Source organism: Magnolia sinica, chromosome 3 (assembly GCF_029962835.1).
Source record: "Magnolia sinica isolate HGM2019 chromosome 3, MsV1, whole genome shotgun sequence".
NCBI lineage: Eukaryota > Viridiplantae > Streptophyta > Magnoliopsida > Magnoliales > Magnoliaceae > Magnolia > Magnolia sinica.
In genome coordinates this window covers 21,868,122-21,940,210 of record NC_080575.1, presented here as the reverse complement: position 1 = coordinate 21,940,210, position 72,089 = coordinate 21,868,122, and the positions used below count along the sequence as shown (strand labels likewise).

General features: G+C 38.0%; 1 protein-coding gene across 2 annotated transcripts; it reads left to right on the top strand.

Moving 5' to 3' along the window:
- Window positions 1-27,616: 27,616 nt before the first annotated feature.
- On the top strand, window positions 27,617-60,227 carry LOC131239687 (uncharacterized). 2 transcript variants are annotated; one of them, XM_058237517.1, is made up of 7 exons: window positions 27,617-27,982; window positions 36,232-36,427; window positions 55,651-55,723; window positions 57,954-58,003; window positions 59,168-59,281; window positions 59,425-59,557; window positions 59,945-60,227. In XM_058237517.1, the coding sequence occupies exons 1-6, from the start codon at window positions 27,712-27,714 to the stop codon at window positions 59,549-59,551; spliced, it is 831 nt and encodes a 276-aa protein (XP_058093500.1). In that variant the 5' UTR covers window positions 27,617-27,711; the 3' UTR covers window positions 59,552-59,557; window positions 59,945-60,227. The 2 variants fall into 2 exon arrangements, with proteins under 2 accessions (XP_058093500.1, XP_058093499.1); XM_058237516.1 differs by lacking the exon at window positions 59,945-60,227 and having other exon boundaries at window positions 27,639-27,982; window positions 59,425-59,734.
- The last annotated feature ends 11,862 nt before the right edge of the window (window positions 60,228-72,089 follow it).

Genomic DNA, 72,089 nt, shown 5'->3' with positions numbered 1-72,089 from the left:
TCTCTATCCAACCGACTACATGACAGTGGGAGTCACGGCCTACAGGTATAAGGCCCTCGTGCGCTCATGTTTCCACCTGGTCACGGCGTTGGAGCAGATCCTTGGTACCATGGAAGTTTTGAGAATTTCACCTATGGGCATCCTATGCACCTGGTATGCTTAAACATCATTTTCGGTATCTACACGTTTAGCCATCCGCGAATATCCCTGTGGAGGCAAGGCCCTGATGAAGCGAGGACGAATGTCGATCATACTATGCAATGTCAGATGCATGAATCACATAAACAGCCATGCATCATACCTAAACATCCAATGTGCTCAAGAGGGGAAAACTCCATCCCTCACAATATCCTGCCCAATGGCATTACCATGACCAATCGCATCTCAGCCAAGTGTGCATATGATGTGTATGGGAGTGGGCCATGAAGATGAACAAGAAATGCCAATACGATGAAAATGTTCTCCCCTCCTCACTAGTAGGGTCTAGGTACTTAGATCGTTTCTCAAAAGGAATGCAACCTCAATGGGGGCCCAATAGCTTGGGGTAGCCCACGAGACTAGATGGATAATGGCATGGGCCTAAATAATAAGAATGGGCCTAGCAATAGTCTATGGTGGACCTTTAACCACCCATATAGGCAAGAATGAGCCTAACAAGGGCCTAGAGGGACATATCAAGGTAGGCATTCAACCACCATTGTCCCTTAAAGGCGGCCTAATAATAATCTGTTAAGGATGAAGGCTCGTGGCGATATACATATAGATACATCACATGTTGGGCCTCGATAAAGTGGCCCAAGGCTACACATAATTCATAGGCCCAATAGGGGCAATATGTAGCCAAATCCACATGCAATAATATGGGCCTATGAGGAAGGTTAGGGCCCAAACATAAGGGCCACCAAGTCCATACATTGTGGTGGGCATAGTGGGCAGCCCATTACTCCAACACATTGGTGAGAATCGTATTCAAGATAAGCAAGTTAGGCCTTGCAACCTAGCCCAAGAATTTAGTTATTTTGGTGGGCAACCAAGGGCCCAACCACTCATACATTCCAACCCACTAGCCCAACAGAATACCATGGAGAATACAGCCCAAGAATCCACTGGGCCTATCTAAAGGATTCCAGCCCATTTGGGCTTACAAGGGGTCTAAAAATTTGGTTACATATAAATACCCATATAGCCCAAATAAGGTGAGCCTCAACGATGCATTAATTAAATCCAAAATTTAGGGTGTAAAGGCATGAATTATCCTACAAAATTCTTACAATATGGTGGGATATACAACACATCTAGGTGGGCCCACAAGGTAGGCTGGAGGGCCAGCCAAGGCTGGACGCCCCAACCTGGGGCGTCCCTGCCTGATGAGCCACTCCAGGCCGTACCACCAGCAGTACAAGAGCCCGATGGCTTTGAAATTTTATAGGGTGATACTTTCATAGGCGATACACTCCTCCACAAAATTTTAGGATTTTTAGACACCTAAAAATATTTTAATTAATTTAAATAAAACAGTCTGTTCAGAAAATCAAGCTGACCTGGACGTCTCAACATGGTGGGCCAGTCCGGCCCTTGCCACGGTATGTACAGGGGTCTAATGCCCCCAAAAATTAATAGGTGGGTCCCACCATGGGTAGGCCATCTCCCTGTAAATTTTTATAATTTTTAGACACCCAAAAGTATTTTAATAAATTTCGGAATTCCAACTTGTCCAGGGTAGAATGCTGCTGGAAAAATAGCTGTCCATTATTCTGAATTTGGGTCATCCAAATGGGTGGGTTTTGGGCCTCCAAAATTTCTGAAATTTGGGCCCAAGGGCCCTCATCAAGCTTACAACAAGGTGGGACCCAGAAATATGGCCCACCTTTCGAGAAGATATTTTTAAAATTTTATTTTTATGAAACTATGTTGCTGGACTGCACAGCAGGAATTTCTGGCAGCCCACTATGTTGGCCCACCCTTTTGGATACCCAAATGGGGTCCATTGGCCCTAAATTTTTTTAGTTAGGTCCTGCCATGGGTGGGGCACCTCTCTACAAAATTTTAGAATTTTAAAAGTAGTATAAGTATTTTATTTAAATTCGGAACTACAATCTATATAGAATTTCTGGTAAGTGCAGAATTCTGAATAGATCATGGTTGAGCACCCAATGGGGTGGGCCCTGGATGTCCAAAAATTAAGGAAATTAAATTTAAACATTCTCTCATATATGTAGTACAAGGTGGGGTCCACAAAATTGGCCCACCTAATTAGAAACTATTTAAAAATTTTATATTTTCAAATTACAACCTTGTTGGAATTACAGCAGAAAATCCAGCAATTACCCATATTGGCCCACCCTTTTGGGGACCCAAATGAGGTCAATTGGGGCTGAAATTTGGTATGCTTATAGGTGGGATACCCGTATTCAAAAATTATATTTCACTTGGTATACAATTCCCTACCAAAAGCCGCAAATCATGGCCTCAATTCGGCCCAAAGATCTGTCCAGACAGATTTGGATAGCAACATTTAATAGAAAGAATTAAAATATAAACATTGTTTTTCATGGGATTTAATCCCAAGAATTTGTATGGTGGACCACCCCAGTGGGCCCCACAAATGTCCAGACCTTCCCCATCATCAAATACCCCTTACATGTGTCCCATTTAGGTGGATTTTGGGGCCATATGTCTAAAGATGGACCACTATGGGCGTCCAAACTCCATGGTTAGTCTGGATTTTTGTTGGCCCACAAGGTGGGCCACACATGCAAGATCAGAATTCTATTATATAAAAAAAAATAAAGAATCGGCCACAAGAAGAGGGGCTCCGCCACATTGAGGCCCTTCCCTTCATCAATCACACCATACATTCCTTCTATTCATATGTTACAACAAAGATCCACCACATGCATGTCCTAGATTCAAGATCAATGGTTGAGATGTCATCCCAACCATGATTCTAAGGTCTAGATGACCTATCATGTCATGGAATCCAAGTAATCCTCCATAATGGAGGCCCATAGAGGGAAAAACCCTATGCATGGGCATGCATGCATCAAATAGGCCATTTGGCCACAATTAAGGGATGATGTAGGATCTCCACCATTGATTGGTGGGTTCTACACTTCCCATAAAAAAAAAAAGAGATCTAAGAATATGAAAATAGTAATCATAAATCTTAGGAGTACACCCACCTTAGATTGCTCCAAACTTGGACCTCCTAGCTCCTAGTGCACCGAGGGATTCATATCAATGGGTGAGATTGGATTTAGATGGTTAGATTTAGAGGATTAGAGGGAAAATGGGGCTGGAATGGAGGGAAGATGGGCTGGAATAATGGAGAGAAGTTGCTAGGGAAGAAGAGAAGAGAGAGAGAGAAATGAGAGGGAAAGAGAGAAACCTCTTTTAAGCTAAGTAATCATTACTTTCTTACCTTGGTTAAAGAGGGGAGATGATTGCAAGTAGGGAGTTAGAACCAAAATTGTAAGTTTAATAGGTTAGTGGGCATGTGAGTGGTGTTTGGGTGGTGGGTAGTGTTTATTCCATGGAAATTGTAGTGTGTGGGTGGTGTGCATAGGAACTTGTGCCATGAGAGTGGTCCATATGCTTTTGTACAAAAAGTGAGCCACATGATGAAATACTCACAACTTTTGATCTGTAAGTCGGATGAACACACAAGATACATCGTTGGAACCGCAACGACGATACGAACGAGATAGCATAGGTCTCGGGCCGATCCGAGTCGGGTCAACGTGACCAGACTCAAGGATGATCGCAAACGCTACCCAAAGGTCGTGGGTTGCCAGGATTCAACTAGTAGGACCACGAGACCATGAGAAATGAAATGCATACCTACACACACATGCCAACGCAAGAACTCAGGTCAGGTCTTACACAAACTGTGTAACTTGAAGATGAATGAAAGGTCCTCTTTACAAGAGCAATTTGATAGTTGTAATACTTTGATTAGTAGATTGACAACGGTCAATGTAAGCATTGATGATGAAGATTACGAATCTCAACAATGGTTTATATCTTTGATGTAGAGCGGGTCGCGGACAGTTACATGGCCAAGATGGATCAGAAAAGGCCCGGTCGATGACAGAAGTGATCTAGACCATCGAACCTTAAATCGGGCGTATCTTGCAATTTGGAATGAGTTATCTGACGTAAAATATATGATTTTGGGGTAGAACGAGCTACTAAAGCCAACCAACCCAGCTACGCAGGGTTACGCAATCCGAAATTATAAAAACCCCTAGATCGACGGTCATTTCCCTGTTTTAATTTCATTTTTACTATAAATAGTAAGTTTTGGTTTGATTATAACTCTTCCTCCGTCGGGCTTTAGGAGTTGCGCCCAACGTGAAAAGAGCTTAGAATAATTAGGAGAACGATTTGGTGAAGCCAAATAGGACACTTACTATTTTTGGCCGAAAACCTTGCGCACTAGTAGACATCACGACCGTCTATAAATAGTAAGTTTACTATTTATAGTAAGTCGCGGATTCTAAGAGTTTGAGTTGTAGTTTGATTCTGATTTCTTTCCCATTGCTTGGTACCCCTATTTAAAGGGTTGTGAACTTGTTTTTATTCATCAATTAATCAATTTTGAATTTATTAGAATTTATTTCTATTTTCTGCTTTCTTTCCTCGTGGATTCGAGAAGTCTCTGTGAGGAGTCCAGAGAAGCTCCGTGGATTCGGAGTAGTTATCCTCATCACGTTCATCCCTGCGTCAATCTTGGCACGGAGTCAGTCGTATTTATGCTGCCTACCGAAGAGTTTCACATAAAATGGATGGAGAATCTGTTGATGATGCTACGATAGTTAAAAGAAGATCTATTGAGGGGGGTATTAGTGGGAGAGATCAAATGAAATCCAAGTCAAAAGATCACAAAATAAGAAAATATTGGAATTATAGAGAGAAATGTCTCTTACACAAAAATCATCAACTTAAGAAAGTAAATCAAACAAGTTATAAACCCGATTCACATGATTAAGCATCATATTCAAAAGGTTCTCAAGGAAATCTATTTAAGAAAGACGATTCATTTAACGACGAAAAAGTGTTGTTGATAATTATTCTAAGAGATAATTTGAGCCATTAATGGATCTTCGATTTGGGTACTTCATTCCATATGACTCTACACACACTGGTCATGTGATGGCGGCACAGTTTACATGAGTGATGATAGCACGTGTAAAATTGTGAGGATTGAAGATGTCAAAATTACAGTGTTTGATAGTATCATACGTATAATTTTTTATGTGTGGCACATACTAGAACTGTAAAAGAGTCTTTTATCGTTGAAAAAGTTTGATGAAGATGACTATAAGTTTTTAGGTGAAAGTAGTAAATTAAATATTATAAAATGGGCGATGGTGGTGGTAGAGGGAATGGGCGGATTATATCATTTAATTGAATATACCATGGTTATTGATGTTATTCATTGTTAAAAGTAAGAATATTTTAAATCTAATTTATTTTATTATTTAAGATGCTCATATCGAATCCTTGAGATATTCAAAGCATTTTGTATTATTTCTCTAAGAATGTATGAGTTTACGTGTTAAATAAAAAGAATGATATATATATTTTATGGTATCAACTTCAAAGCATTGATTTTTTAAACTTCTTAATTATTTTTTTCAAACTTCTCTTCTTTTTTTCAAGCTTCTTATTTTTTTTCTTTATACTGATTTTTTTTTTTAACTTATGTTTTCTTTTTTTTTTCAAAATTTTTGTTAGTTCTCAAATTATGTTCAAAGTTCTCAATTTTAAATTAGAAGGGATAGAAAATTAAGTATCTGAGAACTAAAAATGGAGGAGAATACACCTTAAAAGAATTCAAGAATTTTTACAGTAAGCATAACATTGAGAGTCACCGCACAGTGCATGGTACACCATAATAAAATGGAGTTGTTGAACAAATGAATTGTATGCTTTTGGATCATGCTAGAAGTGTGTTGAGTTCAACTAGGCTTATCATGTCCCAAAATTTGACACTCGAGTTAGCCAAACCCCAATTCTTCATATGAAGACATGACTAAATTATATAATGTATACATGAACCATAACCACAATTTAATACATCAAATACGCCAAATTATTCTATGTCACAAACACTTTTTTTTAAAAATACATCACTTAAATATACAACCATCACTAAATTAAACTTTATTATTCTTTCACTCTAATCCCCTTTATAATTAACTTATTAAAAGAAAACTATAATTAGTTAAACAAAAAAAAATTTTTAGAATGCGGCTCCACTCACTTCCCGAGACACAGACAAAGAGTCAAGCGATACACTATCCATCTGGTTGAAAGTATCAGAAAGCAAAATAGAAGAACTTTTAAGACCGTTAGGTTAAGACGACATCAAACCTCAATTGGATCCTCTTGGCGTACCTTGGTCCGGGTGTATTATGCGAGTGTCACTTACACAAGAACGAAATGTAGTTTTTGCTCGACCGAGCTGATCGTGTCCCTTACTGTGGATTCACGTGAATGAGTATAACAAGAAATGCAAAATCATATAGGTTGGCTAGGTGTTATATTGGTGAAGGGTTTTAGCCTATTGGTAATAAAAAGGCTTCAATGTTACCGATTACTTGTACATGTGGGTGATGGTGCAGCCCTTGTATACTACATTCATGCATTGTTTGTGTTGGTAACATAATTTATATTTCTAGAAGTTAATATATATGCTTACTTTTCATTTTGACATTAATTCCTTAATACATGTTTTATGTAAAAATTTATTTTAATTGGAAAACATACTTTATTAAAAAAAAAATGAATTTATTTTAAGACTTGCTGTATTTGGAATTATTTTTCCTATATTGTCGATATATTAAGAATTTACGGTTATAAAATCTTGTGTTTGTAAAACCTATTATTTTTTTATTGCCTACTATTTTTAGATAATATGCTCTTTTTTAATTACAATATATTTTGGTTAACTTATATTTTAAGAAAGTTTCTATTTTTTTAAAGTATTCTTTTCTCTTTGGATTCTAATATGATTTTTTTCTCTATGGACTTTGCAACTCGCTCTCATTAGGATTTACAATTTTAGCTTCAGGATTTAAAGTGTAGGGTAATAATCGTAATCGTAGCATCTGAGATAGAGGATTTTATTAAAGAAAAGTAGCATTTCAAAGCCTCTATTTCCTAATTAAAAGATTCTTTCAACTCTTTATCTGCTCTTAACTCCCTATGCTAAGGATGATGGTTCGCCCGGATTAGGTTCTTCACAACAACTATCAAAAGGAATACTTTTCAAAATATATTTTTTCCATCGTCAATATTTTCATAATTAAAAGTTTCAATGCGCAACTTTCAATTATGAACATTTCCAAAGTTTCCTTTCAAAAGAACATTTCATAATCATTTTCATACTTATATGTACTTTCTTAATATTATATGCATGCACATCACTCCATACGAAAGCAAATATTGAAGTCTTAAAAAAAAATCATAAAAACATAATAATAACAAAAAGAATATGCTTTGTTGAATTTTTCTATAATTTTATGTAAATTCTAAATATAAAATATGATTTTATTGCGGTATATAATATCATGCATATTGTGGTATGGTAATGAAATTCGAGTGCATTCTTATTACACAAAGGATTTTTTTTTTAATTTTTAGTTGTTGATTTAAGAGCATACAATGTTTTAACAATGTTTGATTTTCCACAAGGTTATGTAACATTATATGTAACAAAATTTAACAATGTTCCCACATTACATTTCCCATACATATACAATTATTATAATTAATATGCTTAGTACTTAAATGATATACACATCTCAACACATAACCGTTGGCAAGAAAATGAATCTCGTGTATGCTAATCTGAAAGAAAATACTCTGACATTGTAAATCGTATACATTGATTAGATTAAATAGTCGATCAAACAATCCTTGAATAATGAATACTATGATGAAGAAAACTTTTATTTGCTATAGAGTAAACTATGTGTTAAAGTAATAGGCATGTGTATATAAATAGATAAATACATATATGTTTATTGACCTGAAGAGACATACAAGTCTTATGTTTATATAGAAACCAAAATAAAACTGTGTTAAAATAACATATTGAAAAATAAATAAACGAAAATATGATAAATTAAATAAAAGGAATTTAGCATAGATCCATTTACTGGAAAATGAAAACCATTTTTCTCTAATTCCTCCTGTCTTCCTTCTTGTCATTTCATTTTCTTATTTCTCTCATATATTCTTTTACACATCAATAACAGTCGTTGGACAACCCCACACAATACTCTCTCTCTCTCTCTACCAACAAAAAATCTGGATGTCATGCCCCGAAATTCAAGTACAAAGTGTACACCCTCAAACCCGAGTTTCGAGTTGTAGCTCGTACATTGTGTACTTAACTCATTTAATCATACAATTATTCAAAAGTAAAAGTAATATTCATTTTACATTCCAATTAGGTTAATTTATAATCATTTATACAAAGTGATTTAAGCATCAACATCCATAAACATTTAATAAATTAGGCACCATTTATCAATGAATACAACTTACTAATGAGTACTTGCTACAGACCTATAATAATTCAATTAAATAAAACCATTCAAATGCTTAAAACCCTACAACTAGTACCATCATGAATCATACTATCTTAAAAAGTAAAATTCTAATCAAATAATTAAAAACGAATTAAATGTGCGCAGTCAGTTCTTCTTCTGATTGATACGGCCACGTCTCACGTGGGTCGTGCACCAGTTCAGCCATAACTTATTGTTCATGCATCAAGTCATCAGCTAACCGTTCATCTGTACGGTTTTTCGATCAATAAAAATGTGAGCTGGCTAGGCTTGGTGAAAAAACTCTGCATGATTCGTGCTTATTGAAATTAAGATATAATAAAAATGGAGTATGCACAGTGATATGGATGCAAATAATGTATGAATGCATCAGATAGGATGATTGTCCATATGCTTGGGTTGGAGATCGTCAACTCGCATCTACCCGTTGGGTAGGCTTCCACCTTTCGGTAGGCTTGGGCATAACCTGTATCTAGTAATGCTCTACTATGATCGACATTTATTGTAGGAAGGCCCCCAAAGATTGACAATGCAATGTGTTTGTATGATGGATGATGTATGAATGCATCATTTTCTTAACTGTCATAGTTATTTGTTTTGATCATAACATTCATATGTGAATTTAACGTACAATTATCATAATTCATGCGATTTGGCACAGATTAGCATGTGATTTATTGTAGCATACATTAACAATAGTTAAATCAACAACTTCGTAACAAAACACTCAAATCATTATATTAATCAATCAAACCATCACAAATATTTTATTTTAATTTTAATGAACATAACACAATGGGATTACTCACCTGAGTTTAGTAGTGTAGAATCCATAAGGTAATCAGACTGGTTTAAATTCAGAATTCATATTAATTATATCCACAACATTCTTATTCATCCAGTTATATTACATGGTAAGACCCACCTTTAATTAACATTATAGGTGGCTAGACCTTAAATGATCAAATAATTGAAATAATATGTTCATTAAATTCAATTATCAAAATTAATTTTTTCTTTTTAAGATTCTGAAATTGAATATCAAATGATTGATCGGGGTGGCCCACCGGATGATTGAATCATCTAGATTTTTTAAGTCTTACCATATTTTGCCTCTGCACATTAGACGAATGGTATGGATCTAATCACACATACACTGATGGCCCATCTCGACCTTCTACGCCAAGTAATACAAACATTTGAGTAAAAATCTCAGCTTTTCTTATTAAACACTTTCGGATCTTACTAGTGTAGCCCATTCGATGGTTAGATTAATTTGAAAGTTAAGACCCATGTATATTTTGGCTTTAGGGATTGTATGATCCATACATATCTAATTTAATTCGATTAGATGCACATAAGTCGATATCTGCGATAAGAAACGTCGCATGAAATCTTAGCCTTTCATTGTTTTTACATCGTATCTGCCCATAAATCAATGTAATGAACATGTGGCTGATCCACACCGTTTATTATATATATCGTGTCGAATTACATTAAATGTATAAAAATAATGAAAGAAAATTAATAAACTTACCAGATCTACGCTCACCAAATCTCTCTCTCTCCCCCCTTCTCAATTATATGTAGGGTGCTTTTTTGTTAATATCCAATTGGAGTAAAACTCATCTTATGACACCCTCCTTAAAAAGAAAGGCTCATTTGAGAATTTGAGAGATAAGAGGAGAGTTAGAGATATATAAAGGGAAAATGATTAGGGATAGAGATAAGATAGGAGATAGAGATGAGACACGAAATCTCTTTCTCAAATTCAAAAAATTCGCCGGCATTACAATGGAAATGAAAGTAAGGCGGACAATAACTTGCTGTCAAAAAACTCATTTTTTCTTCAAAACATTATAACGCCACAGTATGACACACTGTTTATAACAATGATACTCTAAGGCACACACCCTTCCCTTCAAACGTGATTATGCACATGTGTGAGACATAACTTATAAGTCTTTTTAGTTATATACGATTTTTAAAAGGAAACAGATTAAAATAAGATAAAAGCCAATAAAAGAAATCCAATAACTACTATTGTGGTTCAAGGCAATCCAAAAGACGTTGTTTGTTTCTTTTTTTATATAAAATGTCCATGCCACATCCCTCATCACACGTGTGAGGGAAAGGGCCCACAGGAGTTCCACACTTAGAAAATGCATAAGAAAAGAAAACTGGCGTATGTTTGGATTTTAAGAATGGAAGATATTAGTGGTTTTGGCTTGGCCCACTTGTGTGTGATGTGTTGGAAAGAGTGTTGAACATTGTACATGTGGCAAATGACTCGATGGTTTGTGAATAAATGAACCATATCGAGAAAGGGCAGCTCTAAAAAGTTGTTTTGAATGAATGATTATAGTTGTTAGTTAGGTTCCACTATTAATATGGATGATCATATACCTATTAAACAGATGTTGTGTAGGTAACTTTGCAACTACTAATGAATGGATGACTTAGATTGCTTGTGAGATCAGACTAGTAAGTCCCACGATGAAAAGTTTAAAACAAAAGAAAACTTGCAAGATACGAACATACATGAGTCTAATGAAGATAAAACCCAGTTAACGTGTGCGGGTGCCCACACACACACACACTTTATTTTTAAACTTTTGCCGAGCGTAATCATCAATTACACCATACAATGAAGATGAAATTCAACCACAACCCGTTATTTGAGGTTCTCTTCCAATGAGTCTAATATAAGCCTTAATCTCTCAACAATAAAGAAGATGTATTTCAATGGATTGTGCCACTCTGTGGTACAAAACAACGCGAGTATATGTCTAATGGAAAAGTTAACTATTAGTTTTGGCATATATCCTGTGAGCTTCATAACAATTAGTTTTTATTTCAATGTTTTGAGTAGTCCGTTTGACAGATACAAGTGTGATGGATGGCTAAATGATGAGTTAAAATCAAAATAATCATATAATTTTGATTTTAACCGTAATCATGTACTTAGGGTGGGATATAGTCAGTTTTATAAATAGACATGCACTATGTAGGTTTTTAAAGTAATCTATTGGTAAAGCATGTACACTGTTATATTTGGCCAACTTGTACACATAATTTTCTCAGGTCGTGGTTTTAACAATAGGTTGAGCAGATTCCTATGTGACAAACGAGATGAACATATCAAAATTTCGAATGAGTCTGTGAATAAATGGATTTAATGACTTCAGAATTCGTTTACTATGATTGAGTGATCATGTGGTTAAGAATACCGATATGATGCTAAATTAAAGATAGATGGAGAATAGAGTCGAACGAAATCTCTTATAATGAAATATTTATACACTCATGATATTTAAAATATATAAACCTTAAATTACACTAAGAGTACTAAAATAAGAATATCTTAAGATGTGATGGTCGGATTGTGATTTCAACAGTAAAAAATGCTTAAGCAAAACTATGAACATCTTTGTATGGATAAGGGATATGTGTAGATCTAGAGATTTTAAAGTGAGATCAATTAGATGTCTTTATGGTTAGTTTGGAGATTAGATAAGCGTAGGTTCACGCATGAAAGGATAAAAGGCTACCTTGGTGTGCAAGTACATGTATGTGTAAGTATGCACAACAAATTTTACACAACTAATAAATAAAATAACATTAACAACCAATAAAAAAGACTAATTTGCCCCTTAAAAATATTCAGGATATTACAAGGCTTGATCAATATTTTTTTGAGAGGCCATTAACGCGGCTTGTTACTTAGTAAATCGTTCTCCTACAACTATACTATATTGCAAGATCTCATAAGAAGAATGATGTGAAAAACTTATTATTTATTCATTTCTTCACACTTTTTGTTATAATGCTTAAATGTTGATTCACAAAAATGACAGAAGTAAGCTATATGTGAGATCCAAAAAATATTTTTTTCTTAGCTATACTGATAAAATAGAGGGGTGCGGATTGTTGCACTATACTACCTACAAGTTAATGATTGAGCAATATGTAGTTTAATAAAGATTCATAGGAGGAAGATATAAAATTGTCAAGCTCAGAGTCATATGAGATAACTGACTTAGAATTTTCAAATGATATTCAAAATCAACTTACTGAATTGTACAAACAAGTTGATGATGTCGTTAAAGATGAAGCTGATGAAAAGCATGCATGTGATATAGTAGGCGATGAAACTCAAAGTAATAAATGTAGATTGAAAAACTATAAAATATTCTGTTTGGCACAGTAGTTCTTTTAGACTTACGCTTATATGATAAAAGAGTGCTAGCCTTGTTCATGCCAAGTGGCATGTGAATTTATGAATGCTAACCAATGGAGATATCTATAGAGGAAGAGATAGAAGCATTGTATAAGAACAAGACTTCGGAATTCATTAAATTACTTAAAACAAAAATTCTATTAGTTACAGATGGGTTTACACGCTGGAGAAATATACTAATGAGAATGTTAAAAGAAACAAACTTGATTAGTGGTAAAAGAGCATGTTTACAAATCATGTATTGATTTTATTGATTTTCTCTCATATTATCTATTTGAATATTATTCGTAATGTGTTAAGTATGACAATCGTTTTCAACCAGAAACTCGAGTATGATATGATTTTTTAAAATGAAAATCTTGATGAAAAATTTTTACATGACTCAACCTGAAGGCTTTATTAAAGAAAATAAAAAGAATCTCGTTTGTTAGCTGAACAGTTCACTTTATGGTTTAAAGCATTCATCAATGTGTTGGTATAATTGGTTTAATTCCTTTATTATAAGCTTAGGATTTCAATGATGTGTGACAGACCAATGTGCCCATGTTCATAGCTGTAGTAATGGTCACTTTATTATCTTGTTATTGTACATAGATGATATTTTGATTCCAAGTATTAGTGATGATATTATGGAGCATTAAAAGCTTGTTTGTCTAAGGAACTTAATATGAAAGATTTAGATTAGAGACATGAAGAATATGAGAGTTTAGATAATCCATAAGAGTTATGTTGAAAAAGTTCTCTACTGCTTCAACATGTAAAATTCTAGCATAATCGGTACTTCATTCTCTGTGGGTTACAAGTTGTCTTCGTATCAATGTCCTATCATAAAAGCATAAAAAACATATATGTTTCGAGTACTATATCTATCAACGATAAGGAGCCTTATGTTTGTCATGATATGTATTAGACAGGACATTACGTAATTTGTGAGAGCAGTCGGTAAATACACGATGAGCTCAGGAAACGATCATTGAACTGTTATGATGTTGATCCTTTAATATCTAAAGAGTACTTCTGAGGTGCCTATTTATTATAACGATCAAAATTCAGAGTTGATTAGATTCGTGAATGCATATTTTGCAAAATATTATGATAAAAGATTATCTTCCACACAGGCTATAATTTCTCTTTGGCTGGTGGTGCGGTTAGTTAGATGTTGATATTGCAGTTAACAATGACTTTGTTTGCTAAAGAAGCAGAATACATGTCAGCTATACAAGCATGCAAGAAAAGTCTTTGGTTGAAGAGGTTGTTAAAAGAATTGATTTTTTTTAAAGTGGTGGTTATCCATTGTGACGATTAAAATGCAATACACATGACTAAAATTTGGTATTTCATGCTCGGACCAAGTAATCTATCATGCCCAAAAATTCAAAACTCGAGTACGACGACCCTGATCCCAAGTTATAGGGTGTAAGCTAAATTTCATGCATTTAATTCATCACATCCACTTTCAAGTCATCAAACATCTAAATCAAATCATTATTAAATCGTCCAAATCATAATATTTAAAGTTAATATCTAAATTAAACTTTACGAATTCAATATCTAATTCATTTACCACTACTAATTCTCACTGAAACTTCATTACAAAATTTCAAAAAAAAAAAAACTTAAGGACTATACTTTAATTGAAATATCTATTCAAGTATTATTATTTTATTACTCCCATCTTATCTTCTAAATATGTAAGAATTATCAAGTCGGACGAGTTAGAAGGCTAGTGAGATTATAACCAAAACAAGTTTGAAACATACTTGATAATAATAAGTAAACCACGAATCAACATGTAATAAGATACATGATTTATTCATTGTGTGATAAGTATGATGCTACAATGCATGAATTACCAAAGACATATATTCAGGAGTTATTCGAGAGAACCCTGGCTCGATAAATCCTACCGATAATGTAATGCTCATTAAAGGAACCATTGCTCGATAATCTCATTGAAATATGCAATCATCATTTAAATGTACTCAAGGGAATCCTACTTGACAGTCCTACTGAAATATACAATTTATCATTGAAATGTACTTAAGGGAACTTCCGCTCGATAATCCCACTGAAACATGTAAATCATTCATGTCATATAGATAAGAAAACCACCACTTGATAATTCCATTGATGCAAATCATCATTATTATGAAGATAAGGGAACTTAATGATCCCACTAAAATAAATTATAAGACCCGACCCGAGTTCCTGCATGTGCATGTGTGTGTGTGAGTGTGCATTTCATTTCTTGTGGTCCCGTGGTCTTACCGGTCAAATTCTAGCGACCCACGACCCTCGGATTGTGTTAGCGGTCATTCTTGAATCCGGTCACGTAGACCCTACTCGGATTAGCCCGAGACCTATGCCATCATGTTCGCATCGCTGTTGCGGTTCCAACGACGCGTCTTGTGCGTCCATTCGACTTGTGGATCAAAAGTTATGAACATTACATAGTATGACCCTTAATCATGTGGCCCACCTTTGTGCAATACACGTGGACCACCTCCTTGGCACAAGTCCTTATACACACTACACACACGCCACACAAGTTCTATGGAAACACCACCCACCTCAACAAGCACTACCCAAGCCCAGCCTAAAGCCTATGCATTGTAATCTCCTCCCTTAGGTAATGATGACTTCTCTTATAAAATAATTATGACATCTCTCTCTCTCTCTCTTTATTCTCTCCCTTCCTCTCATTTCCCTCCATTGCTAGTAACACTGCACTCCAACGTCCCCTTCTCCCTCTTTTCTCTAGCCCCTTAATCCCCAACATACTCTCAATCTCACCATTAAGAATAGATCTACACCATTAAAACCTCTACTTAAGCTCAAGATCTTCATGGTATAAGAGTTTGGAAGCTTGCTTTGCATATGGGTGAATATAAATTTCTGATTTCTTTCCTAACCTTTAATCTTTTCTTTTCTTCATATATGAATCAAATGGGACCCACCAATTCATGGTGAGGATCCCATTTGACCCCATGGATGTGGCCCTTTCCCATCCTACATGCAGTCATGATACATGATGGGACCATTCTCCATGGACCCCATCATGATGTGTTGTATTATTTACTTCATTCCAAGGGCATCTAGACCCTAGAAGTTATGTTGGGATGGCATCACAACCATCCATTTTAGTTATGGATCATGCATGCATTGGCTTATTATTGCATGTACAATATACATAGTTGTATGGATGGGATTGATTCTTGGGAGGGCCCAAGAGTGGTGGGGCCCTACCCTATGGCCGGATTGCCTTTTTCTTATTCTCTTTTCTCTGATGTGTGAATGATGATGTGTGTGTGGCCCACTTAGTGGGCCTGGGACGTCCCAAAAATTCAGCAAGGGTGGGACGCCCCTACCACCTTATTCCATGGTTTTTAGACACCCTAAATTAATACATGCAAGTGTCTTGACCTTAGTTCATGATCTGAACATATGTGGGGCCCACTAAGGAAGGCCACACACCCCTTTAATTGTTGAGATTATTGAGATATAGACTGATATGTCCAGCCATGTATTGCTATCCAAAAATCTGGACTGTTTACATGGACTACTTTAGCAGATGTTTGGTATGGATTTAATCTATGATTCTACTATTTTTTCTTGATGATTGTGGGGTGTAATATGATGATGTGGACCCCACCTTGAAGTGTAGTGGATCACACCTTGGATGGCCCATGAAATGGTACCCAAAAAGGGGGCCCAAAGAGGGGTGGGTGGTCCACCTTGCTAGACCGTCTAGCCCAAAAGAATGAGGGGAAAACCCAAATTTCAGCTTGTTTTTCTGAGTGGTGGGCCACTTTTGTGAACCCCACCTTCCTATACTTTATGGGAAAAATACTAATTTTACATCCCTCCCCTCCTATATGAAGTTTAGGCCCACCTTATTGGATAAACATTGCATGGACAGCAACATTTCACTCTTAATATATTGTAATTCCGAATTTAATTAAAATACTTTTGAGTATCCAAAAATTTTAAAAATTTATAGAGAGGTGTCCCACCCATGGTAGGACCCACCTATCAATTTTTGGGGCCAACGGACCCCTGTGCACACCATGGCAAGTGCTGGACTGGGCCACCTAAATGGGATGTCCAGGTCAAACAGATTTTTTGGACAGTCTGTTTTCTTTAAATTAATTAAAATACTTTTAATCATATAAAAATCGTAAAATTTTGTAGAGGTGTGTCTCACACAAGGAAGGACCCTGTAAATTTTTAGGGCCATCGGGCCCTTGTACCGTCCATGGCGCAGCCTGGAGTGGCCCACCAGGTTGGGACATCCAGGTTGGGGCATCCAGCCTTGGCTGGCCGTCCAGGCCACCTTGTGGGCCCACCTTGATGTATTTTGATGTCCTACCACCCATCCAATCTTGGTCCATGTGGGACATGACCACCCCCCTCTGTAGTTTCCATTTTTGGGGTCCATTTGGGTGAGTTTTGGGCCAATTACCCAGGCCCATATGGCTGCCTACACATGGGACGCCTAGCCCATTGGGCTGCTGCTAGACATCTAGTCCAGCAGCATGGCCCACTTGATTTATGTGTCTAATTTACTCATTTCATCTAGTAAACCCCCCTATGACATGTAGGGGTCACCGAGAACTAAAATAAATTTATAAGTTAATTATTTTTGAATTTCCAGCAAGCCCAGATTATAGGTGGGCTGGAATTTCAGCAATAGCCCCAAAAGTTGCTGCCCATAAATGAATGTTTTGGGGTAGCATGGTCCATCAAATTTGAGGACATTATTACACATATCTTGCCCCATTTTTAATTAGATTTTTGGGCTTAATTAGTGCATATTTAAGGCCCATTCCAATTGGGTTCTTATTGAACTAGTCTTCATAGTTATTTATTGGGTTTTCCTAAGCCCATTGTCTTGAAACTTTCTTAATAGGCCCCTGACCTTTAGGCCTATATTTAATACACTATTGTGATGAGTTTTATGGGCCAAAATACTCAAGTAGTTGGGCCCTTGCTTACCCATTAAAATAAACCTATACTTAGGCCGAGATGTGAGGCCCAACTTACTTGTTTTAAATGTAAGGATTACCTATATGTTGGAATAATGGGCTGCTCATTAGGCCCACCACAATATGTAGGTTTATGATCTTTATGGTTGGGCCCAGACCTTGCCTATGGGCCCACTATATTGCTTATGAGTTGAGTTTTGTATGTTTGCCCATTAGGCCCATGATTGGTTTAGGCCTTGGGCTTGATTTGTATCTGGTTAGAGGCAGGCTACCTCTTGGGAACCAGTTAAGGTTAGATGTCCTCTTGGGTGTTCCTAAGGTAGGCCTATGGATTTTTCTATGGATGGTTCAAGGCCCACCATAGGCCCTAGGCCATTTGTTTAAAGCTCAATGTGAATGTATGTGGAGCCTATCTTAACGCATGTTTGGTCCAGGCCATCCAAGCCTTGGATCACCTAATCATGGAGGCACTCTCTGCCTTGGGTTGCTGCTGGATTCACAATCCAGTAGCAGGCCCACTTGATCTTTTCATGATGAATACACACCCTCCATATGATGGGGCCCCTTGTGAATATTGTTGGCCTTTATGAGATTGTTTCCACATAGTTGATTAATTTCTTGACTTTAGTAGGTCCAAGAAGTCAAACGGGCCAAAAGTTTATCAAATGGCCTTAAATGTACATTTTTATGGTTAAAACTTTATTTGGCTGTGGGGCCCACCATATCGAGAACTTGTGTACGTGTTGCATGCTTATATTTTCTCTGGGCTTAATTATTTCATTCTTTTGGGTCACCTTTAGTGATCATATGAGGATCCCATTTTAGATCAGATTGTTGGGACATTCAGTGGGCCCAGTGTGGGCAGGGACATCCCAACTTGGCCCAACCATATATTGGGCTGACTTCCACCATTTTGATGGACTTATGAGCTGAGATAGAGATACTATTGGGCCCTTGGTTGCCCACTTAAATTGCTAGTCATTGGGCTGATGTAGTGGGGCCCATTTCATCCAAACTTAAACCTGTTTTTGGATCGTATGTTATGTACGTGGGCTGCCCACCAAGCCCAACTTAATACATGGATTCTATGGCCATTGGAAACTAAGCCTTAAGCCTTAATTCCCCTCTTGGAGCCCATGTTGTTAAAGGTGGTATTATATCCTTTTTCTTATTGCCTATTATGAGGAATATATGTATGTGGTTACCTTTATTTTTATCTTAAATGTAGACTTTGGGCCTTTTATCATGGTTGATATGCCTTTTGGGGAATGGTGGTTAAATGTCTCCATTATAGACCCCTCTAGGCCTGATCGTATTTAAGAGTGAATTGGATGTTCATCTTAAACTCTTGTTAGGCTCATTTCTATATTACTTAGACCCGTAGCTTGCATGCTTAGTCTCGTGGGCTACCCCAGGTAAATGGGCCCCCACTAGAAGTTGAATTCCTTAAGGATATTGTATAAGTACCTAGTCTTAGTCCCTTATTGGATAGGAGAAATGTAATATACATTGTATATCGGCATATAGTGTGATTAAATTCATCCTCATGACCCATGTACATCATTGTATGCTTGGTTGACACTATGTGTGTGTGGTCATATTATGCCACTAGGCATTGCATGTTACCCTCTTCGAGGGACGTAGTATTCCCTCTTGAGCACGTTGGATGCTTGGAATTGATGCATGGTTAATTGCATGATTCATGCATCTGGCATTGCATAGCATATGGACATTATCGCCCTTACTTTATCAGGGTTGTAGCCTCTACAGATACATCGTGGATGGCCATGTTTGGACACCGAAAATGTTGCTTGAGTATATAGGGTACATATGATGCTTATGGGTGAAATTCTCAAAACTTTCATGGTATCAAGGATCTGCTCCAGCACCGTGACCGGGTGGAAACATGAACGCATGAGAGCCTTACACCTTTAGGCCGTGACTCCCACTGTCGTGTAGTTAGTTGGATTGGGGTGTAGCCTTACCTGTCTAAGGGAAAGAGGGTAATAGCTAGGTTGAGTCTGACCAGCTCGTGAATGGGTTCGCTACCGTCAGGCCTTGCTGGTGATTGGCTGTCCACGGGCGGGTAGTGAGGTCTCCTACGCTCGTTTAGCTGTGCGGATCTGTAGAGCGGCAGTCATCCTGCAGTGTACTAGACCCCGATGATTTTCTTATGATTGAAAATGTACTTGACATGTGGATTTGGATATGAGCACTGGCATCACTTCGCATTGCATTCGCATTGGCTGTATAAGCCCCTTTATGCATTGCCTTGGTATGGCACCCAGTACTCATTGCATTGCATTCATAATAAGCCTTGGTAAGGCTAGTGATGTTATCATTGATCATGTTTCCCTGCCTGTATCTCCTATTATTCTTCTATGCACTATTACCACACACTTTCACCACCCTCTAAGCTTCTATAAGTTTATGCACAATTGATGCGTGCAGGTGATCCTAGATCAGCATCGTAGCGGCAAAGTTTGGATTAAAGTTGAGCTGAGGACCCCTAGTGTTGCAGATCTTCTTCTTACTTCTTTTACTATCAGATGTATTCTTTTTCTGCTCTGTACTTATAAAAGTTCAAATTCATAGTAGATTTTGTGATGTGAGTCTTTCTTATTCTCAGATATACTTATTGTGATCTTGGGTATGCTCATATTGGAAATGGTTATACAGTTATGGAAATCCTTTTTGTGGGATCCCAGGATCAGAACCTGCCTCAAGAGCCGAGAATGGGGTACTACGGAGGCTGTTGCGGCCAGAACCAGCTATTGGGTTCCTTGTGAGTCCGGTTACTGAGTCTAAGGCGTGACATAAATCATCCTTGCCATGAAGACAATGGAACACTTGCTCGGTAATCCCACAGATGCAATTAAATCAAATTCATTGTATTCCATGATGAGACTATCAGTTCAATCTCCAAGCATTTCATGATTTCAATGTAATCAAGCAATTTAAGCAATATAGTTTCAAGCACTCACAATCATGATGCATGTAGACTCAATCATGATTTTTAATGAAAACAACGAATGTTGCATTGTTAGAATATATTCATGATTCAATAAATTACACAAGGTACATGTGCACAAGATAATTCAAATAAGGTTTCCACACAATTCAAGGCTCAGGATGAATAATAAAAGGGTAATCATCAACAAAGCATAACAATTAAAGAAACACATCAAACCCTAAGAAAATAATTAGGTGAAATCAAGGAAAAGCTCCTAAGTCAAAAAGGAAAGAAACATGATATTCCATATGCAAAAATGATAAACCTAAACGAAAAGGGCTAGACCTAAAATAATAAGAGTTATTACAAGTAAAGACACACAAGTTTAATTGTGAATGAGAAAGATTCCTTACCTAGGATCTTTTGATCACATAACAATGGAAGTAGAAAAATTATAGAAGTAAGATTTAAAAAAGAGATGAAATTTGATTGTGGATCACTCACATTTTAGTATTACTGAATTAAATTTCGTCCCCCGTGTCCATCATTATATTGTCATCGCTTGAACACCGCTTGGATAGTGTTAGTGCACCGATTTGTACATCTTATTTGTCAATCACGTGAGTACATGTGTCATATAGTTGGTTGAGCCCTTGGAAATTGAAAACCAGAGAAATAAGAGAACATGGGCATCAATGAGCGAAAAACAGGTAAATGAGGTGCCTTGGTGATCCCAACCCTTGACCCAAAACAACCCTTAAACCTCTAGATGATCCTGACCTTATAGGTAAACCTTGCTAATCATTCGTTAGCCCTGTGAGCCTAATAGGAACATGATAAGGTTAAAAGAGGTGTAAAGCCATTGGAATATAATCGTTGGAATCTGACTAGCTGAACTTATTTTTAGGCTAACTGAATTTCTAAAATTTTGGCAATAAATATGGACCTTCTCTAATTTATTTTTACAACAAAATTTGGTGATAAACCTTCCTCATGTCAGAGATAAATTCAGGCCATTCCAAAGCTATTTGTGTGGTAAATCATATTTTATTTTAGCTTATTCAATTATTTTTCTCAAGTTAGTTTCAAATGCAACTAGAGAGTAATATATACTATACTTGAGAAATAGAGAATTAAATATGTAGCAGTTGGGATTTATATTCTTTGAAAAAACTTTATATCCTTATATTCTTTCTAGTTGAACATATACTGCTTTACCGACTCTTAAAAAAGAAGATCACTGCTCGAAGCCTCAATTACATCTTTAAATCAACATATGAAGATAAGTATTGTTAATATTATTGTTTTATTTGTGTTTTTCTGAGATAGACCAGAAATCTCATTTAGGTTGGTTTATGGTAAACCTGTGAAAATCATAAAAAAGGGAGTTCTATTGTGGTAAGCTCATGAAAATCACAAGAGCTGTAAAGATTGTTAAGGTGAACCTCTGAAAACCTTTATATATATGAAAGTCAAGATTACGAGAGTAGTAATTTTATGAGTAGAGTAGGTATGAGTTTAAGCACCGAATTACTATAACTCCTTGTGCATTTGTGGTGATTATTTTATTTGATTCTCTGTCTCCTTTTGTTTTGAAAGTTTGATTTCATGGACGTCGTGTAATAATGTTGTGATGCCTAAAATAATAGGTGAAGGTTGCCCTATGAATTAATTGGAATAAAAGTTTCAATGTATGATTGAGATTATTAGTTCCACATTCTATATTCGAAATTTGTATAGTCCTATTCAACCCCCCTATAAGACATTGATAGCTCATATTTCAAAAACAGTACAAGCGACAAACCATGGATAGTCTTATGATTCAAGAACGGGAGATGTTGGAGTATGTGAGAGAATTCGGTATCAAATTACAATTCCATGAGCAAAATATTTGTATATGCAATATTATGGTCAAGCATACATTGAATGAGAGGATTATAAAAGCTTAAGGTGATGGTGAATAGTTACTGAAAATAGTAGCCATACATCATAATAAAGTACATGGAGTGAAAAGGGCATTTGATATCACGCCCGTACGTATATGCCTAAACTACTGAAATTGAAAGAATAACTTCCACATGTCGCACATCGGTCTAAGTTTACCACATGTCCTATGAGTATTGAGAAGTACCAGGACGTGAAGATGTTATTATGGTGGTAAAACATGAAAGGAGATATCATCGATTACGTTTCTCGATGTTTCACTTGTTATAAGTGATAGTGGATCATCAAAATCTATCAAGTCTATTGTAACTTTTGAAAATATCTGAATGGAAATGAGACTATATCTTTATGGACTTCATAGTTGGACTTTCTAAGACTCGAAAGAAGCATGATTCGATGTGGGTGATCATTGATCGACTAACGAAGTCAGTGCACTTTATTCCCATTCACATTATATATTTAATGGACATACTCGCTAAGTTGTACGTCAAGGAAGTAGTGTGACTTCATGGAGTGCCTAGTTCCATTGCGTCAGATCGTAACCCTCGCTTTACGTCACAAGTCTGGACAAGTTTACAAGAAGCTATAGGCACTACTTTAGATTACAATATATCACATCATCAACAATCTAGTGCGCAAACCAAGCATATGAATCAAATACTTGAAGCTTTGTTGCGCGCATATGCTCTAGACTTCAAAGGAAGTTGGGACGATAATTTGCATTTTGTTGAATTTGTTTACAATAACAGTTACATGGCAAGCATTGGAATGACTCCATATGAAGCTTTATATAGACGTCCATTCCGTGCATCTAATTGTTGAACAAAAGTAAGTGAGAAGAGTTTGATTGGGCTAGATACTGTCCAAGAGGCTATTGAGAATGTCAAGATTATCAGGAAGCGTTTACAAGCTGCTCATAGTCAATAAAAGAGTTACGTAGATACTCGAAGGGACGACTTAGAATTCTTCGTGTGGGACCACATGTTGCTAGGGGTCTCTCTAGTGAAAGGACTTATGTGATTCGCAACAAAAGAAAAGCTTGCATCTCATTTTATCAGACCACTTGAGGTATTGGAATGGGTTGGAGCAGTAGCTTATTAACTCAGATTGCCACCTCAGCTTGTCAGTGTCCACAATACTTTTCATGTTTCGATTCTATATAAATACGAAATGGATGCCTCATATGTCATTGATTGCTTTAAGAAAAAACTTCTTATGTTGAGAAGCCGATCACAGTTAGGATCATAGTGAGCACATTGCACTCCAATATCGTGCCAGTGGTAAAGGTTGTATGGACTCATCACAGAGCTTATGAAGCGTCATGGGAGTAGGAAGGAGAATTTCAAGAAAAGCATCCTCATCTTTTCGAGGAATAGTCTCAGGTAAATTTTAAAAACGAAAATTATCTTTTAGGGGGTAGAATGTAATGACCATATTAAAAAATAATAATTATAATATATAATTTTAAAATCGAAATTGAAATTTGAAATTTGAAAGAGAGAAGAGAGATAAGAGGTCACGGTTGTGATCTCTCTTATCCCTTATATTTCTCTTTCCAAATGTCTCCTCCTCCTTAAGAGAGAATACGTGAGAATCCCTTTTAATAAAAGAACCCTATAAAAGATTTTAAGAGAGAGAGAGAGAGAGAGAGAGAGAGAAACCTCTGGGAAAACTAAGATCCATGTTAACATACATTGCATTGATTTTATTTATATATATATATATATAGTTTGATAATGTAATTAATTTTACCTTGACTTATGTGATGAACGGTTTGGATTAACCATACATTCATCACATACTTACCTGTAGCATGTGCCGGAAGATCCAATTTGCTGTACAACCGTCCTTCGCTTTTGTGTAGGGAGTAGGGTTTTGGCCCACAATGACTTATGAAATAAAATCAAATTGTTTTCCGAGGTCGAGATATGTAAGAACCTCAAGGATAAGGGCAATGGGATCATCAGATGGACTGTACGGATTAATGATGATGGATAACACATCGTGTATTGAATATTGTGTTGGGTCACCAAATGTGTGAGATTTGATCTATACGGTTTATCCGATTTTTGGAATTGAACTATGTTAGGATGCTGAATATCAAATGGATCTAACCGTCTAATGGGCCGCACTGATCAGACGATAATTATTATCAAATCATGTAATTTTGAATGGATGTGGACCATGGAAGTCTCGGATCAAGCTGATCAATGAACCTCTCTTAATCAGCATGAGAGGGTCAATGGTCGGTTTAGATATAACCAACACGAATAATTGGATTTTTAAAACAAATTGTAGAAAAATCTCCAATTTTTAATTCGGTTCGTCAAAAATCAAATTGAGTCAAAAGATTGTCGATTTGACATTCAATTTGAGTCGATTCAATTTGATCGACATATCGTTAATTCGGTTAACGAGTTATCGATCCAGGTTGATTCGATCGACAACGTGATCAATCCAATCAGCATATAACCAAAAAAAAAAATGTTTGACTTCAGACTTGAAAATCTTGATCGATGAATCAACTATACTTACAAATTCACATATATTACACATCTCTTGACAATTTAAATGTTATTGGATGGTGGTCGGCCACTTTGATTTGATCTAGTGTGTCTCACATTAGGTGGTGGTGATCACAAACCATGTGTTAAGGGTTGGATTTGAAGCAATCCATTTAGACATCGTATAATCCTTCATGTGAACCCCAATTTGAAAACTAATCAATCGAAGGTGGGCCCCACCATATAAATTAATATAATCAACAAAATGATTTCACCTATACACTGTATTAGATATTCCTAATTCGTTATAATTCAATTAATATAACAGAATCAACATCATCGAGTTACAGGTGAGTGATCCCAACATATTTCTTCTCCTACAGAGTTAAAATAGCTTTAATGTATTTGTTATATCCAATTTAATGCTTGTTTGTTTGGTTATTTTGAAATTATCTGAATGAATGTTGGTTGAATACAAGATTCAATTCGTTTCAAATGAGAACTATCTTGTTGTTGATTTCATCAATTCATATGTAATTTGTGTTGCCTTTAATATGGGATTTCGATTATATATAAATGTGTGTGTGTGATCAATTAGTGTACAACTGTGTAATTGCAATCGAACATTAACCTCTTGCATGTACATCACGTGCTGAGTATGTATTGGGAGACCTCTTTAGATGTGGGCCATGCCCATACCTACCAAACTGGTGAAAGTTTGCCCAAGTGGAGGATGCAAGCCATGCCCAAGTGGTAGATGTGGGCCATGCCCATGCCCACCAAATTGGTGGAAGCTTGCTCAAGCAACAGATGTGGGTTGATGACCATCTAACTCAAGCAACAGATGTGGGTTGATGGCCATCCAACTCAAGCAAGTGGATGAACATCTCACTCGATACATTCATTCACTTCATGCATTTACATGACTTTGACGGTTATTTAGTGCTTCTCATGCTGCTGTATTGTTTTAAATTTAATGTAAACGAACCATGCTGAAAATTCTTATTAGGCCTAACTAGCTTATCTTCTATTTATGAAAAACTATACATATGTAACTGAAGTCGAATCTTTGGCACAAGGATATGATGATGTAGTCGAGCCAATAAACGATATATGAGACACGTGGCTGTATTTGATGGAAGAGGAAATTGTTGTATAGACTGATTATCAATTTTTTTTAATGTATTTTTGAATATCTAAGATATGTGTGTCATTTCCGTGAATTGATTTTGATTTAAGTTATTGATCACTTGAGATTTTAGTGTTGTTTACCTTTTTGGTTGGCTAGTGCTACACATAACATTAATATTCATTTAGTTGATTATTTGTTACTTACATTGGAGTAATGACTTTAGATGAGTGGATCTATAAATGATTATTATTGTTTGGCATAAATGGTAGATGGTTTTTATTTATTGTGTGTTTATGTCAATGAATAAAAGTTGGATGAAACTTAAAACCAATATAACCAATGCTTTTGAATAAACTGTATATTTAGCTTAATTACGTATACTTGGTGTACAAGTCGAAATACGGAGCTCAAGTTTGAGATGCACCCTCGGTATTTGAATTTTGGATTGTGACATAATGGTTGGATGTATATTTCTCATGCTTCTCTATGAGCTCTACATAGCTTATGACTGGGGTTACTACAGTTGCAGCAATTCTTATGCGCTACGGGGATGTGGATTGCTCATTGCCAATACTCATTATTGAACAATGCTCCCACTGACATGGGTGTGTACTAACAAGCTAACCAAAAAAAAATAAAATAATGCTCCCATGGCCCGCTCTGATTTATATGTTTTATGCATGCTGTTTTTTAATTCTGGATTTTTATTTTAGCATACAAACTTACCACACCATAAGAAAACACTGGTGATTGAATGCAGGCAATTAAAAGCCTCTCAAGGCTGATTGTAACGTGTGTTTGCCATTCAACCTGTTAATTAGGTCACATGGACCTAAAACTTTTGTGGCCATGATAAAGATGAGCTAGGTCTAAAACTTTCGTAGCCTTAATAAGTTTTTAATGCTTAAGTAGTCGTTCAACACTATTTCCCATGGTGTGGTCCACCTGAAATTTGGATATCTAAAATGACTTGGCAAAATGGATGGACAGTGTGGATAAAACACGTGCATCATGGCGGGGCCGACAGAGCACCGCTATGTGATCGGCGCAGGTCGAAGTAGGACACTGCTTGTCCTTTAGTTAGTCGCACCCAGGTGAAAATTAAAAACAAAAATAGCGAGGGGCTCCTATTTAGAAGAAAAGTTTTCACCCATTGGATGGTTAGGATCGTCCAATCAAAGCAATTTTCGGTCAGTGGCCAATCAAAGGTGGTCCCGTAGGGATGATCGGTTCAGATCAAGTGTATGGCAGGAAGCGGGCCGCCGCTCCCCGTCTACAGTGGCCCCACCAATTTGGACGGTTCCGATTCCAGGCTCCTTCCTTAAAAGCCTTTTCCCTTCCACTCGAACCGGGTAATCTTCCACGCGAGAAATGGCCGCCCGCGGGAAACCAAAAGTCCAGAAGCAGAAGCGAGTGAAAGGATCCAAAACCCTCTCCAAAAACCCTAACCACATTCCTCTCGGCAAAAACAGAGTCAATACAGAGAAGAAGAAGAAGAAGAATAAGAAAATCCCAAAAGCAGATGGTGATTCCAAAGCACCTGTACTTCTCGCGGCAACACAGCAGCTTCAGTTCTTTCTCGATCGATTCCAGTCGGCAAATGGAATCAAGCTGTCTTCTCTCGAGTTGGAAGGATTCAAAGGTTAGCTCTCTCTCTTTCTCTCTCTCTCTTCCTTTTTGAAATTATTGTTATGATTTCTACGAAGTGGTATTGCTCAACAAACTAGATGGAAATCTTGTTGTGACGCGCTCATGATGGGTCCCACAAGATGAACGGTCTGGATAGGAGAGACTTGAGCCCACCTACATAGCTGCTGGACTGAACTCGAAATGCCGAGCATTGTGTAGCTCCTGTTTATGAGAAGTTCTCAATTTCCTCCCCAAGAGGCGTATGTATGGGCTTACAACTAAAGATTGCCAGTCTTGTGTGATTTAAATCTGGATTGTACTTCCTTTTGTGGAAGGATGATTCCTACCTTCGATCATGCAACTTCTGTGCCAAGAAAATGTTTCGAATGTCTGAGATTCTTGATACTGAAGCATTTCTGAAGATGATTTTTTAGGTCTTCGATGGTTTGCTCTTTCGTTTTTTGTGAGAACTATATCATCAATTTAAACTATTAAGACAGTCATTCTGCCATCTTGGTGCTGGACAAACAACTAGTGATCAGAGCTACACCTTTGAAATCTAATCTCTAAGACTGCGTTTGGATGCCCGTAAGTTTTTTAAGTAAGTTACAAGTAACTTACTTATAGGTGAAAGAAAGTTACAGGTAATCCTGTTTGGGTGTAAGCTGTAACTTACTTACATGTAATTTAGTGTCCGTGTTTGGATAACCTATAAGTAAGTTACAGGAAAGATGTTGTATATTCACCCAAACCTGAGTTTTGGAGTATGAAATTGTTTAAAAATTAAATTGACACGTAGAAAAGCTTGGATAAAAGTATTTAATTTTATTGAGCCCATCTAGATGAATAGTTGGATCGATTCTTAAGCTAAACTAATTATTAGGTGAGTCCTAAAAGTGGGCCCACATATTAAAAAACATGTAAAAGTGGGCCCACTTATATGTAACTTAAAAACTTCTTGGGGGTCACAAGTTTAAAATCAAACTAATATTTGTTTTTCCCTTCATCTAGGTCTTTAGGACCTAATCATCTGGTAGGACGTCAAATAAACATTACAGTAGGCTTTGGAGGTTTTTAATCGTGAACATTCAATCATTATCGTTTTCCTATGGTGTAGTCCACCTAAGATTGAGATCTAACTCAATTTCCTCATGTTGGGATCAAGCCCTAAAATGATATGAAAAAATGGATGGACAACATGGATAAAACACATGCAACATGATAGGGCCCACAAAGCATCAACCAGTAGCGATCTAATTATTGGCTGACGTCACTAGCCAAACTGGAGTGGATCCATCGTGGTGGGTGGGATCCCATATTGTGGAGCCCATTGTGATGTATTTTCCTCACATCCACGTCGTTCATCCGTGTTGAAAGCTCATTTTAGGGGATGCTGATTGCATCCTACCCCTGTCCGTCTCTAGCCACAAACGAGCAATTTTGTGGGTAGGCCCACCATGATGTATTTGTTTATCCATGCCATCCATCCATTTTCTTTGATCAATTTAAGATATGAGTACCAAAATGAGGCAAATCCAACGCTAAAGTGGACTACACCACAGATGACTCTTGCATTTAATGCAACCCAAGCTTATTATTTGATGTGTTCCACTTGAGCGTTGGATCTACCTCATTTTTTTGTTTTTTTTTTTTTTTTTGAAGACATAGGGTGTCCCCACCTCATTTTTGAAGTGAAATTAATCCCCGCGGATACACGCAATCACCCACTACCACGTGTATGGGATCTACCTCATTTTTTGCGCACATATCTTAAAATAATATGAGAGAAGGGATGGATAGCGTGGATAAAATGATACATCACGGCGGGCCTGCCCACAGAACTACTCGGTCATGGCTAGAGACGGGCGGGGTAGGACACAATCCGCCTCCCATTTTAGGACATGATCCAAAAAATAAAAAGATTTGAATCACAGGTGGACCATAGTATAGGAAATAGTAGTAATTGACCATTAAAAACTTCTTGGGCCACAAAAGTTTTTGGATCAAGATGATATTTGTGTGGTCTCTTCATTCAAGTTTTTGTTACCTTATCAATTGGTTGGATGACAAATAAATATTCCAGTGGACCCATGAAGTTTTTAATGGTAGGGATCTAATTAAGATTATTTTTCGTGGTGAGGCCCACTTGAGATTTGGATCAACTTCATTTTTTGGATCATATCCTAAAATGAGCTTTCAATATAGATGGATGGTGTGGATGTAAGGAAAGTACATCACGGTGGCCCCGCTGTCAGGGATCCGAAACCGCCCCCGGGCAAACAGTGCCCGTTCTGCATTGACGCAAAATAAAACACATGATCAAGAGGAAAAAGTAAAAAAGAAAAAACAAAAGAAAAAACAAATGAGGGTTAGGGCTTACCTTGCTAGAGAGAGAGAGAGAGAGAGAGAGAGAGAGAGAGAGAGAGAGAGAGAAGGTAGGTGCACTTTTAATGCAGCTACGTTTCCACCTCCTTCTCCCAAATTTGAAATGGATAGCCGTTGCCTGTAACAAAGTAACCTGTGATTTGAAAAACACCTAATTCCCTTGTTACATTTCATGCAATCTTACCTGATAGAAAGTTACAGGTTGAGACTTTGTTACCTGTAACATTTCTCCCCCAAACACAAACTGTAAGAAAGTCACTTGTAACTTTCTTACATTTTACCAAAGTTACAGGCATCCAAACGGCCCCTAAGAGAACATTGGCTGAACTTGTCAAACAATGCCCTTGGAGATTGCTTCAACATGTGGATTGCCTTTCTTTGATAACAAACCTTCTCTTCCCCCCTAGGGCCTGTTTGATTTTCCATGATACATGTAAATCATGGTAAATAAGTAATTATTACCTTTTCCCCTGGTTTGAAAATGTGAGAGTAATTCCACCTCAAAAATTGATTCAAAAGTGTTGACTTAAATCTGTGGACCCCACCGTAATGTATATGATATATCCGCATCATCCACATATTTTTTTTGAACATTTGAGGGCATGAGCTGAAAAATGAGGTAGATCTAATGCTCAAATGGCCCACATGAAAGGAAACAATGGCCTTAATTCGTCCATCGTTAAAAGTTGTTTCCTTCATTGGGCCCACATTGAGGTTTTTTTTTATAAAAAAAATCATCTAACACATTCATAGGGTCACATAGACATGGATAAGGGGAAACCACAAATATCAGCTTGATCCAAAACTTTTAAGGGCCCTAAGAAGTTTTTAATGGTAGGTGTTTGATTCTCGCTGTTTCCTTTGGTGTGGTCTACTTGAGCTTTGGATCTGCCTTATTTTTTTTTGCTCATGCCCTAAATTCAGCTGACATAACAAATGAGCAATATGGATAAATCACATACATCATGATGGGCCCCATATTGATTTTATAAAATTCTTGATTTAAGTGTTAAAAAAGTAAGTTGTCACATCTGCATTGGGAAATATGTGGTAATTACGTAGGTAAATAATTATTACCTATTTACATGGTAATTACAATTGAGCTAAAAAATCAAACAGGCCCTTAATGAATAAAACTAGGTTGTGGTGACCATGTTTTTTTGACTTGGTGACTCGGATCAACTTGTCCGGGTCTGAGGCGAGTCACATGGCACAAGCCGGGGGAGACTTGCCTGAGTTGCCCAATTTTATCTAGGTAAAAGTAAAGAATGTAGAATAACTCTGAAAATTTAAATGCATCCTTGGTTAGTTTCAGATAATATGTAGCTTTCTTTTTGTGAGATAAAAGAAAAGTAAACATCAATAAATTCTTCTAAACATCTGATATATATATATATATATATATATATATATATATATATATATATATAATGACAATAATTAAACATGTACCGAAACAAAGAATAAATTGCTCATAAAACAAGTTAACACTGACAAGTGATGAGTGATTCACCAATCATCATAGAAAAGGGCTATGTGCCAGATGCTCGAGAGTGCAATCATCACCATTGCTACGGTATTGATGCTCTTGCACCCATGCAACACCACAATATAGTGCGACATTCCCATGTCCAAATGGGAATACAATATCAATGAACAAAGATCATCTGCATTTTACAGCTAGTAGTACCGGAGCTAGAACCATAGCTTTGCTTGTACTGTGAATGATGGGATTTGCATATCCACATCCTTCATATCCAGGACTGGTCCAAGAAGAAAGTGCCTACCCGTCCCCCAGCCCTAGGAATCCTCCTGCCTATAACGTCTTTTTGGACCATAATCATGACCATATCCATGAGTTATCTCATTAGCAGGTCCGGATTATCCAGTGTTAGTGTCATTTGGCCTATGACCCTCCCGGGCCTCCTGTTGCTCTAGCTGCTTGTATCGTGAATCCATACAATCATGAATATGGATTCCTTCACCCCAATGATGTTCACCATACTCAAATTGCGGACACCATTGCCATTGCTGCTGCTATCACTACAGTCAGACTATATCTTCCCATTGCTTCTACTATAACCATTGGAATGTCAATGTACCTACTCTAAGTCTGGCTAACTTTGCTGGCCCTGACCATAACTTGTGCTAACTTCTCATCTACCTTCATTTATATTTAATTCATCTCATCTCAACTCCTGTCTATATGATTGTTGAACTCCGCATCAGTCAATAATATTGAATCTTAGGTCTCAATGTTCCACAGATCAAGTGAGTCCTCACTTTCAAAGAATACAATACAAATTAATTGGACCATATTCATGGTCATCATCTGAATTTAATCAAGTTGTATTCTGATCTTTTAATCTCAAACTATAGTACACATGTGCCAACTTCTCCAGCTTTTGCATTGTTAGCCTGTTCATCGGCTTTGGTGTGGATTGACAAAAATGTGCTCCGATTCCTCTCACAACCCAATGAGGAACATGTTTGACTCAATACCTTCATGGCCGCTATTTTCTAATCAGGAGTGTTGTCTCCATAAGTGTCCCACCAAAGAACTAAAAAAGATAAAAAGAAATACGCAAGTACTTAGCATGTTTGAATTTCTAAACAAATGATAAATCTTAAATTACTAAATGGTAATTACCTGGGTCACACTTTTCCATGTTCCTGTGTGAGATATTAGTCAAATATTTTTTCTTGATTAATAAATAGATTAGGTTACAAAATGCAAAGATATACACTACGACATTCTGGTTTATTAAAGCACAAAGATGCATATAAAGATGTACATTATTGCAAAGTGCAAACATCTTCAAACTTGAAACACTCAATCTTCATTTCACCGGGGATAAGAGCTTTAATCTGACTATCCGTATTAAACACAAACCTCTTAACCACATTTTTCGTATTGTACTCAATATCCATCCCTTGATTCAAATTCATACAATATTGATATTTGAGATTTAAGATGCTGCATTGATATAATTTTAGTTAGTGGACATTGCAAGCAACAATAACACAACAAACTATCAAACAAATGCTAAAGTTATAAGATTCTGGTGTAGTTATCTGCAACATGGATATCTTGGTGAAGCTGTTTGCACCATCTTCCATTGATGATTTTTCAATATCATTTATAAATGTGGCTCCCATGCTTGATTGCTTGTTTTGCTCTGTCTGTTGCTTCATACAAATAGGACACAGTTGGCTTCACCTCAACATTGACTAGTTTCGGCACAAGAACTAGAGCGTTGATGATGCCCACAATTTTCTCTACTTACTGAGGTTAAATAATATCATCCTTCACAATATTTGGGGATCTCTCTCACTGTTCCTTTGCTTTTCCAATTGAGACCCCATCCGCTTATCAGAAACAAACAAATGCAAGAGAGCATTGTTATGCCTGCATAAGCTCTCCAATGAGATAGAATTTGTTGCAAACCTTGTGATGCCAGATCGCTGCAAATTGTTGTTACCAGTAAAGTTCTGCATGAGTGCAATCAGACAGTTGTGATTGTAGATGAACCCTGTGTTCTAATTACTTTTCTAGACTACTTAAACTTCTGGTAACTTAGAAATATCTTCTAAAATCAAGTAGTATAGTATGTTGTACACGGTGTTCAATAGAGTTGTGACCTCTTTTCTACTAACAACTCGTCCAACTACTTTGCAACTGGCATCATTACCATCCCCATATTCCTGTCCTATCTTGCCACCATAATATCCACGAACTTGAAAATGAACCTTCAAGTTACTTGGGCCTGCCCGACCTCCATTGACTTATTCTTTTTGTCTTGGCATGGGGTGGATCTCAAAAAGGAATTGAAAGTTCTTTGGCGTGGTAGGTCTTTGGGTTATTTGAGAAGAAAGGAATGGAAGGTGCTTTAAGAACTTGAGCCACTCTTTTTTTTTTTTTTGGGGGGGGGGGGGGGAGGTGGTTGAAAATTCTCAAGGACTTTCTCGTTGGAGCAGTCCATCCGTCTTTCGATTTCATGAAAATAAGGGTTCCAAGTTCCATTGATAATCATGCATAACATGCTTGTCTTTTGAGTTGCTTTTTAGAACCATAAACTCGGAAGAGTGGGCCCATAGGATCCAATAGTCTACATGATATGGGCCTTTGTAAAAGCTGATGATGAATGGTGCAGGTCCAGTGGTCCACCTAACCACTAAATGCGCAAAAAGGTTTTATCATCCCTTTGATTCTATGGTAAAGATGGCCCTCAGATTATGATCAATGGTTTAGATCGTGCAAGGGACGGGCATGATGGACATATCGAATGTGGTATTGGCCTCTATTATTTTTTTCTTTGGACTCTCGGAATTATATTTTTATTTCACGAGAGAACTCTTTCACTTTTACATGGAAGCGTCGGGAGTTTGGATGAGGCTGGAGGTTATCCGATCTCGTATGATCTCCTTATCCAATCTAAGTTCGAAGTTGAATTTGAAATTCAACTTCAAGTTGTCGAGAGAAAACATGGATAAGGAAAGGAGGGAAACTCTCGTGTCCAACAAAACTTACGTCACCATCATCATGCACTATCTTCTACTCTGACTTGTATTTTGTTGTACCTCCGAGCAGCGTTTTAAATATCGATGATATCAGATGATATATCCCACGATATATCTTGTATCCCACTTGTGCGATTTGAAATGCATAGGCAGTGCCGATATATCCCACCTATTTGATCGAGTGAGCATTTTCAATTTTCGATCCATGTTTTTGTTGTAAATCATGTTAAACCAGTGTTAAATGGCTATAAATCTATGATTCTTCATGTTTTTCATGAAAATCATGGATTCGGAACTTCGAATTTGAGATTTGGGGGAGATGGGTTAAGTTGCGAAAAATTGAGAAAAATCAAAATTTCTCAGTTTTTCACAAATCAGTTGCAATCTTTGTATCCAAACACAAAATAAAACATGTATGTAACCTGATCTAGTGATTCTTCTTTTGATTTTGAATGTATTGCTTGTGTTTCCGTACACGTCTTCTTACATTTATAAATTATATGAATAGACTTTGAATATACTTACATTAGTTCAATTGGAAAGCACATATATTAGGACCCCATACAAAAGAAACCCCTATTATGTGTACTTTTTTTTTTTGTAATGTTTTGATTTCTAAATGTGTATTGATGTCCTTTTCAACAATCCCTAAAATTTCATTGAAAAATTCGACCAATTTCCCAATGTTCCCATGTTTCCCAACAATAACGATACATTATGCGATATAACTGACATATCCCATGCGATAACCGATATTTATCCGTATCCCAAGGGTGCGATACTTTATGCGATAACGATATTTAAAACATTGCCTCCAGGTTTGGCTTGCATTGTTTATATATTTGATTATTTGCTACTTTGTTTCTGAGCAAAGGTGGATGCAAGTATTCTGGCTTCTTGATTTTTCAGTTAGTTTTTTTTATATAAATAATTTTCTACTGTAATAGTATTGGATGACAAGTGGTTGAGTTCAATAATGAGAGAAGGCTACCTTTGCCCTTTTTATATGGAAAAGTTTGAGATGGATGAGATCCATATATTTGGCCCTTTTTTACTTTTGTAAATCAACATATTTTTTTCTTTCTTGACTTAAAATAAGAACAATGGAAGCTTGAAATGAATATATTTGAACTAGTCAACCATGAAAGTGTAGTCAAGTCACTTGCTGAACTCCATCATATCATTCTATAGATAGCAACTTGACCTTTTTTCTAAAACTAAAATGAGATTCCCCGTAAATGCACATGAATGTGGGTTTCTATCACCACTTGACTGAATGTTAGGTGAAGATGATTTGAATGTCTCCAATACACATTTTTCTTTAGTAAACACTGGATGAACATTTGAGATGTGCAGATACCTGCATCGTGGATCTGTCCCAAGATCTGACTCAGGATGCTAGCAATTTAAGTAAACATTTGAAGGCTACTTTTGGAATGTCATGGAAAGAAACACTCTATGAAGGGCAGGTTTTAGAGGGAAAAGTTGTTGCAGGGAGTCCGTCAGTTCTTGTTATCAGTACCTCCGCCTTAAGATCCTTGGAGCTCCTCAGGTATTACCATCTTTACCATTTCTTTTGGATCAAAGGGACTTACTAGTTTTAATGTACTCCACTCAATGTGTGTGACTTATAAAGTGATCCAACTATTTCAACGAACAGTTATTATGTGTGACTTATAAAGTGATCCAACTATTTCAAGGAACAGTTATTATGTGTGACTTATAAAGTGATCCAACTTTTATCGAAGTTGCTCAACTATAACTCGAGTGATCCAAGCTCTTTGAGATATTTTTTATCTAATGAATATCTCAATACTTTATCAAACAAGAAAACTATAAATACAAAAAGACAGCCAACAAGACACTGATGTAACAAAGAGGAGGCACATCACCCTACAACAAATAGAATCTAGAACAACAGACTAGCAATCCTAAACTCAAATATCAATAAAAAAGCTCTCTTTAGAGATGCTGTTCTTAGCTAATGTATCCACGTCCTCATTTGCGTCTCTGATGACATGGGAGAAAGGGATCTATCTGCCATTACATATGTTAGAAATCTCTTCCATAATGTTAGTGATGGACAATGCCAGAAGCCAGATTGAGCTCATTTTTATTGCACTGGTGGAATCTCCTTCCATGATCAGGTTCTCCATTTGCCACTCAATTTCAACTTTGATATCTTGAGCAGAGCTGCTGCCTCTGCCTTAATTTGATTCAGGCATGCTTATTGGCCCTAAAAAGGAAACGAGACAACTGCCAAAATGATCCTTATTATACTGCTAATCCCCGCTTACTGTGGGCTCCACAGTGAACTACCATCGAAATTAAGCTTGAATCTGCCAGGATGGATCATTTAATCTTGGGCATTGGACGACCCCTTGGATAACCTTCTTCCAGGTAGATCAAAGCGTTTGGCTTAAGATACCATGCTGGTTTCTATAATCCTTTGTCCAATTCCAAATACAATTAATTACATTAGCAATCACTCTGTCAGCACTGGAGATTTTTCCATGAAATATTCTGGCGTTTTGTTCCAACTAGATGTACCAGTAAACCACATGAATATTCATCTTCCACAGAAAGCCCAACAGGAGCTATGGCACATGACTAAATGGAGAATAGCTCCCTCACTGAACCGGGAATAACCCAACTAATGCTGAAATGGTCAAAAACATCAGATTATATCCTCCACAGGAAACTATGATGCAACAATAGATGGGGAACATTTTCCTCATGAGAAAACTAGTGAGCATCCGTTAGGAAAGCTAGTGCCCTCTGTTTTCATGTGGTCCACAGCTTGAGGATTTTTTTTTTACCAGAGATAGCCCAACAAAAAGGTCAATCACCTTTAGCAGAACCTAAGAGTGCTGAACGAGCAAAGTAAAAAGGCTCCACAGGGTAAGAACCTTGAACTAACCTGTTGAAGAAAGATTTTGCTGAGAAGATTCTGCTTACTTCAGTATCCCACTGCCTACTATCGCTTCTCAAAATTGGAACGTGAGTTTCATTTTTCAAAATCTGCGCTAGGAGGGTGATCTTCTCGTAACGAGGAATTCTTCTAAAACAATGCCTCCGTATGACATTTGAGCGGCATGATTGAATGCAACGAAACAAATTTCTTAAACTCCTCCCAGAACCATCCTATTTCACCCAATCCAACCCTGAATCTGACACATTTGCTAAACTCCTCTTCAGCTGAAGACACATTCCTCAAACTATAAGATCCCATACTGTGGTTAGCACCATCACTGCCAGAACTGTTTTGCAATGTACCATATCTTGCAGCAGGGACATCCTTCCACAAAGCATTTTCTGGATCCATTAACCGTCACCACCACTTAACCAGCAGGATGAGGTTAACCTGCCTGATAGATTTGATACCTAGCTTGCCGTCATTGGATTTACAAAAATCCTTCTATGCAACTAAATGATATTTATGATAATCATCCTTGTCATTCCAAAGGAATTTCTTTTGAAGGGACTCAATCCTATTCTCTATGCTGACTGGGCATTTGAAAAGGGATTGAAGATTCCTGGGGACATTTGCAATGGCCGCCTTCAACAAACTAATCCTCCCTCCCAAAGACAGTTCTGATTTCCAAGGAGCTAATTGTCTGTCCATTCTTTCCACTAGCTCATCCCTAGATGCCAGGGGGCGTACACATGCAGACAGGTATACCCAAATGCTTCAGTGGGACAATTCCACTGGACAACCTAAGTAATTTGCCAATGAGGTCACAATTTCATTGTCCAAATTTGAGCCGATAATACTGCCTTTAATCGTATTCACATGCTGCCCCAAAATGATCTCATAACTGTAAATGATATCCTTTCAGGTAGGTTGTGTCTAGGATGAAAGCTTTGCTGAAAAGCAGCGTGTCATCAGCATAGTGAGAAACCGGAACACTGGTATATCCACATGCATGCTTTCCACTAGACTGGATGCCTTAGCCCTAGAATGGCATGCTACTTAGGACATCCATTGATCCACAATCATAGTGAAATGGAGAGGAGACAATGTGCCCATGACTGCTCTTGATTAAGGCTGTACACAGGCCAAGCTAGCTCAAAAACTCGCTCAGCTTGGCTTGATCTAGCTCGGTTTCACTCGGCTTGAAGGATGATTCGAGGTGAGCCAAGCTTCATATGACCCATCTTGTTTTGAAAACAAGCCGAGGTCGAGCATAGTGTAGGTCGACTCGAACTCGGCTCGACTTGAATATATTATATATTATATTACAAAAAAAGTCAAAACAAAAAAAAACCCTACCCTACCCGGCCGTCTGTCCCTTTTGTTTCTAATCCTTTCCCTTTCCCTCACCCAACCTGCCATGGCCCGCCCTCGATATCCTCTCTCTCTCTCTCTCTCTCTCTCTACACCCAAAAAGGCACCTCTATCATCTATGGTATATATATATATATATATATATATATATATATATATATATTATAATTGAATATTTGATTTGTGGGTTGGGTGGCTGGGTTGAGTCGGGTGTGGGTTTGGTGCTGGGTTGGGTCGGGGTGGGTGCTGGGTTAGGGTTGGGTTGGGTGTTGGGTCGGTTTGGGGCTATTGAATCAGTTGGGTCGGGTTGGGGTTGTTGAGTCAGTTGGGTCAGGTTGGGTGTTGGGTGGTAGGGTTGGGTCAGTTGAGTCGAGTTGGGGATGTTGAGTATTGAGTTGAGTAGGGGTTGGCCGCCGGGTTGGGTCGGGTGGAGTTGGTTGAATTAGATTTTCAATTTTTAGAGTTGAAAGTTGAAACTGTTGAATTGTAATTGTGAATCTATGAATGGATGTTATGGATTAGATTTGCTTGATTTTCTTTATTTTTTTATAACAATATTTGTCCTACAACAAAATGGTGCGCAACAATGTCTTCATATGATCCATCCACCAACATTTGGGATTATGGTTCCCCAGTTCACTCCCTAGACTTTGGAAGAATGAAGATTCAATGTAATTTGTGTGAGGCCAGATTTGTAAACAAAACAAATTGGCTTATACTACACTTATCAAGTCGGGGGGAGGAGATGCAAAATCGTGTCCCAAAGCATCAGGGGAGGTATGAGTTTTATTCCAGACTCTCATAGACTCTAACAAGAAGCCTTACACCCCCTCTCCCATATCGAATACAACTAGCCACAAGATATACCATAATAGACCTATTTTAATCAATAAAGAATCTGAAATAGAGAGAGTGAAGAGAATTAGTAGGGAAGAGGAAGAGGAGAAGGAAGCTAAAATGAAAACTTTGGAATGAGCAATTAAAAATAACTTTGAAGTTAATCAAAGAAGATGTAGATGCATCTAGATATCAACGATGTCCTCCTCAAAAACATGACACCGAAGCAGGGCAGAGCTTGATTATCAAGAAGCCATCGAAGTTTATTTCCAAACTCACCTCATTCTACAAGATCGTGGGTACTCCATATAAATCATCTCACAAAAAAAAGTTTGAAAAAGCTAGCTGAATCTATACAAGAATATGATGGAAAAGTCTACCCACCTTTTGATCCAGGGGAGGTTAATGAGCATCTTGGTGAGGATACCACCAGCTCTGGCACGGACAACGAAAATGATAGATCCGATCCCGGTTCAGGAGAATATTAAAATTATGAAAGATGTATTAAGTTTTTTTACTTGTAGTTGTATGGATTAAATATACTAATTTGCCTACTATAAATGCACTAACTTAAGTTACTTAACTTACATTTAAATTATTATCTCATTCCTTTTTTTATATATTTTGATATTTGTTCTTTAAATGTTTATGCCTATGATTCTTTGTTAACTGATGTTGTTAATTAGTATTTAGGCCACTTAGTAGTTTAGCAATGTATCCCCCCGTTTAGGAATTTATATTGAATAAGTACAGTCATTCGACTGAAAATGTTTGTTCTTTATGGTATACTTAAATTATCTCATTTTGGACAGTTCGGTACCATACCATGTACTTAGGTTGTCCTCATTTTCAGTTTACATGTAGTTGGAATTTCGGTAGTGTCTCCATATATTTTCTCGGGATATGTGGTCCTTTATTAATTGATTCCCTCTATCCATGTGTGATGGATTATATGTGGCAACTAATCAGTATTGAATTTTACATATATCTGGAGAATATGGGAAAATGCGGCCAAAATTTCGGCTCGTATTACATGGTATATTACTGAATGAGATAAAGACAATTAACACCTCTAGATAGAGACAAGTAGGAATTGATGAGACATTTAGAGACAATTAGTAAACAAAATTTGAAATCATTATGGACAATTTATAGTTATGTATATGTATGTACCTCGACAAATTTATTTATTAGGGGACTATTTGAGATACTTGTGTCTTACAGTTTATGGAGGGACCCCGATATTGTTTGTACTATATATTTATATACACATAAATGTGATTAATTGATTACTTTAACTCGTAAAAGCCATGATCTTAACTTACCCTTATTATCTTTTGATTTATAGATGACTAGTGAGGAAAAGCCAGGTACCCCCGATGCCGGTGCATCAGTCACATCTCCTCTTATTGCGGAGGGAGATATATTGGAAAACAAAGTTGAAACGACTTCAGGTTCACTGAAAGGAAAAAAAAAAGATTAGCAGTATGAGAATTTTTTGATTAGATCATGCTACCAGATGGTTCGTTTAAGATTAAATGAAAGTATTGTAAAACTCTTTAGAACAAGCATTCAGGTTCTTCTATTAATTATCAGAGGCATCTTGATAAATGTGCGAAGATACCAAGAATGTCTACGGGTGGAGTCTAGCAACTGCTTTCATTTGTTGCTTCTGAAAATGACGACTTTCAAGCTACACTCTCCACCTATAAGTATGATCCGAAAAAGCTGAAAGAGTGGTATGCAAGATTGGTGATAGTTAATGAGAAGCCGTTTAGGATGGTAGAAAGCAAAATTTTTATGGAATTTTGCAAATTCCTTAATCCCAAATGTGAGAATGCCTCTTGTCTTACTATGAAAAGAGAGTGCATGAAGATGGATGCAATTAAGAAAACAAACTTGAAAGCTTTTCTAGAATTCGTATAAAGAATAAGTTGACTTCGGATATGTGGACGACATCGAATTAAAGAAATGAATATATGTCATTACTCGTACATTTCGTTAATGCAGATTGGAAACTACAAAAAGATTATAAACTTCTGCTACGTTCCTCCTCATCCTTGTGTGGTAATGTCAGACCACATTTACAATTGTCTTGTTGAGTGGGGCATTGAAAAGAAAATCTATTCAATAACTTTAGATAATGCCTATTCCAATGACACTTGGGTTTATTTCTTACGTAGTCAATTCAGGGCAGCTGAAAATTTATTCTTTAAGGGTAAATTATACTAAGCCAGATGTTGTGCTCACATACTAAACTTGATTGTACAAAAAGGGCGGAAAATAATTGACTCCACGATCGCCAACATACGGTATAACGTTAAATATATAAGGGGGTTACCTTCAAGACTGAGTACGTAGAATGATATAATTCAACGTTTGGATTTGAAATCTAAAAAGCAGTTGAAGTTAGATGTTTGCACGCGCTGGAATTCAACTTATGAAATATTGGATGCTACTCCAAAATTTAAAGTTGCATTCCTTGAACTTGCGGCACATGATAAAATGTACACATACATGGCTAGTGATGAAGACTGGTCGAAAGCTGAACATGTTCATCAGTTTCTCATAGTTTTTTACGATTGTACGAATATTTTTTTTGGGAATAAGTATCCTACAGCAAATTGGTTTCTTCTAAAAATTATTTTTATTACAGAAGAGACATTATCTAAAGTTATTGAAGAGATTTTCTTTTTGATTCCCCACTCAACAAGACAATTGTAAAAGCAGTCACGCATTACTACACTAGCATGAGGAGGAGGAACGTAGCGGAAGTTTATAATCTTCTTTTGTAGTTTCTAATCTGCATCAACGAAATGTACCGTTAATGACATATCCATTTATTTGATTCGATGCCGTCCACATATTCGAAGTCAAGCTTATTCTTTATACGGATGCTGGAGGAGCTTGCAAGTTTACTTTTTCAATCGCATACGTCTTCATGCACTCTTTTCACAGTAAAACGAGTGGCATTCTCACATTTGGGATTAATGAATTTGCAAAATCCCATAAAAACTTTGCTTTCTAGCATAAACTGTAAGACACAAGTGTCTCAAATAGTTCCCTAATAAATAAATTTGCTGGGACACATACATATACATAACTGTACATTGTCCTTAATTGTTTTAAATTTTGTTTACTAATTATATCTAAATGTTTCATATATTCCTACTTGTCTTTATCTAGAGGTGCTAATTGTATCTATTTCATTTGGTAATATACCATGTACTGTCCTTATATAGTTTACATGAGAGCCGAGATTTCGACCACATCTTCCCGTATTCTCCACATATATGTAAAATTCAATATTGATTAATTGCCACATGTAATCCATTACACGTGGATAGAGGGAACCAATTAGTAAAGGACCACACACCCTGAGAAAATATAAGGAAACACTATCGAAATTCCAACTACATGTAAACTGAAAACGAGGACAACCTAAGTACATGGTATAGTACTGAACTGTCTAAAATGGGACAATTTAAGAATACTATAAAGAACAAACATTTTCAGTCGAATGACTGTACTTGTTTAATATAAATTCCTAAATAGGGGTATACATTGCGAAACCACTAGGTGGCCTAAATACTAATTAACAACATCAATTAACAAAGAATCATATGCATAAATATTTAAAAAACAAATATCGAAATATATAAGAAAAATAATGAGAATAATTTAAATGTAAGTCAAGTAACTTAAGTTAGTGCATTTGTAGTAGGCAAGTAAAATTAGTGTATTTAATCCAAGGTGTTCCGTATCCATTACGATACACCAGTAAAGGCTGACATGTATAGGTAACGGCCATGACCGTTACACAGGTGAAAAGGGGCAGTTAGATTTTTTAGACCGTATCAACCGTTACGGTGGCTGTAAAGGCCGTTACAGGGCATAACAACCGTTACTCCAGTAACGGTCAAAAAATGATCGCTTTTTTTTTTTTTCCTATTTAAATTCAATTTTCTCCTCCTTTTCACTTTTCTCATTCCAAAACTCTCCTATATCATTTTACAACAGATTTTGACCACTCTTACTATAACTTTTAAGATTAAAACTATTAATTGAAGTGATTTGAGCGAATAGAATCTCCAAGGGTCTTTTAAAAAAAAAAATTGAAAAAATTACGCTTTTTTTTTTTTTTCTAGTTCTAATGCTTGATTGTGATGTGTAAACATTAGAGACGTAATCACATTAAATAATTCACTAGACACCCCGATACAACACTCACCAAAGTGTGGACCGTTACACTACCATAAACATGATCAAAACAAAAAATGAATACATATTTGAAATATTTATATTATTCTCGATTTTCTATATATGTTTTCAGAATTTTTCTGGCAAAAGAAAATTTTCAACCATTACGGGGGTCGTAACGATCGTTACGCCCCCGTATCGGCCGTTATGGCCGATACCTGTATTGATAATGGTGGTGGCCGTTACGGCCACCGTTACCGATACAGAATACCTTGATTTAATCCATACAACTACAAGAAAAAAACTTAATACATCTTTCATAATTTTAATATACTCCTGAACCGGGGATCGGATCCATCATTTTCGTTGTCCGTGCTGGAGCTGGTGGTATCTTCACCAAGATACTCATTAACCTCCCCTGGATTAGAAGGTGAGGAGACTTTTCCATCATGTTCTTGTATAGATTTAGCTAGCTTTTTCAAACTTTTTTTTTTATGAGATGATTTATACGGAGTACCTAAGATTTTGTAGAATGAGGCGAGTTTGGAAATAAACTTCGATGACTTCTTGCTAATCGAGCTCTGCCCTGCTTCGGTGTCATGTTTTCAAGGAGGACATCGTTGATATCTAGATGCATCTGCCTCTTCTTTGCTCAACTTCAAGGTTATTTTTAATTACTCATTCCAAAGTTTTTATTTTAACTTCCTTCTCCTCTTCTCTTCCCCACTAATTCTCTTCACTCTCTCTATTTCGGATTCTTTATTGATGAAAATAGTCCTGTTATGGTATATCTTGTGGCTAGTTGTATTCGGTGTGGGGGAGGGGGTGTAAGGCTTCTTGTTGGAGTTTACAAGAGTCTGGAATAAAACTCGTACATCCCCTGATGCTCTGGGACACGATTTTGTGTCTCCCCCCGACTTGATAAGTGTAGTCTAAGCCAATTTGTTTTGTTTACAAATCTAGCCTCATGCAAATTGCATTGAATCTTCATTCTTCCAGTGTCTTGAGAGTAGTCTTGGGAACCATAATCCCAAATGTTGGTGGATGAATCATCTGAAAACATTGCTACACCATTTTTTGTAAGAGAAATATTGTTATAAGAAAGATAAAGAAAATCATGCAAATTTAATCAATAATATCCATTCATAGATTCACAATTACAATTCCACAATTTCAACTTTCAACTTTAGAAAATGCAAATCTAATTCGTCCAACTCTACTGACCCAACCCAGCGCCTAACCCCTAGTCGCCTCAACATTCCCAACCCAACGCAACTGACTCAAATGACCTAACCCGACCACCCAACATCCAACCCGACCCAACTAACTCAACAACAGGGTGTCTCAAATCGGTTACGTATTGGCCGTAACGGCTGATACGTAACGGTAACGGCCGACACCGTTACGCGATACGGGGTCGAAACGGGCACCCCCCTGATTTTGTGACCGCAACGGCCGTTACGGGCCATAACGGCCGTTATGTCCCGTAACAGCAGTTACTGGCTAAAGAAAAAGGGGGGAAAAAAAAACGTACCTTTTTTTTTTCATCTTCTTCCTCTTCTTCTTCTTCTGGACTGCTGTGGCTGCGGCCTTCTTCTTCTTCCCTCTCTCTCTCTCCCTCTCCCTCTCCCCCCCCCCCCCTCTCTCTTCCTCTTTTTCTCTTTCGGTTTCCCTTTTCTTTTCCTCTTTTTTCATTTGGCGTCGAAAATAAAATGGGAAGCAGATTTGCTGGTGTACCACACACCAGCTATGTAGCTGCTGCAGGTACGTGTCATGCTAAGACGAGCGCTGACACTCCTCGAGCTCCGAGTTGTACGAACGGTTCAAAGGAGATCAAAGTTACATGGGCTCCACAGTGATGTATTTATTATATCGACATCGTTCATCCAATTTTAGAGATCATTTTAAAGCATTACTCAAAAAATGAATCATATCCAAAGATCGTTTGGAGCGCACCAAAAATAACAGCGGAGATAATGATTTTCACCGTTAAACAATTTGTAGGGCCCACCGTAACGTTTATTTTCCATCCAATCTGTTCGTAAGGTCAAAAAGACCTGAATGAGGAGGAAAAACAAATTTCATATTGATCCAAAACATCTGTGATCCCAAAAAGGGTTTCAACGGTAGACGTTCAATCCCCCACTGCTTTTTGTAGTGTATTATTTTTTGTGTCAATCCTTAAGTCGAGCTCGTCAAACGAATGGACGGTTTAGATATGGACGGTTTAGATATAATACATACCTCATGATCAGGCCCATAGGAATTGCTGACGTCAAATGAATGGACTGGGTACGCGGCACCCTTTTAACGGACAACTTAATAAATGGTACACGTGCCACATGGGCCCCACCATGATATATGTATTTTATCCATGCCGTCCATCCATTTTGCCACATCATTTTAAGTCATGATCCAAAAAATTAGTAAGATCCAAATCTCAGGTGGACCACAACATAGGAAACAGTGGTTATAGAATGCTCACCATTAAAAATTTCTTAGGGTCCACTGTAATGTTTATTTTCCATCTAACCTGTTAATAGGGTCACACTGACATGGATGAAGGGAAAACACACATGTCAGCTTGATCTAAAACTTTTGTAGCCCTTAATAAATTTTTACTGGTGGACGTTTAATTATTGTTGTTTCTTATGGTGCGGTCCACTTGAGCTTTGGATCTGCCATATTTTTGGGCTCATGCCCTAAAATTATTTGGCAAAATGGATGGACGGTGTGGATAGAACACATTCATCACGGGTGGGGCCCAAAAAACTTTGACACTCATGTGCTACACCTCACAATCCGAGTCCCACCTAATTTGGGCCCTGAAAAAATTGTACACAAGACACTTATTAACTTAAAATTTACCAATTAGATTATGGACTGTAATTGCTAACTCATAATGCCAAAATCAAATTGTTTGAATAGTTTAATTGTTAATTTGTGGACGCTTATTTTTTAAAATAGGGCCTTTTGATTTTTTTTTTTTTTCATGATTCACTATCCAATAAATGTCCACCAATTCATAAGTGGGATAATTCCAATAAATTGCATGAATTTGAGGCTGATTTAGGGCATGGATTGGTCCTCCAAGTCAGCCCCAAATTGGCAACGCCATTTACCTGAATTTAATTTCATTTTTTTAAAGAACTATTGGGAGAAATGATATCAAATTGTTAAGTATATAAATTAGATATTTAGAAAAATAAATATATGAATTTTGTAGTCAAATTCAGGTTATCTGGTTCATATATTCATCAGACAATCCGATACAACTTCTCATCAAAGAGTGGACCGTTACACCACCATAAACATGTTCCAATTTATAAATGAATGCATATTTGGAATTCTTAGAATATTTCGGATTTAATCCATATTTTTTCATATTTTTTGGCAAAAAAAAATAAATTACGCCGTTACGAGCCGTTACGCCCCTGTATTCGTATCGGTTTCGGAGGGTACCGTTACGCCAACTGATACCGATACGGGACACCTTGCTCAACAACCCCAACTTGACCCAACTGAATCAATAGCCCCAACTCAACCCAACACCTAGCCCGACCCAACGCCCAACCCGACCTAACCTAACAGCCAACCTACACCCGCACCCGACCCAACCCAACCCAACACCCAACACACACCCGACTCAACCCAGGCACCTGACCCAACCCACCCCACCTGCACCTGACACAATCCCCAAATCAAATATTCAATTATAAAAAAATTAGATAGAGCCATATATGATAGAGGTACCTTTGTGGGTGCAGAGAGAGAGAGAGAGAGAGAGAGAGAGAGAGAGAGAGAGAGAGAGAGGATCTCGGGCGTGGGCCGTGGCGGGTTGGTTAAGGGAAAGGGTAAGAAATGAAAGGGAGTTGAGCTAGATCGAGCCAAGTCGAGCGAGCTTTTCGAGCTATCTTGGCTCTGGCTTGCCTCGAGTCGTCCTTCAAGCCGAGTTAAACCGAGCTAGATCGAGCCAAGCCGAGCGAGCTTTTCGAGCTATCTTGGCTCATGTACAACCCTACTTTTGTAGGATTGGGATATCTGAAGTGAAAGAAGTTTTGGAAAAGATGAATACAGGAAAGGCCCTTGGACCAGATGGTATACCAATGGAGGTTTGGAAGTGTATGGGAGATATTGGGTATTTTGGTTGATACAATTGTTCATCAAGATTGTGAGATTGAAGAAAATGCCAGATGAATGGAGGAAAAGTACCGTGGTACCTATTTATAAGAATATATGAGACATGCAGTGATGCCGTGGCTATCGTGGTATTAAACTTATTACCTATACTATAAAACTTTGGGAAAGAGTGATTGAGCAAATATTGAGTCATGGGAAGAATGTATCAAAAAAATCATTTTGGTTTCATGCTATAGAGGTTTACCATTGATGTTGTTTTCCTACTTAGACAATTGATGGAGAAATATAGGGAGAGGTGGAAGGATCTCCACATGGTCTTTATTGACTTGGAGAAAGCTTATGATAGGATCCCTAGAGTGTTAATCCAGTGGGTGTTGGGAAAGAAAAGAGTTTCAAGAGGATAAAGTGATATGATTAAGGATATCTATGAGGGTGCGCTAACAAATGCGAGGATCACTAGTGGAGAGACAAGTTAATTTTCAATTATTGTAGGCTTGCGTTAGGGGTCGTCATTGAGCCTATACCTCGTCACATTGGTTATGGACGAGTTAACGAGGCATTTGCAGGAAGAGATCCCATGGCGTATGTTGTTTGCAAATTACATAGTTTTGATTGACAAGATGAAGGAGGGTGTAAATACGAAGCTAGATTATGGAGTGGAATCTAAAGTATTTGAAATTAGTCAGACTAAAATAGAGCATATAGAGTGCACCTTTAGTAACAATAGTAGGGAAATTTAAGAATTAATTAAGATCGCTGACCAAGAATTCATGAGGGTGGAGAAGATTGAGAAGGATGTTGCCCATAGAATTCAAGTCGGATGTAAGAAATGGAGATGTGCCTCTAGAGTTTTATGTGATCGTTGTGTAGGAAAATTTTATAGGACAACTATAAGATCAGCCATGCTTTATGGGACTGTTGGGAATTTAATGAACAACATGCTCATAGGATGAGTCTATCTGAAATGAGGATGTTAAAATGGATGAGTGGTAAGATGAGGAAGGATGGAATTAGACATGAATTCATTTGAGGGGATTTAGTACTAGCTGCAATAGGTAATATGATGAGAGAAAGTAGACTTAGATGGTTTGGTCACGTGTAATAGAGAGCAAGAACCGTATTGGTTAGGAGTGAGTTGGGACAATTTGAAGAGCTCTAAAAGGACTAGGGGAAGGTCCAAAAGGATGTGGATGTAGGTAGTAATAAAAGACTTGATTACCTATGCCATAAATGAATGTGTGGCCCTTGATAGAATGGAAACCCCAATTAATTGGGTTATGGCTCAGATTAGATGATGATGATGATGAACCATACCGGGAAATGGACACTCTAATTCATCTCCTCCATCTTATGTCGAAAGTCAAAAACTCATTCTGATTAAAACATGATCATCAACAACCTGATCTACATAATGACAGTGTGGTACATCTGTTGATACCGATACGGAAAACATTGGTAGCAATGCACATCCAATCCCCTTTTCTATCACTGGTATTGTCGCCAATCTGCTACGTCCCCATCATCTCCCATCATCTCCAATCCAACATTGGTGTTGTCAAAGCATCTAGAGCTGCTAGAAGAGCAACGATTGAACTCCCAACCATCGGAAGTGCACTAGATCATTTTCTAGTCGTTGGTAGTACAATTGGTTCACATGCCAAAAGTCATCAACATCATTTGTTTTATCGCTCTCCCATGTTCACCAGCCATCGAGGATGAGTTTAACTCCACATGAACAGCAAATTTTTTTTTTGGCTGGTGTAGCTTCATCAATTCCAGCACCTTCCCATAGTGAGATCCACTTCAATTAGAAATGGATCAACCTATGCATGAGATAGAATGTAATGCAAGAGCATTTTCACACCGGGCTCTAGTGGGATGGCCTGTTGGATGCAGGGGCACACTTGAGGTGGGCGGCCCGGCCCCCTTGTGTGAGGCCGGTGGCTCGTGTGAGATGGGCCCTACTCGTGTGAGGCGGAACCTATGTGATGTGGGACCCATGAGGGTTCAACCGAGGACCTAAACCATGGGATGTGGGGCCTGGGCTACGAGATAAATGGATTGATTTGCCACGCTCTATCAGTTCGAGCTTTTAGAGCAAGTGGTTAGTTGTCTTGCGTCAAAGTGGTATCAGAGCGGGAGGTCTCATGTTCGAGATTCCTCACCGGGGGTGATTAATGCATGAGCATTTTCACACCGGGCTTGAGTGGCGTGACTTGTGTGATGCAGGGGCACACTTGAGATAGGCGGCCCGTGTGAGGCGGGTGACTTGTGTGAGGCAGGCCCTACCCATGTGAGGTAGAACCCATGTGATGTGGGGCCCATGAGGGGGGTTCGGTCGAAAGCCTAACCCATGGGATGTGACACTTGGGCTATGAGATAAAGGGATTGATATGCCACGCTCTATCAGTTCGAGCTTTTAGGGCAAGTGGTTAGTTCTACGTCAGAATGCCAAAAATGTGGATCTGGACACTGCAGTTTGTCCACACATCGTATGGATACCAAGGTAGTATTGAATCTAGTGAGTGCCATCAATGAGTCTGGAAATCACAAGCACACCACAGAGCATTTTCCACAAGATGGAAAGGATAGCAAGAAGGTTGTTCGGAACAGCCTACAGGCCCTACAGTACCTTGATTGCCATATTGGAGAACTCGGTTCATTTATGACCATCCATGATATTAGATCGTGAAAGCCAATGGCCACCAGAAAATCCCACCAAACCCCTTTAGAGTTTTAGACGTTTACTTTTGATAATCACATCTAGTCTATTGATTGAATCAGCGTTATCTTTGTAGAATTGTTGGCCCAAGATTTTCTTGTTTAAGTCTGTTTTCCTCCCCTCATATTTTCTTCACTAGTTGTAGTGGAAGTTTCTTAGTTAGAGTTAAAAAAAAAAAGATTTGCCAACATGCCTGTAGTCCTAGTGAGGTTGTTGGATTGTCTTACAAGTAGGATGGCCTCTTTTGGGGATAAATATTGAGTTGAAATAGATGATCCTAACCCTTTTACTGTGGGCCGTTTTAATACAACTGCCCCCCGGTTAGCATCATCATATGGAAGTACTTCAGAATCATTAGCAATCCATGGTGGGACCTATTGAATATATGTTTCAAGGTGATGCTTGGATCTGTTTGGTTTCTTTGTCCGATCTTGATTCTCCATTTTTTCATTCTATTGATAGGATCAACATAATTTTTGCACCATCACCTGCCCCAATTTGTATATTCAAGTATATTTTCCTCCCCTCATATTTTCTTCACTAGTTTCAGTGGGAGTTTCTTACTCAGAGACGGAAAAAGATCTGCCAACATTTCAATAGTCCGAGTGATGTTTTTGGCCCACCGGCCTCTTTTGGGGATACATATTTAACTAGGACGGAACTCCCCAATAAATGTGTTTCTTGTTCATATCTTAACCTCTGTTAGTCCTTGTACCTTCCAAAGCAGTGATAACCATATTCACTGTTTCTTTTCTTTAACAATGTTTTCTACAAAACCTTGTTTGGTGGAATCCCTCACTTGTTAGTTCTTGTAAGTATGCTTTCAAATACGAATAAGCTATTGATGTGATTATTTGATGATTTGAATGGTGAGGTTATACCCAGTGTTTGAAATATCGATACTATCGGCCGATATTATCGGTATTGCAGTCCAGCGACATGATACCCTTCGAAAGAGACCAAGAAAGTTAAAAAAAATTACGCGGACGTCATCATTATCCGAAAAAATCGAAATTTTTTTTAGAGAAATTGGATTTCGGTACCTGTACAAGAGATCGCCATCATCGGAAGCTTCCATTTGGTGGGCCATTCGAATTGAAGCTTCTTTCATAGGTTACTGCAAACAAAATCTCCGATTTGGGAGAGAAATCCGTCAAAATCTGAAGAAATCCGAGTATTTGGGCGACATCCGGGGAAATCCTTGTCGAAATCTGGAGAATCTTCGCCGAAATCTGAAGATTTGGGAGAGATTTTAGGGCTGGAACCCTCTCTGCTTTGAAAAAAAGGGGCATCCGACCCCTTTTTTTGAATAGAGTGGTGTACCGCACACCACTGACTGGTGTGTTGACGTCACCAAGTTTTGTGGGTCCCATCATGAGGTATGTGTTATATCCAAACTGTTCGTCCATTTGGCGAGCTCGTCGTAAGGCTTGAGCCGAAAAAAAAGACAGATCTGAAGATCAAGTGGACCACACTGAAAACAACAGTGGGAGATTGAACGTCTACCATTGAAACCCTTTTGGGGGTCACAAAAGTTTTGGATTGATATGATATTTGTTTTTCCTCCTCATCCAGATCCGTGTGACCTAATGAATGGATTGGATGAAAAATAAACGTTATGGTGGGCCCTACGAATGTTTTAATGGTGATAATTAGTCCCCATTGCTATTTGTGGTGTGGTTCACTTGAGCTTTGGATATGACTCATTTTTAGGCTCATGATCTAAAATGATCTCTCCAAATGCATGAACGGTATAGATATAATAAATACATTACTGGGGGGCCCATTTAACTTTGAACCGTTCATCAACTCGAGTTGGAGGAGCGTCTACGCTCGCTTTGCAGTGTGGTGGGAAGTGGATGATGTAGTGAGTAAACTCTGTCGGGCCCCACTATAATTCATGTATTTTATCTGCTTCGTTTATCCATTTTACCATATAATTTTAGGATTTTAGCCCAAAAAATAAGCACATCCAAAGCTCAAGTGGACCACACCACAGAAAACAGTGTGAATTGAATGTCTACCGTTAAAAAATCCTTAGCGGCCAAACAAGTTTTGGATTAAGTTGATATTTGTTCTTTTCCTTCATCCACGTCTTTGTGATCTTATGAACAGGTTGGATGAAAAATAAACATCACTATAAGCCTTAGGAAGGTTTCAACGGTGGAAATCATTATTCCTATTGTTTCCTGCGTTATGGTCCATTTGAGCTTTGGATATGTTTCAAATTTGTGCTCAACCCCTAAAATGAGTTGGAAAAACGGATGGCCAGTGTGGATAGACCATGTACATTTACAGTGGGCCCAACAGAGTTTCCTTAGTACTATAATAGCATAGTTGAGTGGACTAGGTGAGACCCCGGCCCCACCCAAGACCGTATAGCCCCTGGGTCCAACTTGACGTGTGTATTCTGTATCCACTCTGTCCATCCATTTTTTCAAATCATTTTATAGCATGATCCCAATAATTAAGAAGATCCAATTATCAAGTGGACTATAATCAAGGAAACTGTGGTAGTTGAACACGGTACCATTAAAAACTTCTTAGGGTGCACCTTAATTTTCCCTATATTTTATTAGGCATCAAATCTGCTGATAGCTTCACATAAGTTTGAATGAAGAGAAAAAACAATTATCAGCTTGATCCAAAACTTTTGTGGCCCACTAATGGTCAATCACCATTGTTTCCTATGATATGGTCTACCTGATTATTGGATTTGTTTAATTTTTTGCATAATGTCCTAAAATGTTATGGAAAAATAGATGAACGGGGTGGATATTGGATATAGTTGTCTTAGTTCAATCGGACAACGCATAGCTTAGGACCCCATACAAAGGAAACCTATTATGTGCCCTTCTTTTTTGAGATTTTATGATTTAAAAGTGTGTATTGAGGTTTTTTTAATAATCCCTGAAGTTTCATTGAAAAATTCAACTATTTTCCCGATGTTTTCCCCATGTTTCCCAAAAAGTGCGCTAAATTATGCGATACAAACGATATATCCCATGCGATAACTGTTCACAACCCCAAGTGTAGGGTCGCGATGTAGTAATAACTCGTGAGAACGAGGTCGAATCCACAGGGACTTAACTTATACGTATTTTGAAAAGAACTAGAACTAGAATTAGAAGAAGATCTAAATCTAAATCTTGGAATAAAAGAGAGTAATTGTGAATAATGTTTAAACTATCAATTAAATGTGAGAACTAGGGTGCTAAGGATCCACTTGTAGCTATCATGATGCTACCTTACTTGATTCAAGGAACACAATTGGAATTGGAGTCCTATCTTATCCAATTAGAAGATAAAGCAATTTAAATAAAATCTGAACTTTTCATTGACCTGATTCTCAATGGAGGAGAATTGTGATGATTGGAAGGGATTGCATCACCCTACCATGCCCAGGAGATGATGGCGAACAACAGGATTTACCAATCTCACAATCTCAGAATGGAAAAGAAGATACTCAAAGCTATCACAACAGCTATTGTAATTTAAGTCACAATAAATTATAGAAAACTGAAAATATTCACTTAATATCAAACTATAAATCAATGAAGTTCAATAAGAATAAGAATCAAAGCAAAATAAACATCCAAACATGCTATAAGCTTCACCTCTTAGTCCTAGCTAAGAGGTTTAGCCAACCATAGACATGATTGAAACCAAATCTCTTAAACAAAGCATGAAAAATAAACTATGGAAGAAGAAAAACTCTTTAGCGGCTGCTCCACCCTTGTGTGTGCTCCTTGAGACCTTTCCAAACCCTATAAGATGCTTTGGAGCATCATAGGGAGTCCTATTTATAGTTGTAGAACTCCAACTCTCGCACCAAGTTGGAAAAATCTAGAAATCGCTCCAAATTTACGCACTCTGCGCAGTTTCCCAAAATATTCCTGGAGTTTAAACCGCCTCAAATTTATGCACTTTGCGCAGTTTCCCAAAATAGGCTCGGAGTTTCAAAATATGCTTTTTCAGGACAATTTCAGGAATATGTTTGTTTCAGGACAATTTCAGGATTCATTTTCTTCACTTTAAATTTTTTATTCTCTTCATTCCTCACTTGATTTTCCTGGATCTTTGGCATGTGAATTCTTCATTAATGACTTCCAAATCTCTAAATCTTCATTTAGTAATCTGTTGAGCATAAATCTTCCTTTTGGCATCAATTTCACCTCAAGCTCTTGAAATCACCTTGCACATGAAAACATGCATAATTAAATCGATTAAGCACTATCATATTTATAAAACCAAGGTATAAATAGGGGAAAATATGCAATATTTCACACTCAACAATAACCGATACGTATCTGTATCCCAAGGGTGCGATATATTGCGCGATACCGATACTTGGTTATACCTTTTATCATTAACCCTTTAAAAAAAAAAAATAAAATTATTTGTAGCTGATCATGTGACTCCAGTACAGTTATCTGGATCATCAGTCATGGGATTTAATTCATACCAACTGATTTGAACAACTAGATGTCAAATGTTGGGATATTCAGATGGAAGTGTGTAGACAGTACAAACTGTTAAGTTACCTTGTTTGTCATTTATATGCTGATGATTTATCATTGTCAACTAGAGGTTTACGATCACTGACAAGAGAATGCCGTGCGGTAAAGCTATTTGCAAAACATATGAAGGTGGAGGATCAGGTCATTGTTTATCCTAAACTATTCTTCCTTGCACTCTTTCTGCTATCATCATGTTACATGAAGCCAACAGATCCCCATCATCATTTTTCTTTGTGAGAAGCTAACAGGTCATTATTTTTCTATCATTTATTTGTATGCCTTCAACTACTATACATCTGTTACTCCAATTCTGCAGTGGTATATGATAGCCTCTCAAAATGTATGCCTCCATGTCCACCAGTCCTTCCTAGTGGCTCTTCTTTTAAGAAAGTGGACTTATCACAGTGACAGTCTTCTAATTTGGTAGTCCCAGTAACACCTGTATTTGTTCCATATTCATCTTGCATTATTTGAAGAAAATGTGCTTGCAAAGGCAACATGGAATATATTTATCTGTAAGCAGTTCTTATTAGAAGGGAGGCCCAAGAACAAGATACAACCCGCATGAAGAAGCAACTAACGCATTATAACCCCCAAAAAAAAATAAAATAAAAAAAATCTCTAATAAATTCTCTTAGATCCCAGGAATTCCTTTTTGAGGACAACATTCAATAACTGATGAGCCATCTTACTCTATCAGTCAGCAGGATGACTGATAGACTATTATTGTTTAGTGTACTATTATTCCCATGGCCTGTAGAACTGCTCTAAGGGAAATTTCACAACAACTTTCCTCTACGATCTGTAGGGCTAGACACCCATGCTTCCAGAACATTGCCACTGAACCAAACATTGAAAATGCAGTAACAAATTGATGTAAACACTACCCCGAATGCTAGAGTCTAATGGACAATGAAGGAAAAGATGGATTGTGCATTCAACACTCAAACACAAGGATGAAGATATCCTTATTAGATTGGTCAATATGACATTTTTTTAAGAGATAACAGAAACCTTATTCAAAAGGCCAAAACAGCCAGCTTTTTTTTTTTTTTTGAAAGGTAACGATTTTATTAAAAAGCAGAACAAAACCCGAAAAGAATACACCAAACCCTACAAGCCTAACAAAGCAAGGTCAGTCCATATATGTTTACCAGGAAAATTATAAACAAATAGGGCAAAACAAAACTGTATATATCTTTCTACAGGTCAGTCCATATATATAGTTGTGATTACAAATTTTCCCAACACTCTGTGGCAAGGGGGCTGTCCTCCATTGCATGACAGGTTGTAACCCATTCAATGACCAAGTATTTTGCCTTAGTGAAGACTCCCACTATAGAAGTTGATGTATTGTTGAAGCATCGATTGTTCCTCTCTTGCCATATCGACGACCATAATCCCGTTAGCATTGATAGTCTCCACACTTTCCTCCCACCTTTTCCGACTCCTTGCCATGCTCGGAAGAAGTCAGATACAGATTTTGGCATCACCCATGAAAGCCCAATAACAGGAAAAATTTATCCCAAATTCCCCTTGCAAAAAGAACTCTGTATAAATAAATGGTCGACCAACTCATTATCCTTCCAGCAAAGGGGGCATGCATTGATTAGAATTAAACCTCGCTTACAGAGATTATCGGGGCATGTGTTGACTGTATCGCATATCGGATCACTTCTGCGTCGTTGAGAAATTCTGGGAAGATTCCCTCATCTAGAATCACCCGTCTGTTATAAAATGGTCTGAAGATGGTGTGCAGACATTTTGATCACCCATCCTGTTATAGCAACATTGAATTTATGATCCCCTGAAAGTAGCGGACGAGGAGTCTCTCATGACAATTGGTTTTCATTGGCTTTGTGAAATTGATACTGATACAAAACAGACAGGAGAAAAGAATTGGAGAAGGGGGTCCCGTATGCCTTATTCCCTGCTTGAACTTACTGATAATCACAGCGGACGGTTCTATTTCTCATTCAAGTATGCAAGACCTTCCTGCTTCCACTGGCAATATAATCAATTGAACATGCTTGTTGGTGCTTATAGGATTCCTTGACTTCTGACAACGTGGGTAAAATTTTAACAAATGACTTGAACAGGAGTTTACTTTTCAATCCTTGACGGCCCTATGGGCTGAGCTCTCTAACCATGTTATGCATGATTACCTTTGTATACTTATCTGTAGGGGAATTGTGATCAAATTATGCAAGGGATGTGCTCAAATTCTAAATGAATGTTTACAGTTACAACAAGTTAGTTATACGATCTAATTATTTTGGTCATATCGTTATCCAATTATTTTAACAATAAGTCATCCACTATTTGTTTTTTTACATCTTGGTTTAGTAATGCTGTGTTTAATGCCATATAGGTATCACTGCTAAAGGGTCGTGTAAACATTGCCAGTGGAACACCAAGTAGGTGAGTAGGTATAGTTTTTGTTTTGGAATTGTATCTGTTCAGAGAGTTCTATCTTTTTCACTGATTTTAGGTTTCATGTTCATGTTACTGTTTGTTTACCATTCACCCTTATACGAATTTTCCCAATAGATGTTTGTGCACTACCTGCGAGTCCCCCAGATACATATATGCGAGGACCATATTTTGGCAATCCAGACCATCTCTATCTGATGGAATCGATAGCGAATGTCGTCGGAGCGCCCCCCCCCCCCCCGGATTTAAACATTCTAATCCCCCGCTTACAGATAGATGGTTAATCATAAAATATAGCATGCCTGCATTGAACAAAAAGAGGGCCAGATAAGCCTGACCACTACGGGACCCATCTGATGGACAGTCTGGATTACTAACCTGGTCCCGCATTTATGGGATCCTGCACAGCAGACATGGTCTCTGTTGATGAGCAGGATCCTATAATTCCTGCTTCATCTCATTCAATCTGACTACTAGACTGTCGAATCAGGGGGGGGGGGGGGGGGGGGGAAGGAATGATAGAGAAGAATAGATTTGAAGCCATAATAGTTTGTTTCTATTGCCTCAACTGTTTCCAGCAGATGCTTGTAAGGCATTTTGAACAACAGTGTTACCATGCTGAAATTCTTCATATGACATAAATTCGGGAAAATGCAACAAATGTTCTCTTGAGGTTTGTTGACTTCAGTAAGACTGTAAAGGGTTATCAGTTGGTCTGCTCTTCACTTCACTGAGATTTTGTCTGCCGTGCCAGATGGAGCTATTATATGATTGCTTGATTGAGGGAAACAACAGTTTTCATTTGTTCAAACCTAGTGTTGGTGGGACCCATCTTTTGATAACCTGTGCAGACTGATCTGGTGGGCCTATTGAAAAAGCCCTAATATATTCCCTATCAGATAATTATATCCATCTTGATAAAATGGAAATTATAACCAACGCTTCACATTCAATGGGGTCGGATTGTACAGTTGGGATAATTTGATGGGGGAGACTTTTTGGAGAGCTAAACCAAAAAAAGGAAAAATTCCAACTGAGCATTGTACATGTCCTCTTGCCAGATGAGGTGTTTGACTCATGTATGTATTCATGTGTTTCTTCATCTCCCATCTGACACTATCCTTTGATGATTCTTCCAATTTCTATTTCCAGGATCAAGAAGCTGATTGACATGGATGCATTGGGGCTTTCACGATTAGCAGTGGTTGTGCTTGATATGCACACGGATGCCAAGGGCTATTCCCTTTTTACTCTTCCACAAGTCAGGTTTGGCTATGAAATCCCACTGGCACTTGTTGGTTTTTGCCTTTCCATCTAGGAGTGGACATACTAAAATACCACATGAACAACATTCTTCTTCTTCTTCATCACTCTTATTTTTATTTGATTTTATTTTTTATAAATGGCAGTGGTGAGTTCTGGGACTTACATAGAAGTTACTTCCATCAGCTACTGCTCGAAGGGAATCTACGACTTTGTTTGTATGGCCCCATTGGCGGGATTGAACTCAAGAATGCAGTTCCTTCTGATGAATGATCATTGGTTTGTATCTTTAAAGTTTAAACCCATACCAATTTTGATCACAGCCTTTTGATTCTTTCTTTCTGTGTCTGCTAGAAATCCATGCATACCAATTTTGATCCAAGATGTTGGGGGGATACACCGATGTGCATGTTGTCTGAATCTCTCATAGATACATCTCCACACAGGTTTACTCTAGGTTTTGGTCTATTGGGTACAGTAGCTTTCACAAGCATGGTTGTGAATATTTGCAGCAGATTGACCCAACAACCGTAGGCTGACACTGGCACCGATGTGGCCAACCCCATATCAAAAGGCCGATATACCCATAAAAGCCTCATCTTCGATTTATTTTATTTTCCTTTATTTTCTCATGTTTTTTTTTCATCTAAATATCCTCTCATCGAGGATTGATCAAATGCCATGTGGGGAGATGATGCAATGGAGGCGGAAGAACCGGAATATGGTGGAGCCATCTCTCCATAGTACGCGAGGTAAGGTGATGTATCAATTGGGTCCATCCATCTAGTGGGACTTGGTATGTATTCTAATCTTTGAAAGACAATCCTATGCGTCACTCTGCTTCAATTTGCCCAACTGGTTATTTGACCGTTAACTATTTTAGATGTTGCTTTGATGGTTACTTAACCAATGGATAAGATTGTCAATAAGTGTAATTTTTGAACAGTAAGCCATCGACGCAAGGGTCCAGTAGATGGATGGACATATCACCCTGCCATGTGTACTGTGGAGAGATGACTCTACCATGTTGAGATTCTTTGTACTCCACCCAATCATCTCCAACGTAAAATTCAAATGTCCCACACACACAATCCGACTGATCCACTAAGAACCTTTATATGTGTGTGTGTGTGTGTGTGTGTGTGTGTGTGTGTGTGTTTCGATTTTTAAACTGAGTTAGGTTGTTCTGTGGGTCGGTTGGTTGAGTCAGTTCAACCTCCCCCAATTACACCGCAATTCAGACCATTCAAATCCTTGAGGCAAGTATGGATGAAGCATAACTTAAAAATTTGGCTGGGAAATGTCAACCATCAGATATCTTCTTGAATTTACACCATTCAGTGTTAACCATCTACTGGATGGTTATGATCACTTGATCTGCATGATTTTAGAGATATTCCCCCTCTGCAATGGGACCCACAATGCAGATGGTCTGTATACAGTGACATGTAAGGAGGATGACACACAGGAGTCAAGCTGCCTCCGTTTCCTTTGCTGGATGTGTATCCTGGGCCGTGATAATATGGTGGGCCATCGAATATATTGGCTGCGTGTCCAATTTTCAGGTAGTGCTTCCATCATCCAAAGGAAATAACTAGAAAAATGTGTCTAACAACGTACAAAGCAGATTGCCTGTGGCACCCGCCACAGGGACGTGACCCAAGCTGTGGGGCCCACCATGATGTATGTGTTTTATCCTTTTTGCCAGCTCATTTTAGTGGATATCCAAAAAGCTCAAGTGGACGACACCACAGACAACAGTGGGGATCGAACGCCCACCGTTGAAACCTTCCTCAGGCCTACCATGGTGTTTTATTTGCCGTCCAACCTGCTCATGAGGTCACAACGGACCTGGATGAAGGGAAATCACAAATATAAGCTTGATCGAAAACTTCTGTAGCTCCCAAGAAGTTTTCAGCGGTGGGTGTTTAATCCACACTGTTTTCTGTGGTGTGGTTCACATGAGCTTTGGATCTACATCATTCCTAGGCTCATGGCCTAAAATGAGCTGGAAAAAAAATGGATGGACGGCATGGATCGAAAACATACATCACGGTGGGCCTCACAGAGCTCGAGCCATGTCGTGCCAACAAGGTAATAGTGGTCGTTGAGTTACAGCTTATGATTGATGGTAGACATATTGTCTAGTCTGGATAAAGGAGCTTTGATTTGGATGGGGCTGTCCACAAATTTAGATATTGTGCCAAGTTGGGAGGTTAGAATGCAGCTGTCTATGAACAAAAGACTCTTGAAAAAAAAAAGGCTTCCTACCACAATTATAATTCAGCAGCTGCAACCCAACAATATATGGCAACTGTTTTAATGACAGACCATGTTCACATCTGTGGACCTCCTTATTATAATGTCGGGATCTTGTTCACATATAGCGACGTGGCACACCTCCTCATCATATACTCCAGCCACACATTTTAGAAGAAAAGACTCTAAATGAGAAATCTCAACATCCATCCATGTTGCTATTCATGCTTCCAAACACAATATATTTTGATCCTGGACATGGATATCTTTGTGATCTGTTTACTCCTCTTTGAATGACCTTTGAGAGAACAGGCTGTTGGAATGTATGCATTTTTAGTCCAATTAATTATATGTATGGCTCAATATTATACATGAATGATATGATTTTATCAACCTGTATTGGTCCAAAACAACCTTATATAGAGAGATGGGGAGATATGAGGCTGTATTGGTGGTGAATGATACTTAAGGGTGGCAATGGGCCACATAGCTTGCCTGGTCTTGGACCTATTAGCTTGGCTTATGGTCTGTGCTTGGGTCCAACATTTATGGCCTCATCAATTTTCTGGTCAGGCTTTGACTAAGTTACTTTAACCCCATCTGGCCAACCTAGACCAGCCTCACCTCTTACATGTACATGTTATATGCCACAAAAATGCCATTCTTCGTTTAGGAAATCCATCTATCTTGAATGTAGACCATTACTTTTTTGAAATGTCTATTTCATGTCTCTTAGGAAATCTATCCATCTTGATTGTAGACCATTACTTTCATTCCTTGAAATGTCTATTTCTTTGTACATCCGTGGCCAACTTGATTAACGGATGGAGTATGCATGCGCTTCTAAGTGTTAAAAAGGGATCTTATCAATTTTCGGGCCAGGAGGGCTGAGCCGTCTTGGGCTTGGCCCAACCAAAAATTTCAAGCTCAGGCATAGGCCTGCTGTGCTAGGTCCATGTCAGGTTTGTGTCCGTAGGCCTAGCTTAGCACGACCCATTGCCAACCCTAAGGATACAATTCTTGATACATTGGTTTTAAAATGCTCTAAAAAAATAAAATAAAATTATTTATTGTATTTTGTAAATATGGAATGTCTGATTAGGATGGATTTGATTAGGAGACTTTGAAAAAACTTTTGTATCATCAAGAAATGGAGTCAGACAAATTAGATGTGTAATATATTATGAGGCATGATCCATCCCGTTCTCCATAAATCTAGCTAGTAGATAAGTTGAGATAGTTTAATCCATGAACCATTATGCATGGTGTAATTGTTTGGCGTATGGTAACTCTCCACCATGAGAAATTGTCTTTACACATATGTACATGTATGCATATGCACATATTAATTGGATCTAAGAAATTAAGTTAGATTTTACTATTTGATATTAGCATGTATTTTTTATACTTGTTATGTTTTACCTTAAACTTAAGAGAACCTATAGTTAGGTTCTAGTGGGGGGCGATTGAATTTCGTATATGGATTAAGATGGGGCGATTGAATTTCGTATATGGATTAAGATTCTCAACGAAGGATCTACGAGTCTTATAAGTTTAGCCTCATATAAAGAATTTAAATAATTGATCAAAATTGTTGGCCAAACTTGCTTTTGTAAATCATTTTAATTAAACAATTGATTTTTAAATCATCATATGTATTGTTTTATAAAATCACTTGTTTTAATTTATTTCTGAATGATCTATCATAGTTGTGGGATATGGTGGGCCCTAAGATATTGGGTCTTAGAGTGATACATAAATGGACATGTGAATGTATGAGATAGGACAATTGTGAATATTTTTTGTGCAATTGAGGAAATGTTTGACTGGGCCACAGTCCTTGTGTAGTTAGACAAGTATATTTGTTAGTGTTGCTTGTGGTTGAAATAACTTATGAGAATTGTCTTAAAAAGATCTCTGTATGACAAAATAAGCTACGTGACAATAGACCACAAGTTTATAAATATCAGTTGAGTAGCATAGGAAGTTTTATAGAGTTTTATGCTATTCTTTGACATATAGAGTAAAAACCCTTAGGAAAACTTGATTTAATGTTTAGACAGCTCAGGTTGAGTCGAAGACTTGACTTGACTCGACATCTAATTATTAAATAAATAAATAAAAATAATATCAATTTAAATTAGTGTGAACATAAAAAGTTAACATAGACTTTCATGTCTTGGCCAAAGAGTTAATTGACTCTTTAAGAAAAGTTGAAGGCATGAATTTTATCCTTTACACTTTCATTTTTTAACTATGAAAAACAAATACCTAACAAGTGACTTAACTTGAGATCTCGTCGTTGAGTTGGCTCACCTTTATTTTTAGGTAAAAGCATGCATATTTTGTAATAAATTCAATTTGATTTTGTTTGGATTCTTACTCATGCCTCGGTGGTAGACTCACACGAGTTTCAACACGAGGTCATGGGTTCAAGTATTCATTGTAGTGAAATCCCGCTGTATGGGGGTATGAGTGCATGTCTAGGAGGGAAAAAAATTAATTTTATTTTATTTCCAAAACCGCCCAAAATAGAAAATGGGTATATATGCCAATCTTTTAAGGTGCGATAAATAACATTTCCCTATAATTAAAATGGTTAATGAGTTTGTTAACCATTGTTGCATTGCTTTGTTAACTATCAATTTTCACCTACCCTTAGTTTTGAATGTGCTCATTGATCTATTTCAAATGTTAAAAGGCCATCTGTTAGGTAGGTCATTGTCCAAAATCCAGAGTGGTTGGAAAGTCCAAATCATGCAGAAGTAGCCTTTGGTGTCCATTCCTTTGATGGTGAACATGATTCTATCCTGCAAAAGTAGAAAAAACCAAGAACTACATTGACTACCACTGGACTTTCTTACCTACTTTTTCTGTGGTTAAGCATTTGAAATTTGGACGCCTCATCCATGGATTTGGTCATTTCAGACTCATTTTATACGCAAGAGGTCAAGCTATCTGGAATTCTAGAGCAGTCTATATTGTAGTAGAGTTGTGTGGAGATCTTCCAAAGTTCTCTAAGAATGACTCATTTTATACGCAAGAGGTCAAGCTATCTGGAATTCTAGAGCAGTCTATATTGTAGTAGAGTTGTGTGGAGATCTTCCAAAGTTCTCTAAGTGAATTTCCTAGCTACAGGAGTATGAAAATATCTTCAAGAACTCTAAAATGTTCATAGTCGTTGGATAGATACCAAATGGCATTATCTAAGCCATTGAAGGAGGACTTTTAAAAAATCTCTAAGCATGTATTTACAAGAGAGTCCCCTTTATTTGGGACTCACTCCTCAAATAGTAAATTCCTCTCCTTTCTCTAGTGTTCTTTTGCATCTTAGTTGGTTCTTGATAGAGTTGGGCATCAAGTTGAGTCGGACTGAGTTACGGCTGACTTGACTTGATTCGGTTTTGAAATAGGCCTAACCTGAACTCGATCCGAATCCGTACTGAGTCCAGCATGCTTGACCTGATCTGAGTCCGGGTCTATCCTGGACTGATTCGCCCGAGTCCAACCCAACTAGAAGTATCGAGTCGGGTTGAGTTGGCACGAAGTCAGATTGAGAGAGAGAGAGAGAGAGAGAGAGAGAGAGAGAGAGAGAGAGAGAGAGAGAGAGAGAGAGAGAGAGAGGGTGGCTGCCGGACTTGGAAGAGGATGAGAATGAGGGAGGGAGAGAGAGAGTTTGGGATCGGGTCGGAAACGGATGCGGTGGGTAGGGTTAGATATAGTTAGAAATTAGTATACACACACACACACACACACTCGAACTCGAGTTGAGTCGGGTTTCGGATCGAGTCGAGTATGACTGGATCAAGTTTCGGGTTGAGTTAGGTCGAGTTACTGGATAACTAGGACTTGACTTGGTTTGAGTTCAGATTGGGCGAAACCTATTATGTTTGGACCGACTCATCCATTCGGTTCGTGTCGAGTTGGGTTTGAATGAGTCCGATGAGTCGAGTCGTCTCGTGCCCAACTCTAGTTCTTATATCACTTAGGGCCTACTTGGCCGGACCAATCCCACGGTATTAGGAGGGATGGGGTCGCGATATCCCGGGATATGCATGACGAACCAAACAGCCCTGGTGACCTTGGCCTAGGATATAAGCAATCCCATGGATCTTAAAACAATCAACTGAAATCACCATCATTACCTTAAAATTGATCCCATCCCTTGGTTGGACGGATTGGAAGGTAAAATCCCAGGATATGCTGGGCGTGCCGATCAGACCCAGTGAACTTGTCTCGGGATATAGCAATCCCATGGATCTTAAATCAATCCACTGACACCACCACCATTACCTTAAAATCTATCCCATCCCTCCTAATCCCACGGGATTCGCCCGGCCAAACAGGCCCTTAATGGTGCAAGTGGAAGTTAGGCTGGCTCAATGACATTGGAGAGTTGCATGAGCACCACACGATCGAATTACCAAGGAGTTAGGAAGTTCGTGGCCCATTAGCCTATCAAAGAGGTGGTTACTCTGATGGACGGCTTGGATCAATGAATACATCCCCCAGAATTGAGGGGACAGCCAATAGGAGGATGAAGATTTTAAACTTTTCACCAACATAGCCATGTTAAAACAAGCTATCATGAGATGGTGGTGGGGGTAGTCCAAAAGCACCATCCATCATCCTGTCCATGTGGAATCTGCCTCCCTAAAGTGGCATCCACTCAAGTGGGCCTCTTTTCACCTCTTATAATTAAGAGAAAAGGGGTCAAAAGGAATGTTGGATTATAGGGAATAGGTTGTTTATTAGCTGAGAACTCTAGACCTTTCCTGGGCCATCTGTACAAACCAACATTATTGAGGAATAAGGCATGATTAGTGTCCTTATGCACTATTATGAACAATGATTTGGTGATCTAGACCATTCATCTTGTTGGCCATGGATGGATGGTAAGTACCCAGATTTCTTTTGGATTGGATTAGAGGCCTATGATCGTCGGTTGTGGCCTCCTCAGAGGTTAGGAGAAGAATACATCAATAGTCTATATTGGATGGTTGAGATGTTAAAATTCAAGAGAGCTTTTGGGTCATCCCACATTATAGGGGACCCGAAGGATCCCACCATGAGACTGTACGGATTGCCTGTGGAAGTTCATGTGATCAAAAGCCAGGTGGGGCCCACTGTGATGTTTGTGAGAAATCCATTCCGTGTATCGGTTTATACAGATCATGTTAGGGCATGAGGGGAAAAAAAAAAAAAAAGGCAGATTCGAAACTCAAGCGTAGTATAAAACATGAAAAAGTGGGTATGGTAAATGCCTACCGTTGAAACCTCTCTAGGGTCCACCGTGATGTTTATATGCCATCCAAACCGTTCATAATATCATTCCTATTGGGATGAACTGAAACCACAGAAATATTAGCGTGATCCAAAACTTTTGTGGCTCCACAAATGTTTCAACGGTGGACGTTCTCCTCACTTTTTCCTGTCGCGTGACACACTTCAGTTTTCGCGTGGCACATGGTAGATTCTCACACGCATAAGAGTGGGCACACCTAACTTCTGAGCGGACGCGGATTTCTTGGAAAGCCTTTCTAGGAAGTTCCTGCACTGGAACGTGAGGTGGGGCCCACCATGATGTTTGTGAGGAATCTACTCCGTCCATCCGTTTTGTGAGATCATATTGAAATTATGAGACCAAATGTGAGCAGATCGAACACTCAAGTGGGCCATACTAAAGGAAAAGGGGAGTAGGGAAATTTCTACCGTTGAAACCTCCTTGGGTCGACGGTGATGTTTACATGCCATCCATACCATTCATAATGTTATTTCCACTGGGATTAACTGAAAACATAAATATTAGCATGCTTCAAAACTTTTGTGACCCTACAAAATTTTAACCGTGGACGTTCAATTCTCACGTTTTCAGCCCACTTGAGCATTGGATCCAGTTGATTTTTGCCCATGACCTAAAATGGACTCAAAAAATAGATGGACAGATTGAATTTCTAAAAAACATCACAGTGGGCCTCATCTAAGTTCCTTGCGCCTTTCTGCGATATAATAACATACCCCAATCTACAAAATTAGGAACTTGTTCTTTCACAGGCTCTATTAGGAACTTGTTCTTTCACCGGCTCTTTTAAGGTCAAAACACTTTTCAAATGAATAAAGTGTCACGTCTTGTAATATTGGGGTCAAGCATGTAATCAATTCTCGATATTTTGAGTGTCAATTATACTCTGCAAAAGTATAATATTTTAATATGCTTAACTTGATATCCTACCCATCGTAGAATTAAGCTAAACATTATAACATATTTTGAAATAAATGCATTTAAAATAAGTAAATCAAATAAAATATATAATACTCATCTATCCATAATAAGAATCCATACATGGAGTCCAATATATAGTTCTAAAAGTAAATAAAAAGTATAAACGTAGGGTCCACCCAATACTAAAACATTTGCTATATTTAGCCAAGCAATGCATTGGCTACATCAGTCCATGGGACAACTGAAAACTTCTCAAGGGCCACCAAAGTTTCGAATGAAGGTGATATTTAATTTTTCTCTTCATCCAAGTCTATGTAACTTTATAAATCGGTTGGATGGTACATAAACATTATGGTGGGCCCTAGAAAATTTTCAATAATGAGAATCATTATCAAGCTGCTTCCTGTGGTGTAGTCCACTTTAACCTTGGATTTACCTCATTTTTGGGCTTATACCATAAAATGATGGGGAAAAAATGGATGGAAGGTATGGATAATACCCATACATCACATACATCACGGTGGCCACTCAAAGCTCCTGCCCGTTCCCAGTTGGAGAGGTGCGGGGGTAGGACGCAGTCACCGTCCCTGGTAGGGTAGCAATCAATCCGCGTCCTAAAAAATTACGGGACTCTCTTTTTAGAAAGATTACCCTTGTCTCTGTTTATGTCTCGGATTGAAACAAATTACTATAATTCGTCCCCGCCTACGGATCAGCCGACATTTTTCACAAATTTCACGAACAGAGGCCCTTATTTTCATGTTTGTTATTCCTTACCTTACTTCCGAATCTACTCCTTGGGAGAAAATAAGCCTCTTGAAAATTTGAACCTCGAATCGTATTCCCACGGAAGGAATATTTAAAAATCCACCTACACCTAATCGTTTGAATATTTGTTGCGTAGTCTATAAATTATACGTCCCTGATTGGGTGGCTACCCTCTGTTGCCCTGGTCAATGCTCTTGCTCCACAATGATGATGTGTTTTATCTATACCGTTTACTTATTTCGTCAACTCATTTTGGGCTATTAGCCCAAAAATAAGATATATCCAAACCTTTGATGAACCACACCACAAGAAACTATGGTAATTGACCGCTTATCATTACAAATTTCTTAAAGGTACAAAAGTTTTGAATCAAGCTGATATTTGTATTTTCCCTTCATCCAGGTCTGTGTGAACTAATCAACTGTCTGGATGGAAAATAAACATTACAGTGGACTCTAGGAATTTTTTAATGGTTTCAATCACCCCATTTTCGTGTGGTGTGGTCCATCTATAATTTGGATCCGCCTCATTTTTAGGCTCATGCCCTAAAGAGTCTGAAAAAAATGAATGAACGGCACGGATAAAACACATTGTGAGGCCCATAGCAACAACTACTGGAGGCGTAGCCAGTCAATCGGAGTCCAAAATTCCCTACACGAATGGGTCACATGCATATCAAATGATCAAAGGGTCAACTATTTCAATCTAGGGTTTCATATTTTCTGGTGTCCCCTATTCAAGGTGTGGTCTATCGTATAAACGGTTTGGATCATTGACAGATGTCATAGATCCAAAGGCAACAATCTCCAACTTTGTATCCCTGTATGGTGTACGGTGTGGATCAATATATTATAGCAAACCCAATCTCTTTAAAAAGGAGAAAGGAAAATATAGAAGAATCTCCAACCGGACATTTACAAGCCGTTGATCATGATTGATGTAGATTTAGATAGAACATGTGCAGCCCACTCGGTTTAAGCGATGTACGGATACATGCAATGTGTGATGATGGGTCATCCTTTTCTTTATTAGAGACAGTATATTTCGCGGCATGTGAATCATGTGCCAACCTGGCATGTTTGTCACACAATCAAGCCGTCCATCTGGTGGGCCAAACGATCTATTGTATGATTTGATGCAATAGTCAGGATAGATAGGGCATTGGGTGGGCCAAAGACAAATGAAAACAAACGGAATGGTTTAAAGAACTTGCCAACGGTTCAGATTCAAGTTGTAGCTGTGGGCCACATAATGAGCAGACTGACCTGATTTTCAGGCAAGGTCATCTAAGTAGTGGGGTCCACCTGTATATACGTCTCAGATGTGCCATGTTGGCACATTTGGGCTCGTTGTGGTGCGTTTGGGTATAGGAAACTTGTTCCTTCTAGAAGGACGCGGATTGCATGCTGCCCCTATCTATTGGTCGGTGCTCTGTGGGCCCAACCATGATGTACGTGTTATCTGCGCCGTCCATCCATTTTTTCGGATGATTTTAGAGAATAATCCCAAAAATGAAGCAGACCCAAATTTCAGGTGGGCCACACCAGTGGAAACATTGGTGATTGAGCGTCCACCATTAAAAGCTTCCTAGAGCCCACTGTAATGTTTATTTGCAATCCAACCTGTTAATAAAGTCACACAGACCTGGATGAAGGGTATCAACATCATCCAAAACTTTCGGCCCCAGCAAGTTTTTAATGGTGGGCGTTCAATCAACACTGTTTAATGCGGTGTGGTCCACTTTATATCTGAATCTTTATTTTTATGGCTTCATAACCTAAAATCATCTTCAAAAAATGTATGAACGGCGTGGATGAACTACATACATCATGGTGGGGCCCACAGAGCAGTCTACTGGCAGGGTCAGTATGCAATCGGCGTCCCTTCTAGAAGTACCTCCCCTCCTTTATCAACTTTTGTCTTTATCAAAAGAGGCCACGTAGTGGGAAAAAAAGGAAACAGGTGTGCGTGTGGGCCCCACCCCATCGGTGGAGAGAGAAGAGGGAATCCTTAAACTAACGTTAAAACTATAATAATTGCTATATTAGACTCTTGTGACGGTTTGCCACCATTTTAAAAATCGTAGTGACTCATCCTCGCAGATATCAAGACCGTTCAAATTTTGGGCTGCATCGTGTATAGAGAATTTCTTTTAAAAAAATAAAAATCAAGAAATTCTAACCATCCAATTGATTGCTATCAAATGAATGATTAAAAATGAAACAACGAGTGGTCCAAAATTAATGGGAAAAAATAGATCGTTACTGTCATCTTTTTTGGGCCATTCTCCATCACCATTGTTTAAGGGATCTTGAAGATTTGGACCTCCCTTCTACCATGTCATGCGTACGGGTGGAGCGTCACCGCCACTTTTTAAACGGTGATAAACTATCACATGAGTCATCGTCGTAAAGGAAAAGAAACAAAGAAAAAGCAGTGGCCTGAAGACTTCGAACAGACCTCATAGTGACCACTCAAACCGAAAAAGACCCTCTGCAACACCGGTTATAGGTATAGCATGCAACACGTGACCTCTGTGGGTCCACCATAAATTTTCTGTGAAATCCAATCCGTCCATCAATCTATTCACATCATTTTAGTATCTAATATCAAAATTAAACATAATATGAAACTCAAGTGGTCCACACGATAGGGAACAGTGGGGATGTGGACAACCAACAGAAAATTCTCTGGGACCACGGTATTATTTATATACCATCCAAACATTTCCATCACGTCCATCCAACTAGGATGAAGACAAATTCCAACAATCAGCCTGATCAAAAACTCAAGTGGGCCATACAGACTGAATTAAAAAGTTCTAGTCCCAATTTTAAATTACTCCCATGTTGAGGCCCACCTGTAATTTGGGAAAATCTGATTTTTGTTATGTACGGTGAAAATAATGTAAAAAAACTTTTAGACAGAATGGATTTCAGAAATTCATCATATTCGTTCCCAAAAAGTTCAAATGTTACACGCGCTTCTAAGTAGCAGATTCCGGACCCTTTGCAACGGTTTTTAAAGGGATTTCAAACCCGTGAAGGAATCTAAAATCTGAAAAAGACTCCCACAACAGATATGAAAGCTACCCCTTTCTTCAATAGGATTCTTCTTTGGACGACTATGCTAATGCTTTTATTTTTTATTTTGTTTTTTTAAATTTTACTTTTATGGGACGTGCACCTGTTTGAATAATTGATGAATCACAGTGTGGAGAGTTCGATGAAGTGGAATCTGTGTAGCACCGGCGTGCAAACGCTTTTTTCCTACTCGAATCCTATGCAGCAGTATTTTTAAGCAGCCCATAAAATACCCATGATCTATGGGCCCACTCGTTGTATATCTAAAATCCATTCCGTCCATTGGGTTCTATCTCGATCATAGGTCTTGGGCAAAAAAATTCAGGCAGGTTGGCAATTTAGTTGAGCCACGCCAAAAGGAGCAAGGGGATTAAATGCCAACCGTATATTTGTGTGTGGGGTCACTATTTTGTGCATCTTTCATCAAACTAATTAATGGTTAACAATTGAATACTTAGGAAATTATTATCCATGGAGT

What these genes read in the sequence shown, in the direction of transcription:
- LOC131239687 (XM_058237517.1), top strand. Translation starts at nt 27,712, where the DNA reads ATGGCCGCCCGCGGGAAACCAAAAGTCCAGAAGCAGAAGCGAGTGAAA. An exon ending in CGAGTTGGAAGGATTCAAAG is followed by an intron (nt 27,983 to 36,231) that starts GTTAGCTCTCTC and finishes TGAGATGTGCAG; the next exon opens with ATACCTGCATCGTGGATCTG. An exon ending in GCCAGTGGAACACCAAGTAG is followed by an intron (nt 58,004 to 59,167) that starts GTGAGTAGGTAT and finishes TTCTATTTCCAG; the next exon opens with GATCAAGAAGCTGATTGACA.